Source organism: Apaloderma vittatum, unplaced genomic scaffold, assembly GCF_000703405.1.
Source record: "Apaloderma vittatum isolate BGI_N311 unplaced genomic scaffold, ASM70340v1 scaffold16705, whole genome shotgun sequence".
In the NCBI taxonomy this organism is placed as follows: domain Eukaryota; kingdom Metazoa; phylum Chordata; class Aves; order Trogoniformes; family Trogonidae; genus Apaloderma; species Apaloderma vittatum.
Window position 1 is genome coordinate 1 of NW_009716651.1, and position 64,157 is coordinate 64,157.

The 64,157-nt window shown below is 40.3% G+C and overlaps 3 protein-coding genes across 3 annotated transcripts in view; 1 reads left to right on the forward strand and 2 right to left on the reverse strand.

Moving 5' to 3' along the window:
- Positions 1-84: 84 nt before the first annotated feature.
- LOC104274099 (complement C4-like) lies at positions 85-29,547 on the forward strand (the record flags this gene model as incomplete). Its single annotated transcript, XM_009869628.1, has 29 exons — positions 85-276; positions 1,620-1,769; positions 2,200-2,326; positions 2,678-2,749; positions 3,613-3,813; positions 4,709-4,820; positions 5,049-5,119; positions 5,973-6,112; positions 7,181-7,393; positions 7,851-7,902; positions 8,878-8,958; positions 9,995-10,198; positions 11,728-11,803; positions 12,178-12,334; positions 13,836-13,931; positions 14,245-14,413; positions 15,425-15,591; positions 16,040-16,198; positions 16,803-16,862; positions 17,329-17,419; positions 18,044-18,209; positions 20,002-20,089; positions 20,715-20,789; positions 21,812-21,920; positions 22,890-22,979; positions 23,356-23,448; positions 24,244-24,327; positions 27,615-27,747; positions 29,409-29,547. Coding segments are annotated over 29 exons (3,567 nt in total), but the record flags the coding sequence as incomplete, so codon positions are not given.
- A 2,308-nt stretch (positions 29,548-31,855) lies between these two features.
- On the reverse strand, positions 31,856-43,306 carry STOML3 (stomatin (EPB72)-like 3). The gene is made up of 7 exons (XM_009869626.1): positions 43,255-43,306; positions 39,041-39,144; positions 38,135-38,207; positions 36,819-36,901; positions 34,168-34,371; positions 32,200-32,334; positions 31,856-32,056 (listed from the first exon to the last, which is right to left on the reverse strand). Exons 1-7 carry the CDS (start codon positions 43,304-43,306, stop codon positions 31,856-31,858), a joined length of 852 nt encoding a protein of 283 aa, XP_009867928.1.
- A 5,872-nt stretch (positions 43,307-49,178) lies between these two features.
- PROSER1 (proline and serine rich 1) overlaps positions 49,179-64,157 on the reverse strand; it is a 17,775-nt gene continuing 2,796 nt past the window's right edge. The window contains exons 2-13 of the mRNA XM_009869627.1: positions 63,745-63,810; positions 63,131-63,199; positions 62,606-62,700; positions 60,691-60,784; positions 60,112-60,222; positions 59,338-59,421; positions 58,331-58,409; positions 55,961-56,056; positions 55,795-55,839; positions 51,755-53,519; positions 50,944-51,091; positions 49,179-49,631 (exon numbers count right to left, since the gene is read on the reverse strand). Of these exons, the coding sequence (XP_009867929.1) occupies positions 49,509-49,631; positions 50,944-51,091; positions 51,755-53,519; positions 55,795-55,839; positions 55,961-56,056; positions 58,331-58,409; positions 59,338-59,421; positions 60,112-60,222; positions 60,691-60,784; positions 62,606-62,700; positions 63,131-63,199; positions 63,745-63,810 (2,775 nt within the window). The 3' untranslated portion in view covers positions 49,179-49,508. The remainder of the gene's footprint in view (positions 49,632-50,943; positions 51,092-51,754; positions 53,520-55,794; positions 55,840-55,960; positions 56,057-58,330; positions 58,410-59,337; positions 59,422-60,111; positions 60,223-60,690; positions 60,785-62,605; positions 62,701-63,130; positions 63,200-63,744; positions 63,811-64,157) is intronic.

The following is a 64,157-nucleotide window of genomic DNA, read 5'->3' on the forward strand; positions in this document are numbered from 1 at the left end:
TATATATATATAAAATTACGCAACATAATGCCCAGTCTAGTATGTATTCATGATATTTGATTTCTATCTGTTTCTTCCTTGCAGGCTGTGGCAAGAGGACAAGTTGAGCTTTTGGGGAGAGTCCCCTCATCAAAAAAAATTATAAGCCTTCAAGTCACCGACAAAATGGTGCCTGCCTTTCGCTTTTTAGCTTACTACTTCGTTACAAACAAGGGCCGTCAAGAAATTGTTGCTGATTCTGTATGGGTGGATGTTATGGATGTCTGTGAAGGAAAGGTACTTTCAAAGCAATTAACTTGTGGTTTTTTATTCCAAAATAAAAACAAAAACAAGGAGTACCAGCACAAAAAGTGAAGGCTTCGGGTTAAAAAGTAAAAGACATTTTGTTTTTATTGAAAAAATGGGGTCATTAGAATTCTTGTTAAAAGGCGTAGCTGGGAAAGGCTCCAAGGAGTGATGGCAGAGATAGTCTTCTTCCATAGGATACATTGTGCCCCAAAGACATGAAAAATAGAGTTTCATACAGATTAATCTTCCCCTGCAAGTGTCTATATGTTAGAAATATGTAGGAGAATACTAACAGAAATGTTGAGGGGAAGAATCTGTACATAACTTGGTTTTGGTTTTTTTCCTGGTGAGGTACATCACATGAAAGAAAGTGAAGTAACTTAATGGGGAGTGAAAAGAATTTGAAGTAATTTTTCAAGCTTCTTCATTGTTGTTCAAAGTAATTTTCTGAGTTTTTGTAGCACTTCAAAACCACTTTAAAGAAAATGGTATAGTTTACATTAGAAAATGAAGTGTGCACAAAATAGGAGTCCCTCCAAGCCTTTCTTTCATCTTCCTCTTCCTTCTTTTTGATACCATAACATAAAACAAGAAAAACATAAGAGAATTTTTCCCAATAGCATGAAACAATGGCTGAAACATGTCAGCCATCTAGAATGATTTTTCTTCCCAAAAAAACCCCTGTTTTATTTTGAAAAATTATGTGGTAGTCTATTGGGGAAAAAATTCATCAAAAATTACCCATCTCTAACACACAAGCCAATTTTTCATTCATATCAACAAACCTCAGCTATGTTCAAGTTGGCATTTCTATTAATACTTCCCTGATAATTCCATAAACACCATGGCTACTTCCTCCTAAACCACAGAAATGTCAGATATACACCAGATCTGAATCCAGTCATGTCAGAAAATTCAAGTGTGAGAAAGGAGGTAGAACTACTACAGACTGGTTTAAGTCAGGATTGGGGGTTTTTTTTGTGTTAATTAGTCTTTTGCTGTATTTCATGTATTTTGTTTCCACTGGAAAATAGTAAGTGGCACTGTTGTTCAGCAAAACCCTTACACATACTTTTAATTCCCATGAGCACTTAAGTGTCATTGAAAGGCAGCACCCAATATCTTGCTCAGACACCTTTTAACCCTCCACGGTGGGAGATGTCTGCTTCTACATCTTCCAAAACACAGGATCCCAGGCAGAAACACCAAAAAACAGGAGCATCCCCCACGTTCTCATTGCTGACAGTCACAGTCAGCAGTATTCCCAGCCCAGAAAGACTTTGCTTTTTATTAACAAAGGTGACATTTTTATTTCAATCTTTTCTGTTTAGATTAAAGTGAGAACAGAGCGAGAGATATATGAACCAGCAGACAACATCAACTTGTTGATTGAAACGGACCATGTGGGAACAGTTGCCTTAGCTGTGGTTGATAAAGCAGTTTATTTTCTGAATAAGAAAAATAAGCTTACAGCCAAAAAAGTAAGATATCTGTAAGAAGAAAATATAATGACCAGTGAAGTGAAAGTTTCCATGACAAATAAGATGATCAAAATGAAATTAATGTCTATTAATTGCTTAATTGCAGCTTGTGAAATGTGAAAATGTTTTTGCTTTTGCAATTTAGAATCTATTTAAGATCGATGATACATTTAAGATGGGGATTTCCATGCTACAGCAGACAAGTTTTTACATTAGAAAAGCATTACATGAAAGCGCTCCCCAACTAAAATATCCCTCAGTTTTGATCTGTTTCCGAATGCAACCTGTACAAGCAGTTTATCTTGCTTCTGTGAGTCAAAAGTTACAAAAAATGATTTAATATATATTTTTTAAAGAAACCAACAGAACAAAACACACTTTTGCAAGCATGCACAGTTCATGGTTTGTGTTTGTCTTTTTTATTTGGCAGGTATTTAATGCTATGAACTCATATGATCTTGGATGTTCTGCAGGTGGTGGTGCAGATAGTATTCAAGTTTTTACTGATGTTGGTTTAGCCTTTTTATCAGACACAATTAAATCCAACCTTCGGGAAAGTAAGTGAGCCTTTTACTTTAGATATTTGAAAAAGACCAGTATGGATCTGAGACAGCCGATTGCCTAAATATCAGAAACTTTTTATTGTGATGTAAAATTTCTCTTGTCTGTGGATTCTTCTTCCTCTGGGTTCTGGGAGCTCAGATAGCCCAGATCGTGGCTACTGGTCCTTTGTTGTCCAGCTCAGCTGGGGTGGACAGCAGTCGTCTAGTGCTGTCAGGTAACTCATCAAATGGTGGATCTTCTGTGGATGAAATGGGTCTTCAGATGGGTCTTCCACAAACAACCTGAATGATCAGGCTATTGCTGTCACAGTGTTATGACCAAGCTCCTCTGCTCTGTTTTCCCAGGCTATAGGTGCCGCTGGGTTACCAGAAGGCAGAAGAGATCTTTGGATTTTCAGAAGGAAATGTTAGGAATTGGTAAGTCTGCTCATGTGGGTGGCCTGAAAGACTTAACAGCAGGGAAGGCCAAGGAATCTGGCTAGCATCTGGTGGGCAAGAAGGGATGGGATAGTAAAGGATACCAAAATATTCATAGTCCCCGTTCTTGCATTAGATGGCACAACCTAACACAAATATGCCTACTATGTTGTGTGACCTAATGCCTCATCTATCAAAACAACTCAAAAACTAAAACCAGAATGGCATGGGTGCAAATGGAAAATAATTCACTAGTTTATAAACCCGAATGTGAAATACTTCCACTAGATATCATGTCATGGAATCAGTCAAGGCTTTAAAGTTTTTAAAAATTATCAGTATGGCCAGAAAATGTTTTATAAGTCCTACATCTTTTTCTTGACATTCTGCTTTGAAGTTGTGCCAAATTTAATGTTTTGCGCTCCAATTAAGAGAAGAGCTAGTATAATATTTGATCTAAATTTTATAAAAAAAAGAAATTACACAAATTGATATTTCCTTGCCAGAAGACGTTGAAGCTTGAAGCTGAGATCTTCATTACTTTTGAAATTGGTCTCTTTATTCAAGAATGGGAACACTACCACAAATATTTCTTTCAAGATATCTAATTCAAGGCATCTTAGGAGTTATTTTTAATTCACAGTCTGAATTTGAAGAGAAAGCTTGGAATAGAATAACTAGGATGCCTTAGGGCCCATGCTTTCCACTTGTGTTTGTGGATTGTTTTTAGGATGAATGCTGGCTGAAGGTAGACTGTTGCAAAAGTAACTAACGTTAACTGCAAGGAATGACAGGAAAGATGAACACTTTTATGCTTATTTCTACTTCCACAGCACTAACTCTGGGCTTTAATTATATTGCAGCCAGCAAATACCAAAACACTGCTCTGCAAAAATGCTGTGAAGATGGAATGAAATTAAATCCCATGAGGTTTTCTTGTGCAAAAAGGCTATCAAGGGTGGCTGGCTCCGCTGAATGCAGAAAAGCCTTCCAGGAGTGCTGTGAAAAAGCTGTAGCTCTCAGAAAGGAGGCGAAGAGGAGCATGAGAGTGGGCTTGGCACGATGTAAAGCACAGTGACATGCAACTGTCTGCAGAAAAATGCCCTTCATATGGTGGCAAGGGAGGGTTATGGTGCATTTAATACAGTGGGGCTGGGGAGACGGTTTTCACATCAACATTTCAGTAAGCCCTGCTATAATGCAGCACCCACACGCCACTGCATCTTCACAGCTGTACGCTGGGAAGGTGGGAGTGAGGCAGATAACTTCTCGTGGTGTGTCCTGGTCTGAGCCTTAAGGAGGAGCTGGCGGCCCCTGCCCACACTCTGGGAGGCTGCAAACAGTGGAGCAAAGTAGGGGGTGGTTCTGCATTCAGGGTTTTGAGTAATCTTGAATTCATTACTATTTTATTGGTTATACTACTGTTACAAGATCCAAATACCTCCAAAACACTACCTCCCGAGAAGGGGCTACTTCAGTCAGGGACAATTTTATCTCTTTCTTACTTTCTTCTTGCTGAAATCTATCTCTGATCACACAAGGTCTCACGTTACCCAAAACCCCCAAATTTTGTGTTGAAAATCACCCCATCCTAAGAGTAATTTCTGCTGCCATTTTTCTCAGAACTTCCCTTATGTGCTCTGTCATAAATATGGGATGGTGGGAACATCTTTGTTAAGCATTACTAAAGTGGAATGTTTTCTTTTTTGGTAGCGTATAGTTATTGAACTTAGAAAGAATAATTATCTTTCTCAGTTAGAATCTTTGGTCCTTGCTTCTTTTATTTTTCACCTTTTTTAATTATTTTTTTTTTATTAATGGATGAAGTGAAACCCAGATACAGTCTTTTCATTCAGAGCATACTTCATGCTGCTTTCCCTCTGACAAGCTGACTTCCTGCCAGACAATTTAAGGCCAGCAGCCCAGACTTCGGAACAGAAATCCCCTCTTGTTTTACAGACTACGATGGCCATGAAGAAGCTTTTGATGAAACCTCCGTCCACTTGCGCAGTTACTTTCCTGAGAGCTGGTGGTGGAATTTTGAAGAAGTGAAAAACCCTGGAAATCATAGGTACTATGTTATCTGACTAGGTGAATATATCTAAATCTGTACAGTAAAATGTATATAAATATCAGCTTTACGTGTTCTCTGATAGAGAGAATTTCAGAATATTTACAAGTACTTTGTCTCCACAACTCAGGGAATATTCTTTTTCCCTTGCAGTACTCAAACTTCAGCAAAAGATAATGTTTACATTGTATACATCCTTCCTAATACATTTCATTTTGTATTTCTTAGTGTAGGAAACTTCGTTCCTGACTCTATAACTACCTGGGAAGTTCAGGCAATAAGCATATCTCCCCAAAAAGGTATAAGTATTGGGTATAAGTATTGGTTTCTTGTACGGATGAATAGAGAATATTTTTTTTTAAAAACAGAGATACGTTACGGTGACAGAGTGTGGCAGTACTGAAAAACACAAAATGTTTTGATCATAACCTTTATTCCTCTCTTTCATGGCATATAAAATCCCAACTAGAGTTTAGGAAGTACATACATATTTATAAGAACAACATGAAGTAGAGGGTGAAGGAGGATGGATTATACAATCAAAACTGCCTCTTTTTCTTCCAGTATATAAACCATCTCATTTTAGCTTCCACATGGCCAGGAAGCCACAGGAAAGGTAGCAGTAATAACACTGCTTTCATCTTAATATTTCTGGCCATCTCAGAGAAGCATGAAAGTCTGTGCTCTTTAGAAAGCCAAAGAAGAGCACCAGGGAGGTCCTGGGAGTTGAGCAGGACCATGGAGGATAGACAAAAGTTCCACCTGGTACTGCCCGCTCCCCTTCAGAAAGGGACGCTCATCAAGGGGTGCAGTGATGGGCACCAAGTTTATTTACAGAAAGTGAGGGAAGGTCATTCTGTTTAAAACATGGCCTTTGCAGGAAAGCTGGGCCACATCTTAACTCATAACAGCTATAAACACTCCTGCCAAACTTTACCTGTTGAAAATCATGGCAGTGACTCCAGAGAGCAAATCATCTACCCCTGAGATAGGTCTCTAGTGCAGGTGAGTTGAAATGCTTTCTGGATATGCCTTTCTCCTTCTCATGCTCTTGATCTAAAGGGAGCCCAGACAATGAATGTTGATTAGACACATCTTTTTATTAGCTGATTTTAGGTGCGTAATTCTCAATGCTGTTTTTTCTCATCCTAGGATTTTGCGTTGCTGACCCCCACACCTTTGCAGTTTTCAAAAACTTTTTTGTATCTCTGAGATTACCATACTCAGTGAGACGACATGAACAACTGGAAATAAAAGCAGTGGTTTACAACTATCTGCCCAACAATCTCCAGGTAGTATCACCACCAAGTGCCATGCTATGTCATAATTAAATGTAAACGACTCAGTCACCTTTCACTGCCCTTCTACAGCCCAGACATCACACTCCCGTTTTGAAAATCTCCCCAAAGTCAGAATCCAGTTCTACTTGCTAATTAAACTTACTGTATAAAAGACATTTTATTTACCCTATACCCAAAGACAAGGAATTTGACTTTGTAATGTCTTCTCCCCCTTCATTGAAGCAGTCAGCTATTTTTTTTGCTGCATGCCAATCTGGGCAACACCTAGCTGCGGATAAAACAGGTACAGAAGATACAGAGGTAAATTATGAGCATGTTAGTCACAAAATTCATCATGCATACAATGCAAAGCCATTTTTTTCTGCATGTGACACCTGTCCAGCTCTGCACACAGCCACAGCTGTCACTAGGCTTAAGATCTCCATCACTCTCAGGCAGATGCTTTTTTCCATGTCTTCCCTCTCTCAACCAGCTTTGCCTGGCCAGCATCTTCTGAACTGTGTTGAATGATGTAGAGCTGAGATATATAACAATATGGTATTGTCCTCACTTCCTTCTGGTTTAGGGATATGCCGAAACTATATTGCAAATTCAGTGTAGTGAAGAAATGGTACCTGATACACCTTCACAGCCCTAGTCAATGTAGATGAATGTTAACAGACCGTAGGGTCACAGAAAAATTTAGGTTGAAAAGGGCATCCAGAGGTCTCTAGTCCAATCTGCTGCTCAGAGCAAGTCCAGTTAGAGAAGGTTGTTCAGGGCCTCGTTGAGCCAGATATTCAATATCCCCAAGGAGAGAGACTCCACAAGCTCTTTGGATGAACTATGCCAGCATTTGATCACTTCTTGATGGAAACAGGTTCCTCATTTTATATCTGAAGGACAGTAACTTGAGGGGTGTGAAGTGAAAAACACTTTCTGTCTCCCAAAACATCTGCCTTGCTCAATCCTTTTTGAACAAAAGCTCGTCTCCTGTTGTAGAGATGTGATGGAGCTGGAGCAATTTTCCTGTGCGGTGATGCTCTAGGCCTGATCACAGGCATTGCCTTGTCCCTGCAGGTGACGGTGGCGATGGAAGCGGTGAAGGGGCTGTGCACAGCAGAGGAGACGGGGAAGGCCGTGCGGCTGACGCTGGTGGCTAAGGGCAACTCTGCAACTCCAGCCTACTTCTCAGTTGTCCCTCTGACTCTGGGAGAAATTCCAATTACTATTACTGCTTTCGACACGGTTTCGGGGTACAGTGACAGCATTAAGAAGAACCTCAATGTTGTGGTACGTACAACTAGTTGAGGGCAGGCACTTCACAGATACGTGTTTCTCCTCAAATATAACATCCATGTTGTGTGGAGTTCTTGGGGAAGGAGTGAAATCAGAGAAACGTGATGCATAAATTTAGTCCAGCTTTGAACTTGACTCACACCATTTGCAAAGATGAAAATAAACTTTGAAGATGAATTTCTGTGGGTTCATTTTCATTAAAGGAATTTCAGTCAGATAAATATGTCAATAATAATTAAAAAGCTCAGTGGAGTTTATCGGCATTTCAGTTGCGACACTGAAATTCTGATCTCAAGCTTCAGTTTTACCTGGAGAGAAATCTCACTCCAAAACAATTTATTTCTGCCACCTGCTGGACCCGTGCAAGGGTAGGGTTTATGGCTTTTATGCAGCTTAATTTCAGGTCTGAGTGCTTGCAAAAGTTTTGACATTTCTTTCCTTAATTGTACAGGGTGAAGGTGTTTTACAGAGAGAAGAACAGACCATTTGCATTAACAGTGACTGTAAGTTACACAAAAAACATTAGATAAAAATGAGGCTTGGAGTGGGAACAGGGAGTGTAAATTCTGGTGTGAATAGTAGAATCATAGAGTTGTTTAGGTTAGAAAAGTGCTTTAAGATCATCAAGTTCAACCCTTAACCTAGTACTGCCCACCACTGAACCACGTCCCTAAGCATCACATCTACTCATTTTTTAAATACCTCCAGGGATGGTGACTCAACCACTTCCCTGGGCATATTCTTCCAATGCTGACAATTTTTCCTAATATCCAATCTAAACCTCGCCTGGCACAACTTGAGCCCATTTCCCTTTGTCCTATCACATGGGAGAAGAGCCTAACCCCTGTCTGTCTACAATCTCCCTTGGGTAGTTGTAGAGAGTGATAAGATCTCCCCTCAGCCTCCTCTTCTCCAGGCTAAACAACCCCAGTTCACTCAGCTGCTCCTCATAAGACCTTTTCTTGAGATACTTTACCAGTTTTCTTACTCTCCCTTGGATATGCTCCAGCACCTCATATATCTGACAGGTGCAGTGAAATACTTTTTAATGTGCAAATGTTGCTTTGGTTGACCAGAATTTGGAACAAATCTCTGTATACAATATGTAGCAAAAAACTCAGGAAACAAAAATCATATAATTTTAAATAATTGGAATTGACTTGTATTACTTCTGTGTTTCAAGGTAGCATTATTTAAATACAAAGTAGGCATCTATTTAATTTACAAATGGGTCTTAAGAGGTATTAAAACCAAGTCTCATTTTAAGACAAAAATATTGCTAATAATTGAAAATTAAACCAGTTTAAGAAAGATAGGTATAGTTCTATTCATAAATGTTTATTAATATTTCTGTTAATATTTGTTTTATAATTGCAAACAACTGTGAGATGTTTAATGAAATCATGTTCTTAAATTATACTCTACTTTTTATGTTTAAAGAATCTGGATGTAGATCGCTATTTATTATTCTTTTACAGTAAAGTCCCAGACACTATACCTGAACAAACCACCTGATATGATACCAGGTTCTGATAGTCATGTGTTGGTTAGCCTGAAAGGTAAATGTAATCTTTTGCCACTAACTTCTCCACAAGCGACAAGAGACATGACCTTTTGTGCTGCTCATCCCTGAACACTGGGCCTCCATTCCCTCCTACTTTTCCTGCTATGACTCAAATGGTCTGTGTTATAAGCCCAGGTCATAAAACAAAACACACTCAAGGCTGATACAGTACCTTTCCTCTTTCTAATTACTCCTTCTCACTTGTATTGGAAATATAATTGCTTTATGCAGTCCATCCTGCCTCACGGTGCCCAGGCTAACTTTATGGGAAGGCTGGAGGTGAAAGCAAGAGTTCACTTTCTCTAATGCATTGCATGTGGATCTGTGGAAATCTGCTTCAGTCTTCAGGAATAATATTGCTAGACTCTGATGTAGAAGTTCTGGAAATTTACAAGATATGTAAAATCACATACTCATTTAATCAAATTGTAGCATACATATATATAGATATATATACTCATGCATATATATTTTAAATACAAGTACTCTTGTTAATGATAAAAACTTTTTTGAGTAGAAAATGTAAAGTAATGCATTCTTGACACAAAGACTTCAATTTTAAATCCCTGTTCTAAAATAGGGGGATGTTTGAATTCATCAAATAAGAGTTACAAGGAGGGAAAAAGAAAAAGAAAAAGCACCTCTGTACAAAATGTTTGGCATAATTAAGACATGATCCTTCTCCCCTCTGTGGGAGGATCAGATCTGGTTTGACAAGACTTCTCCGGCCTCAACCTGAAGCACCAGTCTTTCCTCTTTCCTTGCTTCCCTGCCACCAGTAGCCTCAGGACTTTTTCTCCTCCATGATCCTGCACTGCCTGAGCCTCCTTTCTCCACCTTTCCCAGGGCCTGGTACCTCAGCTGTGTTCTCCTCCAGCTTTACAAAGTCTTAAGTAGCTGAAAACAGCTTTTAATAATGAGAAGTATCAGGCCATGCTGGAGTGTCAACCTGGAGTTAGTATTACATGTCTTTTTGTTACACCAGCCAGATTAAATACAACATGTACTACATCGTTTGGTTTTTACAACAGGAAATATGATGGACGAGTCTGTTGAAAATTGCCTTAGCCTCACTGGAGTTGAAAAACTTATTCGGCTGCCCAAAGGCTGTGCAGAGCAAACTATGGTGAAAATGGCCCCTGCAGTCTATGCTATTGAGTACTTGGATGCCAGTGAACAGTGGGTAAACTTTAATCCTGAACGGAAGGTGGAAGCCATTAATATGATTGAAAGAGGTACGCAGGCAAAAACAAAAACAAAAAAAAAATAACCAAACCAACAGAAACCAACTGACATGGTCTTCATTATCCTTTTATGTTGAATCCTAACCATTGCTGCTTGCCAAAGGAGGGAGTGTAGTCTTAAGGCAGCCACAGAGCAATGCCTTCGGCAATCTGCAGACATGAAAAACAGAACTGGCAAGGAGGACTTACGTGACTAATTGCCTACATCTGACATTGTGCACTATTGGCATTCGTAGTCCACCCCTTCTCTGACCTAGTTTAGCAGCAGAAAGCAAAATCTGAACTGATCAACACCAGCTCTTCAGAGTGAGTGGACAGTAAAGGAAACTTGATGGTTTCCTCCTAATGTAGATGTGCAAAATAAATCAAACTGCATCATGACCTAAAAATGCTTACTTGCCCTGATAGATCATAGACCATGCTTAGGATGGCCAGCTGGGATGTAAACATTTCTGCTGGAGATGTCTGTATTTGGCAAGAGGAGTAGCACTAAGGAAACTCCCAATGGTAACCGTGATACTGACACTTTCTCTTCCACACTCTTGTATTCATTACACGAGCTGGAATGACTCGAACAGCCTTAGACTAACTCAAGGAGGGAGTTTTCTTAGGGAGAGGGCAGCTGCAAGGCTGCTTCCTGAAAAAGCCCACTCCAAGACGTGATCAAAAGCTGATGTTAAACGTACAGGAAAGGCAGATCACAGCATGTGGAAGTGGAGGTGTTCCAGCTCACAGGCATTAACATGTGGCAGCCCTGTGGTGGGTGCAGCTGGTCTTTCTAACTGTGGTGCTGTGCACAGGGCATAAAGCAACACAATGCACTTGCCTTCATTACCTTCAGACAACATGACACACATTCCATGGGTGAAAAATAAGGGTATAAATAGAGATTAAAAACATGCTAACAGTTGCTGAGTTGAGGTCTTTGCCTATTTATCTAAGATTGCCTAAAGTGACGTGAGATCCTGCTGAGGAGTATTTGGTATTATCAGCAGTATTTAGTCCCCGTATTATGTTTTTATGGATTCTTACTAAAGTTCAATGGGGTAGAAAATGAATTGCATGGCTATGACACAAACTTTGTCAAGACAATAACAGCTAAGATCAGAGGCCACAACTCATGATGTCTAAGCCTATGTCTATCCCAAGAGGTGATGTTATGTGTAATTTTTTGACTCCATACACCGTAAGGTCAACAGATTGAAAAGTTGTCAGTAATGGGAAATAAGTTTCCCAAGATTCACTACACAGAAAATCCATAGTAACTATAGATACCTGCAGTTTTCAGATTATTCTCATGGCTCAATTAAGTCATACCAGAAAGAGCATCTTCTAGGCCTAGTGCTTTTTCTGTGTCAAAGGCCTGCTGATCCAGTCATTTTCTCCTTGATGTAGCAGTTAACACCTCCATGTACGCTTCCATTAGTCAATACATGTCCATGTTAATACAAGTGATGTATGAAACTGCCCAGGGAATATATGTATTCTCTGAACAGTCACATGCTATCCTCTTCATGCAGGTTATACTAGGCTGCTTGAGTTTCAGAAAGAGGATGGCTCCTATGGAGCATTCAAAAGAACCCCCAGTAGTGTATGGTAAGTATATTTTTCAATCTTTTTTTTTTCCCAAAAAAATATCTCTATTATTTCACGCATCAAAAATTTTTCTAGGGGGATGGATTTTCAAAATCTGGTGGGCCTAGTGTTGCATATATACTTTTGTCATGGATAGTCAGCCATGTAAGTCTCTAAGCATGACAGCATCTCCTTGCTTAAGGAGATTTATACCAAACCACTGATTGTTTTGCATTTGCCACAGACCAGAAATGCTCATATGATGTTGAATGATAACTCAGTAAGTTCCATATTGAATATGAGTCTATGTACAAAATTAGTGTATTTTTTTCCTGTCAATATACTCTTCTGTAAATACATGTCAGCACGAGTCTGGAAAATTTTCTTTTCTGCAGGTTAACTGCATTCATTGTTAAAGTACTCACAAGGTGCAGAGGATACATTAGTATCCAAGACAGACACATACAGAACTCGATTTCCTACTTGATTAATCAGCAGCAAACAGATGCTTCATTCCATGACCATCACCCAGTATTTGACAGGACTATGCAGGTAGGTCATCCATATTTAGAAGTATCTGTAACACATTTAGAGCTGCTAGGGATTGAAAGGAGCGTTGTGAACTGCTGAGTAACAAGAAATGCATCTAAAGAAAAGAAATCTGTAATACGAGAAGTACAAAATCTGTAATGTAAAATAAATTTGTTAAAAGGTCTGTTATGGCAGAGATGCATAGCTAGCACTTCACCACCTTTGTATTTTGATCAAGCCTTAGATAATTTGGCAGCTGACCTATGCCTGTAGACCACTAAAAAAATTAATTCTGAGATTCTTGTACTTGGTGAAAATTTACGCTTTTTATTGCCAAAAGCAATAAAGCCACAGGATGGTAATTTAGTTTTGAAGGGATCTTCACATGTCATCTAGTCTAACCCCTGATCAGAACAGATCTGTATAGATCAGGTTGCACAGAGCCATGTCCAGCTGATTCTTGAGTACATCTAAGGGTGAGGAAAAAAAATGAATCTTAATACCTAATCAGAATTTCCAATTGTAGGTGTTGATCTACACATCCACTATAAGTGTCCAGAAATACAAAATTGTATCACTGTCCATACACCTGGAATATGAAAACCACGTGCATCACACAAAATTCATTGAAAATGCAGATCCCTTTGTAGTGATTTTACTTGAAAAAATGTATTCATTTTATTGACGATTTTGTCAAGCCGTTTGTGAAGGTTTCACCCTCAAAGCCAGTTCCACAGCTGATGTAACACTATTGGGAGGGAGGGGGTAAAAGAAAAAAAACAACAGCTCAAGATCAGCTCAAAGGGTTTTTTTGGCCTGTATTCATGCTGAGATGTTTGTCTTCTAATTTGCATTTCCTTCAGCAGTTGTGCATGATAATTTTTTACAGAAACTTAAGTCTTTACAACCTAATGAACTATCATTCTCCTAAGGATAAACATTTGGGACTGAGTAAAGAAGAACATTGTTGAAGGCTGTTGAAGATCCTAAAGTTGTTGTTAAAGGAGAGTATGAGCAAAAGAATCACAATGTTGACGAGGAATGAAAACGCAGATCTCCAGGGGAAAAAAGCTAATGAGGGCACTGTGTTTAGTTTACCAAGTAAAGGAGTAAGAAATGATCTAATAATGATGTATAAACGCCTTTATTGTAGAAAGTTGTGTGTGTTAGAAGGCTCTTTAGTCTATAAGGACTAGCAGAGAAATGGAGAAAAGCTCAGCTACTAGTGCTTGAATATTGCAATGAGAAATTGAAGTTTTTTAACTCTAAGTTAAAAATTTAAATATGTGATTAACAGCTGAAGGACACAGTGGGTTCCTAATGTCTTAACACTGTTAAGCACAAACTGTCTGCCATTTTAGAAGATATACTTTGGGTAGACACAAGTCATTGCACAAAATTAAACTACGTGGTCTGTGGTCAGATAGTTTGACAAGAAGGTGCTTGCCTTCATGAAAAGTGATATTCTAAATTTAACCACACATGTACATTTAATTTTTCCTTTTTGTATTTCATCTTTCAGGGTGGCATTGGGTCAGCAGAGGAGGATTTGGCCTTGACAGCCTTTGTAACTATAGCATTACAACAGACTCTGCAGGCCTTTGAGGCACCTGATGTGGTAAGAAGCCTGACTGCTTACCTTTAATTCTGAGCATTACTGCACAATGGCATGTCTACCTTACTTACTATCTCAAAGTTCTGCTAATGAGGAGGTAAAAGTCTGTTTATATCTGCGGTGGACAGGAAAAGATGACATGGCCTAAGGTACAAGGTTCTCCAAGCTACACACTCCAACAGTTAATCACAAAGCAAAAACTATTGTCTCAAAAATTACTACTAGTGAAGTATTCTAATTTCCTTGTACTCTCACCAGCACTAACAGTTAGTGAGTCTAAATGACCTTTTCAAATGGATCCATTCTGTTTTCACAGGTACAAGTGATTAGAAGAGCAGTGGCTTACATGAAAAATGAACTTTCGAGAAATAAAGACTGCTATTCTACAGCCATCACTGCATATGCTCTGACACTGGTGCAGCCTAATAGTGAAGAAGCCCGGTTTGCAAATGAAAAAATAAGGGCCTGTTCTGTTTTTGATGAAGGTACTGGTAACCATTCTTAAACATTCAGTTAGAAAACACTTCTCCTAATTAAAGCATTTTGAGCACTCTTATATGGACCAAAAAAAGTTAAGTAAATGAAGACTGTGTAATTTTATAGAACTATTAAGTATACATAATATACTGAATTATTTAAATTGTGTAACTGAATGCTTGAATGCTGAAGTTGTAATATGTAATTTGTAAAATTAATACTACTATAACAACTTAGCATTGTGAAGTTTGGATCATGATCTCATCTGATACTGGAAATGGAACAAAAAAGTGGTAAATAGTCATTTGTCTTTTCTGCTTCCTTTGCTGCCTGTCAATGTTTCCATGACCCTAAAGTGCATTTAAAAAAAAAAGAAGTCCGAACCAGTTGAGAAAGAAGAAATTTTTAGTGATTAAATAGGAATGAACAGTTACATATCAGAGTAATCCAGACTGGCTTTCTGATCAAGAGGGAAGGTATCTTTTCCAGCCCATCTGCTTTCAAAGCCTCCTGCCAGTTCTGAGGGTTTTTTCCAGTTCCACAAGGATATCACCTCTTCCTACTCACCAGTGTGTGACTGTGGTCAATGCTGAGTTATATGTGCATGGCTGCACTGTCATGTTATTAATTTGTCTCAATTTGTTTGGTAAATCCATTATAGTTTAATAGTCATATTTTAAACATAGGGAATATGATTTTTCTTAATCAAGACTGGATTCCTGGTCACTATTATCTCTCAGATTCATAAGGCACAATGCTACCGCTCCATGAGATGGACATCACTATGCAATGGGATCATTAGACTGTGATGGTTGGATAAGTCAAAACTTAAAATTGTGGTTTTTCTCTCCCATCATTTCTGTTTCCCAACTGATTTGTTGCCCTTATGACAGCATCTGTGTCTTGTTGTTCCTCAGTGCTAGGGCACGAACTTATCTATTATGTAGAACAATGGTAACAATGGTAATTCTTGGTAAATGTCTTTACTGAGTGTATTCAAGATTGAATTATTCTTGCAGCAAAGCAGCATCGCTACTGGGGAAACGGCAAGGATGCAATCTCGGTAGAAACCACTGCCTACGCGTTGCTTCAAACTTTACTTCTGAAAGACATGGACTACGCAAGGCCAATTGCTACGTGGCTGACAGAAAGAAGGAACTATGGTGGAGGTTACTGCTCTACACAGGTGCCTGACCACTACTCCAGGTGGAATTTCAGGGGCAGGGGAGAAAACAGAAACCCCGTAAGACTTGTTCAATTAGATCTGAAAGTATTGTAATAGTTAATCCTGAACTGCTTTTGTTTATGAAGCACTAAAGATTATGGCTCATAAAAAAAATAAATGGTCCAAAATAACATGGTTATAAACCAGCAAAAGTTCTTCATCTTTATGAAGACTTAGGATAATTGAAGGTCATAACTACAGTGGTTTCAGGATTTTAATGTTAAAAGAAGCAGCTGGGAAACGAAATGAGTAGTCTGTGCAGGTAGGAACAGACGAATACAGAATAAATTCAAAGCAGCAAAACCCCCACAAAACTGAAGAGTAGTTCCAGATGACTGATTACGCTATCTTACACATTGCTGAAATAACCTGGTATATTTGTTGGGTTTTGCATTTCCTTCTCATCTAGGACACAGTGGTGGCCCTAGAGGCTCTGTCAGCATACAACATCCAGACACTGAACACCGCTCCTACCAACCTGACTGTAAAACTGGTAACACCTGGAAGACAAAGAGGCTATAGTGTTGTTCTGACTGATACCAAAGAAGCAATTCAGAAGGAGCTGGAGGTACACAACCATCTATTGTTTCAAGCTTTTTTCTTCTAACAGGAGAAACATGGGATCATATGGCCTAAGTTTTCTCCTGTTAGGCAATTATGATGTAGTTGGTTTATAATATTTTTAATAATTTAATCTGTAAACCAACTAAATCTTTTTTAAGAAAAAATGGAACAGATGCTTAGCAGCACACTTTAAAAGCCTTTTCCTGCCTCTTCAAGGACTTTGGTGACATGAATCTCCTTCAACAATGCTGGGCATCTGGGAGCCCAAATATTGCTAGGGAATGAGGAAGAAGAGGAATGTTTTGATAATCAATGTGTTGGGACCTGTGAAAATGTCAACACCATGCTACAGAGGAGAGAGTGAAGTTAGGAAAAAGTGGCTCCTGGGCCACAGAATGGCAGAGTAAGATGCACCAACCCAGAACATTAAAAATCTTATCAGACTTGAGGTGTCACAGAATAATGAGGTCTCATAACTCCTTCTGTAGCTAAAGGTTTTCCCTACCCTATTTCTGAGGGGTAAAGGCATAGAAGACCATCAAACTCACAGGAGAACAATGTGCTGAACGCAGACTAAATCTCCTTTTCTTTTTTCTCTTGGTTTGCAGTTTGAACTTGGGAGAAAACTTCAAGTGTCTGTAAACGGCAGAGGAAATGGGACAATGAGTGTAAGCTGTAAATCAGAAATTCAAAGTCTGACTGGATTTCTTTTAAAACCTTTTTGAAAACAGTGAAAGATTACTTGCTATGGCTTCATCCTTTGTGTTCCCACCTCCAAATTCTAAAATTTGGGGCCTACAAACTGCCCTGATATGTAGTCAATATTTCCGGGTTTTAACTTCATTAAGTTTGTGGAATGACAATGCTGATAGAGGCATCTGGAGTTTAAAAAACCCCTTTGTGGCTAGGAATGGAGAGTTATCTCCAAGGTCCCACAACGTTTGTGCTTTGCGCATGCGACCTCCTCTGCTTATACTCAATGACAGTCCTCTGTGACTAGTCTGTGCCTCTGGGAGACCAGTGTTTCTCTCCACACTCCCATGTCCCTTCACCATTTTCTGGAGTCCTAGATGAGTGAATCACTGGTCAGTTAAATGATATTTTCAGTGTTTTGCGTTTGTGCATTCATCTTAGATATTAAAAGTGTACCGGTCTTCTGAGGTGAAGGACACATGTAATGATTTGATTTTGACGGTGGAGATGGAAGGGAGCGTTACGTACTCTGGTGAGTGAAAAGGGGAGTGATTGAGTCTCAAAAGTGATGTGTTTGGCCAGCTGCTAGTGATATTTAAAATAATAGAATCATAGAATAATTTTGGCTGGAAAAGACCTTTAAGATCATCAAGTCCATCCGTTAACCTAGGGATACTAGGTCCACCACTGAACCATGTCCCTAAGCACCACATCCGCGTGTCTTTTGAATACCTCCAGGGGTGGTGACTCCAACACTTCCCTGGGCAGCCTCTTCCAGTGCTTAACAGTCCTTTCAGTGAAGAATTTTTTCCTAATATCCAATCTAAACCTCTCCTGGCACAACTTGAGGCCATGTCCTCTTGTCCTGTGGCTTGTTACATGTGAGAAGAGATCGATCCCTACCTTGCCACAACCTGCTTTCAGGTAGTTATAGTGCTAAGGTCTTCCCTGAGCCTCATTTTCTCCAGGCTAAACTTCATGGCTTTCCAGCTTTGGAAATTGGGAATGAATAAAACAAGGAGAGATGCTACTGAAATCTGCCTAACATTTTATTCAGCTTCTAATATTTTTAAACAGTTTAATTATACATAAATAAGCCAAATTACCTTGTCCTTAGTTACATTTGTGAATGGCTGATCGTGTCTGCTACTTCCAGAAGTTGCATACTCTGATGAAGACTATGATTATGAGGCCTTGATTGCTGCAAAGAGTACATCTGAGCCACTGTCTGAAATAGAGTGGTTTGATATCCACACCAGAAGGAAAAGGGAAGTGACGTCTCCCAGTAAAGCAGAATCACTGCAGTACAAAGTCTGTGTCAGGTAGGTCTGCAAGATAAGCTCTTCATTAGGAAATGCATTAATTTTTGTTTGTAGTTCTTCTTGGTCACCCTCCTCATACCCACAAACTCAGGATCAAACCTGGTGATCTTCCATGACTATGCTATACATGATGAGTCTGCTTCTCTGTCCCATGGAAGGAGGAAAAGTTTCCACACAATGTATTAGGTTTAGATGGTCTACGTAGATCTCAGATATCCATTGCAAATTCTGCCCCATCAGACTCTGAGGAGACTCTGAAGTGCCTGACTGGCTCATCATTTGAAAGAAGTCTTTTCTTCAATAAAATAGATACAACTGGAATACAGTAATAACACATTTACAGAGTTTCTTTGCTTTCTGGAGAGATGCTCTTACTTCCTTTGTGGTCACACTTTGACCTCCTAAAAAAGGAAAATATATCTAGTGCTGTTTGGAGGAGGAGGGGAGGCAGAAGAGATATTCTGTGTGGCAATCAAGAGGTAGGCAAGGGCAAAGCTAGTGAGAAAAAAATCCTTCTGTGCAGAATAACACTAAAACATCTGCTTTACTCCCTTTCACAGTCTATTACAGGTCATAGAAGCACAAAGTGGTGACTGTCCTGAGCTCTCCTTCAAGAGATGTGCAGGGTAGCAGAAGCAGGTTTTGTTCCCCACTCATAGAATCATAGAATCGTAGACTGGCCTAGGCTGGAAAGGACCTTAGAGATCATTTAATCCAACTTCTCTGTCATGGGCAGGGACACCTCTCAACTAGATCAGGCAACACATGGGGACTGAACAGGGGTCGAATCCGTGACCTTGGTGTTATCAGCACCACCAAGAACGAGGAATTTAGTTTTTTCACTGACTTTTGACAAAGCCTCGGAGGCAGTGATTTTTATCCCCCTTTCCAGACAGCAGCATGAACAATGGCAGGGGAAGAGTGGAGTTACCCTAATTCCTAGTTTTCACTAGTTAAACATCTGTTCAGTGAATTGTGTGCTGGCTGAAGCACCATTTTTCCCCATTAATGGTTCTGTAACGTTTATCAGCTATCAGATCCAATGTTCTGAGGGACCTTGCTGAGTGTTAAAGTGAGGCTTAAGCAATAATGTGAAGCTCCATTTGTTGGAGTTACAACACAGCTGAAAAACCATATGTCTTCCCTTACGGAGAAAGAAGAGTGCCAAAATAAAAGTTTCTGAAGTCCTTCTAAGTGTATGTAGAATATCTATGGCAAAGCATCTTTTGTGAGTGCACATCTTCATTTTCCAGCAATGACAATGATTTCTGAGAAGGTGAGAGTGGAAAAGATCAGAAGTCTGATATATGTACCTAATGGATAGTTAGAGCGATGAGGAATTTTGCCTTGTAAAGCAAGGCTGATGTAAATTTGACTTTGTCCATGTAGAATTTGGATAAACTCATTTCCTATCACTGCCTTCTAGGTAATAGAGACCAGATATTTTTTCAGTGCTGTTTACCTTCTCTATCTTCAAGAGTGCTGTTATGGTGTGATGAAACTGTCCTTTGAAGGTGATTGTTTCTGTCTCTCAGCAGTAAAGAAAGCCTAGATGATAAGCTCGGGTGAGACACCTGGGTTTCAGATGGCCATTTGTCTAGTTTAGAGGACTAGTTTTGCCTAGCGACTCTTAAAGAAGTAGGCAACTGATTTTCAAATTAAAACCCACTTACAAAAGTTAAATGGAGCAGAATGTTTTGTTTCACCACTAGCAAGCCTGAAGAGACAAACTCATCAAAGCAAGCTGGCTGCTCAGTGCAGATGTTCACCACTGACAGTCTCCCTTATAAAGGTCCACAGGTTCGAAGGCACCAAAGATGTCCCTGGTTGATCTGTCTCTGCTGAGTGGCTTAGAGCCAGAAACAAAGGATCTTGAACAGGTTAGAAACACATTTTCCTATGACAAATTTTATAGCCTTTTCTACAGAAAATTTGTCTTTCAAAATCTTTCCAAAGTCCACAGAATAAAGAAGGGAAAACATATTTTTGGATAATTTTTCATTATTCTTATTCTGATAAAATATTCACAGAATATATACAATAAATTAAAAGCTTATGTCAAACACAGTTTAGTCTTCTCAGTTCCTTGTAACAGATATTAGGGCAAGGCTCAGCAGGGCACTTAAATATGTGCCTGTGCTTAACATATATTGCTGTCTCCACTGGCATTTTAGTCCCACCACATGCCAAGACAGTGTGTCCTGTGCTTGCAGGGGTCAAGTCAAGCAAATCTTTTAGAGGTGGTTGCTGGCAGGTCACAGTGACAGTGAGATGGGGCACAGCACTCTGCAAAGGTAGCTATGTAATTCTGGGTTCTGAAGCCAGCTCGGCTGGGGAAAGTTTGCCCAGGTTCGTGCGTTCAGGGACTGTCTTCTACAGGGAAGAAGAAAGAGGGGAAAATAAACAGCTGAGGAAAGCAATCCAGAATATAGAGGGTGGTAGCAAAGGTGTTCCTCCTATGCTGTGTTTTTGTTCTGATTTTTTTGCTTGTTTGTTTTCTTGCAGTTGGTGACATCTTCAGACCAGTACATTCAGCACTACGAGTACAAAGAAGGAAAGGTATTGCTCTACTTCGGTGAGGTAAGCAAATCCAACAATTTTCTAATCTCTTCCATTTCGGATAGCACATATGGACTTCTTTTTAAACCTAGTCTTTATTTTCACGCTCTTACCTTCATGTAATTTTTGTCATATATTATTATTGAACAGCTCAGTTGAGAGAGGGATGAGGAGGGGAAGAAAAGAAACATGCACCTTCATCTTCTGCCTTTCTGTAACAGGAATTAAGTCTGTGTTTGATATTTGGGCTTTGCCCACTCCTCCTCTCTGTCCAAAAAAAAAAAAAAAGATAAATCGTCTCTAGCAAGAGGAGATGCATTTCATGAAAGATTAACAAAATTTTAACTAGTGTCCTGTAAACTCCATGTGGACACTTTGTGTGTGAAGTTCAGTATTTCTGTATTGAGATTCATATAACAACAAACAAATGTAAACATCAACCCCCATGTTTTCTGTGTATATTCCCCCATCTTTTGGATAAATACTCCACCCACTTGAGTTGCTTCACTTCCATAGCTAAATCAAGGGGATCTCTGTAGTGTTTTTTAAAATATAAGACGATAGACAAATGAAAAAATGTAAATGCTACTGCTGCTGTGACTGTCCTAGATAATTTGTATATTTAACATAGGTCAAAAGCTGTCCCTGACCTTATCAAATTTTGCTAAGGAAAACATATATATTGGTGGTCACGGATATAGACTGTAAACATGTAATACACCCAATACTCCTGTGCAGGGTGGCTTTAGGCAAAAGATGACAACTAAACCACAAAGTAGTGATGATGTGAGTCCAGATCAGACAGTTTCAGGCAGAGAAGATCTGCACTACCTATCTTTACTAGGTTTAGCTTATCCTCAAAATATCCCAGTAAAATCATGGAAAGAAATGCTTTCTTCAAGCTGAGTCTGCAGCTATGAGGGTTAATTCACTTACACCACCAGAAACAAGCACTCAACAGCTAGTACAGGCACAAATGAACAAGGAACTAACTAGGGAGAAAGGATTAGTTTACTCATCATAACTGTTCCTTTTTCCTCCAGATCACAAGTGGACCAGAACCAGATTGTATATCATTTGGGGCAAATCAAATCAATCCTATGGGCTTGGTTCAGCCAGCAAATGCCATCCTTTATGATTTTTACAACCCTGGTAAGGTCACAGAAAAATAATACTTAATTCATTGAAAGAGAGACCCTCAAGAACAATCTCCAGTCTAAAGAAAGGTGGTTTTGATGCAGTGTGTGAAACCTCATGATTTTGCCAAATGTTAAAAATTACGTGGCTTGAATGCTATCATGGCTTAAGGTCATCTAAATGGAGATTCTCTCAGGAAGGGTCCACTATTGCAAATGGTCTGAAAATATAAACGTTTACACTCAGATTTTTAAATCAGGTTTCCTGAGTTCCTGTTTCTCACCGTGCTTTTAAGCTTGTTGCACTCATCTTTTCAGTTAGGCTTTCTACACGTCTAATCTAGGCAAATTTAAAGATTTGGCTTATCTACTGTACTTGCTGGGGGAATCAGCCTAACTCCCCATTCAAAGAAGTTTAAATGTAAGTCATCCATGTTTGCCAGAACTGTGTAGACAATATTTGAATTTTAAGTCAAATCTCTACTTTGCCCAAAGCTGAGGGATTCAAGACAGTTTATGCTAGATATAAACCACTACTGGTGATCCTAGTTCCTATTTCTGAAACAGTGCACTGCTCATGGTAGCAATATGATCTAAAGATGCTTTTAAGATGGACACTTTTGAGAGTAAAAAAAGGAGTGGAAGAGTACATCTTTAAAAAGCCCCACCAAACAGAAAGGAAAAAAAAAATAAAAACATGAACACAAAAAACCAACCTCCCCCTCCCCCCCCCAAAAAAAATAAAAAAACCAAACCAAACAAAACAGGAGCAACAACCTAGGTTGCTGCCCAGCTGAAAGCCAGGTGATGTCTGTACTCTAGGTGCCTAGGCTATAGGTCTTTCTGGGCTGCTGATGTGCATCTAACCCCTTAGTGCTCTGATTTCTCTGGACCAGGGCAAAGCTGGGGTGCAAAAGTAGTTTCTACTGCATAGGCTTTTCCACTTCAGCTCTCTGAGACAAGCCATTTTGTTTCCTCTCCACAGAGAGAAAGTGCAGCATATTCTACAGCGCTCCCAAGCACAGTGCCATGCTCTCAAAGGTGTGCCATGCCAATGTTTGCCAGTGTGCGGAAGGTAAGGATTGAATAGATAGGCCAGTCTAAAAGAAGATAGTTACTTCTGTGTACCATTAACGTGGGAATGGTTAATTCCAGGAAGGACCATTACAATAATCCTAATGCATAATAGATGACACAAAGCATCCCCTACTATGTCCAGCACCAAACTGAAAAGTTTTTTTTAAGACATCCAAGATCAACTTGATAATTGAATGTGGCATATCTATGCATGTGCATGTGCATGCAAAAACCCTCCACCACCCTTTTAAGAAAGTTGTTCTGCCATTTTATTTTATTATCTGTTATAACCTTGAGAGAATGAAAATGTGTGAAGTCTATCTCAATATCCATGCCTACAGAGACAGATGTATCATTTATTTTCTTCACTCTAGGACCCTGCCCAAAACAAAGATCAACTTTCAGCAAAACCGTAACACAAAATTCACGCTTGAATTTTGTCTGCTATGACCCTATTGTGGATTATGGTAAGGCACGAAAGACAACTGCTGAGTTAGTTTAAACATAGTTCTTTTCAACAAGGACATATTTGTAGTTTTATATGCCCAGACCTCTCCTGAAATGAGTAGAGTTTCTGCACCTGCCCTAGAGGCTGAGGAGATGGAATGAAGCTGGTGTGCTGTTGCAGTCACCAGGGGGGTGAAAGGAAGAAACAAAGGCCTCAGAAGGATGCAGTGGGATGCTGGGGGAAGGAAGCATGGACATTATATTGCATGGTATAGAAAAGACCTGTGGTGCAAGAACCACCATCCCCTACATCCCTAACGTACAGGATGGAGACAAAGAGTAGACTCTGCAAGGCGTGCCATAGCTCAGCAGCTCCTTCTGTGGAGGTAGATGAGTATTTTCTCCTTTGTTAATTTACCTTTCTGGTCTCTTCTTTCGGTGGAAAGTTGGAAGAACTAATGAAGGAAAACTGGTTCAGAAGCTTTTGTAAGTTAGATGATAATAGACGGGCAGGAAAAAAAATAAAAACCCAATCGTATGGGATCTTCTCTTAAATAAATAGTACACAAAAGGAACACAAATCTAAAAATTGTTGATTAATACCTGACTTCATAAAATCATATTAGGAACACAGGATTACTATCCTGTTGTCTTTCACACCCCTATGATTTGGAAATAGATGGAACACCAGCCTCTGGCAGACTGGCAACCATGAAACAAGATCATAGACACGTCGTAAACACATACCTATTTTTCAGTTTTTGGAAGCAATTTAATGGTTCCATCCAACCTCATGCAGTTGTTATCTCTTGCAGTTTACGAGGTGGAGATCCTCAACAGTACACAGAAGAATGTGTTTGATTACTATGATGCCAGAGTCCACAGAATCCTTAAAGCCAGTAAGTATCCAAATGTTTGGTTCCTTTCATTTACCTGTAGTTTGATTACAAGTTAGCCAGCATGAGCCAGGTAGATGCCTTCTCTTGCTGTAGAAAATAGGATCAGATATATTTCTACACTGGGCTTGCCAGAAGACTGATTTCTTTTGGGGTTTGTTTGGTGCAGTTATCTCACTCTTCAGTTCAGCTCAGTTGCTTTGGTTCACATTCTACAGCAATACCAGAGCACATGAGCTTCGATGGTTTCAGAAAAAAAATAAGCCAGAAGACACATCCCAGCTGCATTCAGTCCTTGGCTAGTCTAAGAGAAATCCTCAGAAAAAAAAAAAAGTGTCTACTGCATCAACTATTTCACTTTATAGACTGCTGTTTCTGAGCCACATTATTTTTCCACTGTAGACATATCCACTGACATCTGATTTGAGCTGCTTATTAATTAATTATTAAGCCCCTGCAACCCTTGCAGAACAGGCTAAGAGTTGTTCGCGTTGACTCGCCTGAAGTCAATGAACAAAGGAAAACTCCTAGAACTTTGATTTAGTAGTTGTGATAACAACAAAGAGGACTTTCTATTTCTTTAGGTGCAGTGTAAGGGTTTACACTGCCCTTAGAAAACGTCCTTTTGCAGGCCTGCCATCTCAGTTGTGCTCATGTGAGCTTTACTTTATCAGCAACATCAGTGAATGCTGATACTCTTCAAAGTAATTTCTGGAGAGGCTGTCAGATGACATCTCAGACTTCAACCACTGTGGTATCACGTGGTTGTCAGTTCTGAGTTTGGCAACTAGAGATTGCCGTTAAAAACCAACTTCAAAGGTTTTGAAATCTTCCCTGCTTGGAACAGAATAACTATCTCACTCCTTTGATCTGTGCCTGGGGTACTGGTGATATCACCTAGTACTTCATAGCACACAACTTGTGATCTGTGCCCAATGTCTCGTTCCTGTCTAAAAACCAGGTCCACATTTTGTCAGTCCGAAGGCAGCATCAGTCACCCACAGTTTTCATATGCAGGGAAACGGTCACGTACCTGGTGATCAAAACACCGGTTATGGGAGATTACAGTATCATGACGAAACGATGTTTCATTAATGCCTCCAGAAAAACTACAGGATCTAAAAGGATTTAGAGCTTCAGGCCCCAAAGCATTTGTACTCAAAACTTGCAAGCAAGCATTGGAAAGATTTTTTTCTTGGCAGCTGAGAGAAACATCCTTTGGATCTGTAGCTGAAAGGAAGAAATGTCTTCTCCCATTCTTACCTCCTTCTTTTTGATCTCTTTAAAAACCCTTCTGCCTTGTGCTGTATGGGGCAGTTTATGAGCATCAGTAGGCAGTGAAAACTGTTTCAGCAGGCTTGGGAAAAGCTGGAAATTCATGTCATGAAGACATGATGATGAAGAAGAAGCAAGGTGTTGCATCCAAATCAGCTCATGACTGAATTAGGGTTACCTTTCTTATTTTCTGTGGCTTTGAATGGCATTGGTCTCTGTTACTATCACCAAGGAGAGATAAGAATTAGGGTAAGTCCTCATTCTTTGGACCCCTGGCATTATTTCAGTATCAATCCTTGTAAGTAAAGAGTTGGTTCAGAAGTCAGATGGGAACACTTATTTGTGTTTGGGAGTCAAGAAAAGAGAATTTTGCAGATGTGCACTCCGTGGATGACTTCAATTATTAATAGAACTACTGCAGGTGTTTTGCATGGCTAATGTTTATGCTGTCCTCAGTCCATTAGGAGAATAGTATGGCACTTGCAAAATATCACAGAATAATTTTAATTTTTTTTTCCCCATTATAGATTCTAAAACTTGAAGTATTTTTTTCCCTTAAATTCTGCTTGGATGCTTTAGAATATTTTTTTTTTAATCGGAGACTTAGAATTGGAAATTACGCAATAACCTATTAAAGTAATAGCTCAAATACTTATGACCCCCAGAGTTTGAACTGTGTTAGGCCATTTGTGAAGCATATGAACTGAGAAACACCTTAGTAATTTAAGTGCAATCAACCTGAAGCATAACATCACTTCCCAAGTAATTCTCATCCATCTTTGCATTCCTCAAATAAAATAAAAATTCAGTACAGCATGTAGGATAGGAACAACAGAAAGGTCTTTTATAATGTGAAAAAAACTGTAATACTGTATTGTTGTTTGGAAGAATGCAGATGTAAAACAGTAAACAATACTGAAGACTGTCTTTCCTCTGGCCTAGAAGTACCATATGTAAAATTAATGCAGGATTTAAATAGCAAATAGCCGAAGTTCTTAGTGCTAGGTTTCACAGATTAGCACTCTACATCAAATATTCTGAAATTTTATCAATGTTAAAATATTCTATTTGAAGTTTTTATTCCACTCTTAGGATTTTACTTTGAATAGTAGTTTTTCCATTGTTGAAATACAATACTTTAGAAAGCAGAGGATGCACAGGATTCTGGACTGTGGTGTTTTACCTGTAATTTAAGATGGCTTAATGTTGAATTGTTACCACAGTGTGCACAACATTTCACATTATAGTCTGAAAGAGAGTAAGAAATGAGAATATTGCCGTTACTTGCATTTATTTTTTTTCAAAGTGACTTTGAAAACTGTTGTTCTAGCCAAAAAACACAGTATCCTCATGACATGGTTAGTCTGAATAAGCCTCTTTCCAGCTCTCGTGTAATTGCAATACGTGAGCAGCCTTTTTTCTGCCTTGGATGCAGACTTCTGTAAGAGGTAGTGCAGTTCTTGAAGGAATAATACTCTGGGCCAGAATCTAGACCAAAATTTCAAGGTTATTTTAATGTGGAGATCACCAAGCATGTCATCCTGTGTATCAGCTTCAGGGGGAATAGCATAAAGGCTAAATCAGTGAAGTTCAAGTCTGAAGTGCTTAGGAGAGTGAGTTTTTAGTAATGCCTCCATTGTTGAGCAGTAAGATGTGAATTTAGTTTGCGAGCTTTTGAGACCAGTATGAGCTTGAGCAATCTTTTCTTTCAGTGTCTGAGATTTAAACAAACTCCATACAGCCTGAAAGATCTCTATAGCAAACCAGCTCCTTCAGTAACTACTGAGGAGGTCAAGATAACCAGCTAAGACAAAAATGGCTTACTTTTGTCACACGACATTAAAGGAAATATATCCTACCCTAGCATGGTCATTTACTTCTGAGTCAAGCCACAACCCCCGAGTGAAATATTACTTTGGCTTAGCAGTTGAATAAATGACCACGAAGAGGTGTGTCCTGTGGGCAGTGGTGGTTATTAGAAAAGTTCATGAGGTTTTTGTCTTCTTGTGCCACAGCTGCTGATGAAAGCCTCCAAGTGGGTTCCCACCGACAGTTCCTAAGACGTTCCACATGCGAGTTAAACATGGTCACAGGCAAACGGTACCTCCTCATGGGGAAAGATGGGCAAACGATTGATTGCCAGAACAGGTGAGTGCAATGGTTTCAGAGGAGCAGTGGCTGCTATAGCAGCTCATGAATCCAGAAGGTACTCAAACTATTAGAACACTTCCGGAAAGCAAAAGGAAGACCAGATATCATAGGAACTGATTCTGCTGGCATTAATAAAAAGTGAGGAGTAATTTAACTAACTCTGTAGGCAAAAGGCAAGCTATGGGGAAGAGTTGAGCCACCCAAAACCATTAGATCATCTATCTGTGCAGAGCCTGGTTGCCACATTTTTCAGAATCAAAATTTGGTCCTCACTCCACTAGGTTAAAAACTCACAGCTAGAAAAGGCGAATGGGAAACAGTTCGCAGTCCCATCTGTTGCAAAGGCATTACCGGTTCCTGTGTTTGCAAATTAAATGGGTAAAGCCATGGCTAAAAGCAGCTCTCAAAACTTCTATTACATCATGCATGCAAATACATCATTCTTCTCATTTCTCATTGGGAATTTATCTTATCATTTCTTAAGGGAATTTATCTGAGAAGGAATTTAGTCTGACTATTAAGTATTCATTGAGGAAGCCATCTTAAATGTTTAATTTTCATGCACAACACTGGAGAAAGGTAGTGCCTTTGAAAGCTTCTAGGAGAGAGACCTCATTCGAACTGTAAACACCACTTCCTAAAACCTTAAAAGGTTCCCTCTCCCTATTTCTATATCAATCTGAATGCTTAAGACAAGGGACCCACTTCAATAGATGCCTACTAAAAAGCAAAAACTCCAAGCAGAGGTGTAATCTTTAAAGTCTTCTCCAGCCCAGTCACAAAATGCCAGAAGCTACATGGCCTTTTACCACAGAAAATTACGAAACATTTTGAAATACGCTGTTGAATCTAAGCACCCCTTTACTGTGTCCCATTGGTGTTCACTGGAGCTTCTTGTGCCTTTCCAGAAAACTCTTAGTCCAAGCTTACCTGGTGTCACTCAAAACGCAAGTACAGCCAGGTTTGTCCTAGCTTGGCATTGACACTTAAACTTTCTTCAAAGCTCTGTTAATTTCTTCAAACTTTCTTCAAAGCTCTGTACCCTCAGAGAAGGTACAGAGGTGGGCTACCAAGCTAGTAAAGAATGTGGAGCATATGTCGTATGAGGAATGGCTGAGGGACCTGGGGCTGTTCAGCCTGGAGAACAGGATTCTGAGGGGAGAACTTATTGCTCTCTGCAACTACCTGAAAGGAGGTTGTAGTGAGGTGGGGGTTGGGCTGTTCTCCCTAGCAGCAAGTGACAGGACACAGGGAAATGGCCTTAAGTTGCACCAGGGGAGGTTCAGGTTGGATATTAGAAAGAATTTCTTTACTGAGAGGGTTGTCAGTCATTGGAACAGGCTGCCCAGGGAGGTGGTTGATTCACCATCCCTGGAGTTGTTTAAGAGACAGGTGGGTGTTGTGCTGAGGGACATGGTTTAGTGGTGTTGACAGGGCTAGGACAAAGGTTGGACTCGATGATCCTGAAGGTGCCTTCCAACAAAACCATTTTAAGATTCTAACCTGCTGGTTTCAGGTGAGTTTCTTGGCTAGTAGAACACCTCGTGATCTCAGAGATGCCTGGGTGGAGGGATGCTACACTGTGAGGTTTACACTTTCCCATTGCTGCATCTCAGCAGTAGTGACTCATCTCCTTTACCTGTGCCACTTGCCCTCAGGATGCAGTACTTCCTTGATGCGCAAGCCTGGGTAGAGAAAATTCCAGAGGACGGCGAATGCCGCACCACTCTGCACCGGCAAGCCTGTGCTCACCTGCAGGACTTCTTGAACACGTCTGACAACCTGTGCCGCTTCTGAACCATTCCGCTGCTCCCCACATCCTGTCCTTGTGACTGCAACTCAGCTCCTTGAATTTTTCTTCAAAGTCTGTACATCAGTGTGGCACCTGAAACATTGCAGAGCTGCTTCTCCTGCTCTATGTTTTGCTGATTGGGGTATCTTCTTGTAGATGTATGTGGGGGAGGTTAATAAAACAAAAATTGCAGTTACTCTGCTAGTTATTGTGTTTATTGTCCCTGACACTGCTGAAGAGAGAGATGGAATTTCCACCTCCCTGATTCATTATACAACAGTGCAACAATCCTGCATGGGATTAATGAAAAAAAAATATTGTGCTTGAAGAGCTGACTATTTGCTGCTGCTGTTGTCAGTTCACATTAAAGAGGCCAAGAAATTTGCAGCAGCTGGAAAGAGAACTGGATGTTAATGGGTTTATTAAGTACAGCCTGTGTTACACTGTTTCTGAAAGAAAAAAGGTGCTAACACTCATGCTTCAACATGAATTTCTGATTTTACTTGTGAGTCCTCATGTAGCGTAATGAATGACCGCACTTGTACTACAAATACATACTTTGGAAGCTAGAACTGGCCCAATGTCAGGGATGGGCAACTGGACTGGATATGTCCTATGCCTGACCCAGAAGTCCTAGACTGGCTGGTTAGTGCTTGTAGCTTACTGAGCGCACAGAATTGCTTTTTAATTGAACTCTGTAGTCATATGCCTTTCCAGTTTTTCTCTTCTTAGAGTATAACAGATTTGCATTACTTAAAAAAACCCACAAACCCCAACCAATGCCATCTGTGGTTGCATTTTTCTACAGCATTGCTACTACTGTGGCTATGCAAACAGCTCTGCAGTGGAGACAATCTCTGGCAGCAAGAAGTGGACATTTTGCTGCCACTGTTGTAAATAGTTCACTAAAGGCAAACTAAGCTGAAAATGAAAAAGCCTCAAAACTTCTCTTTTCTTAGGACAAGAAAACATCTGTAGAAAAAGTTTTGATAACACGTTAAGTGGGTGACTTGCAAATACAGGTTTTACTTCTTTAGTTTGCCAGCAAAATGCCATTTGGCAGTCACCTCTAAAGCAGAGAAGAGCAGCAATAAAAAGCTGTGTTTGCTGAACAGGTCACCATCCTCAGATGCTCATATCACCGCCTTCGTGCCAGCCGCTACTGAGCACTGCTTGTGTAACATTGCAGTAAAAATAAGAAAGGCTTGCATCAACAATACAATAATTACCAGGTTCATGCAACCTGGTGTAATGTGGAGTCAAATGATGCTCCTGGCTAGGAGGGGCAGCAGTGAGCCTTGTGGATTGTGCCTACATGGCAGCAGCACCTACCAGAACAGCTTTTCCACCAGAACAGCTATTCCACAAGAACCTTCAGGTTCATAGCAGACAGCCTGTCACTGTAGGCCAGCAACGTGAGCTGCCCAGCTCTTTTTGGAAGTTGTAAACTCAGGTATAATGGCAGGTGAGCTCAGATATGAGCCACGTCCCCTGCTCAGCTGCCAGGCATTGGATGGGTGGAGGGTGGGGAGGGCTCATTTTATGAAAACTTGTACCACTGCTTCATGACATCTGCATGGGAGGATAAGAAACCTCACAAAAGACAAACACTTAACTAGAGACAATGTGTTTTCCTGAAGATTTGCCCGATCTTTCAGACTTAGGAGATGTAACTGTAATGCATGAACATATATTCTCCTCCTTTTATTACTGAGCTTATAGAAATGTCAGTGATATGGCAAAATCCAACTCATGTCAGTAAAACAAGTACTAATTTTAACTCATATAAGATAAAGACTAGGCTGTTGCACTGATATACCTATTATCCAGTAATTCTCCTAACAGAATACCTCTAAGGTTAGTGGTCAAATCCTTCTTTCCACTCCATAGGATTTGAGTTAAATATCAGCATCTAACTCTTTTGCTGTGTGGAGCACACCAATAGCTCAGAGGTTCTTGCTTAGCAGACAGTTGACCAAATAATTGCTATACTCAAGACTCTCTAAAATGTGGTGAAAGCATCATTAAATTTTTATATTAGGTTTAACATGCACTTTATATATTTTATTGCATTTTACATATTTTCTGCCATTTCACTTGGAGATGAGTCTAAGCTAAAACTGCTTAGTGTAAGAACTTTGCAAATGTAGTGTCCTAATATCGGAGCTACATTTGGTTATTACACTATTTTTACTCTTACTTTTGGTACAGAGGACCTAAGCATACTTTTACTTTAACGCTGGTAATATGGAACCCCTTGTTTCCTGGGAAACCCTTTAGACCTCTGCCCAAGGAACTAGCATAGAACAGTCGCTATCCACCTCTATTTTTCTGCCTCAGACTCTCAAGTACATTCATAGGGAGAGGGAAGACGATGGTGGAATTATTCTCTGCTGCCAAGGTTGTTAAAGTCTGCAGGTAGCGCAGCTGAAGAGCTGCTGGAGACTCGGCCAGAACCATGGAGGCCTGCTTGAGGGCTTTAGAAGCATTCATTTCTCCCTCTGCTGCCACAACCTGCAAAGAGAAATGGAAATGGCACTGTGACGCTGCCTAGAGTTGGGGAAGCCCACCTTTACAACAAGGAGAAAACAAACAGGCACTTGGATGTCTGGGACAAGGATACAGGAGCTTGGAGTTGACATTGCTGTGGGTCTCACCTTAGCTCTTGCCTCTTGAGCAGCCTCTGCTTCAGCTGCCATTGCCCTCTGCATGGCCACGGGAATCCTGACGTCTTTGATCTCCACTCGGGACACTTTGATTCCCCACTGCTCCGTGGCACTGTCGAGGATAGCCTTAGGGATGAACACACAGCACAGTGATAGAATAATAGAAATATCAAGGTTGGAAAGGACCATAAGAACATCAAGTCCAACCTACAGCCCTACACCACCCTAACACTAAACCGTCTCCTGAAGTACCACATCCAGCTGTTTTTTAAACATGGCCAGGGATGGTGACTCCACCACCTCCCTCGGCAACCCATTCCAATGCTTCAGCACCCTTTCAGTGAGGAAATTTTTCCTAATATCCAATCTAAACTTCCCTTGGCACAACTTGAACCCGTTCCCTCTTGTCCTATTGCTATTCACTAGGGAGAAGAGGCCAACACCCGTCTCACTACAGCTGCCTTTCAGGGAGTTGTAGAGAGCAATAAGGTCTCCCCTCAGCCTCCTCTTCTCCAGGCTCAGCAGCCCCAGCTCCCTCAGCCTCTCTTCATAAGACTCACCCTCTAGTCCCCTAATCATTCTGGTTGCCCTTCTCTGTCCCTTCTCCAGCACCTCGATGTCCTTCCCGTACTGTGGAGCCCAGAACTGCACACAGGACTCAAGGTGCAGCAATGGCAGAGAGATGCAGTGATGGCAGAGAGGAAACCACATGATGTACCCTGCCCCTTGGGCAGGAGGAAAGGGAGCATGAAAACGTGCACGACAGAGAAATGGAGCCCTCCCCAGGGGCACCAGCACCCAACATCTCGTGTGTACTATAGGCACCACAACCTCATGAAACTCTTGCTGATCAACACCTGTGTGGCTCCTCTGCTGCCTCCTGTATTATCATGCTTGTCCTTTCTTTAGGTGGGCACTTAGCAGATGTCTCCCTTTTGCAAAGTAATACTACAGTAACTTCCGAAAACAGCACAACACTGTAAAAACAGTTTTACACTGTAGGTGAAAGACATCGTGCAGGCCTGAAGCACTGGCACAGAAACACAGAATTGCCTAGGTTGGAAAAGAGTTTTAAGATTATCAAGTCCAATCATTAACCTAACATTGACAAGTCCTTGACTAAACTATGTCCCTAAGCACTGTGTCTACACAACTCAAATTCCTCCAAAGGCGAGGGCTCCACTACTACCCTGGGGAACCCGTTCCAATGCTTGATAATCCTTTCAGTAAAGAAATTCTTCCTAATATCCAATCTAAACTTTCCTTGGCGCAACTTGAGGCCATTTCATCTTGTCCTATCACTTGTTACTTGGTTGAACAGACCGATCTCCAGCTCCCTACAACCTCCTTTAAGGTAGTTGCTGTGCTCAGGCTCCTCGGCACTACTGCAATCCAGGTCACCACCACGACCATGGCTGCTCTCCTGGCTGGAGAGGGGTACAATCTCTTTTTGATCTGACTATGAATAATCTTGGACTGAAAAGAGAAAATCAGGTGTTAGATTTCTTCTCTGCTCCCTCCTTGGCTGCCAGATAAGAAAAAAAACAAAACAGATGGCATTTTAAAGGATGAAACAACTTGGTTCTGCACTCTCAATTGTTATGACAGGAGACACAAATCCGGCCTCGATTAAATCTCAGTGAAGGGGCTGCTCAAGACAGAGCCTCCCACTAACAGCAGATGTCTTAATGCTTGCAGTAGCCTCTGTGCAAGACTATCCAGTCACTGGATAATTTCAGAATCTTCATTTCCTTTGGTAGGAAATAATTCTTCCACAAGAACTTGGGGAAATACCTTCAGAATAACTTCTGCTGCCTCTAAGCAATGAGATGCATAACAGATAAAAAGAATAAAGGAAAATTTTGTTATTGTTGTTGAAGTAAGAGGGATTGCTTCTAATTTCCTATTCTCCAGAACAAATCTCCATGTTTGCCAGTTAATTTTCAGAGCCAGATTTACCTGGATACTGTGTGCAATCTCCTCTCGACCTGCCAGGAGCTGAGCCAAGCTCTGCGTACCCAGAACATTTCTCAGGGTTGTCTGTGCCAAGAGGAAGGTAGCTGAGTGGACATCAGTGATGTTAGCAACGGCACTGACAGCACTGTGGATCCTGTAGTACACCACTCCATCGACTTGGGTAGTAACGGCATCTTTTGTGAGAATCTGCATTTGAGAAATGTCCAGAAATAGAGAAGGATCATCCTTTGCCAAGGAAGGAGAATAATACTTTTATTTTCCCCTTAGTGAGGAAAAGGCCCTGATAATCCAAGGAAAATAAGAATTTCTTTTGGTTTGGTTTGGTTTTTTGTTGTTGTCGCTTGTTGGTTTGTCTGGGTTTTGTCATTCCCCTGAAGAATTAACTCAAGAAAGTTCTCCAGCATCACCAAACTAAACTGGGGTAAAATGTTGAACCTGGCCTTTAAACAACCGATTCAACAGTAATTGAATCTCATAACTTGAACTAATTTCTTCTGTAACAATAAATTATGGTTATTCCTCTTCCTTTCTTGTAGAAAGGGCCATTAATGATTTTATATATTTATGCAGTTTGGAAGATCTGTGCTACTTCCCTTAAACAATGTACTTGTAAGAAACTTCAGCAAATTAAAACAGAAATGAAAAGCAAAGTGCAAGAAATTGTGAGAAGAAACTCCAAAAATTTAAGCATTCACAAAGAAGTTGAGTCATCTTTTGCCAGACAGGTCCCCTGTGCCTCAGCAGGCAGTGCTCCTTGGTGGATTCCACACTGATAATTCTCCACTACCTCCTCCCTCTTCAGCACCTTTTGCCTGCAACTAAGTGCCTCACAGAAGCCCTGCCAATCACTGCAGAAAACTTGCCAAAAGCAGCTAAGCCTTGCTCAGCACAATACTGAGGCTGTCTTCCTCCCAGCCCCCTGTTTCACCACATGCACCCCTGTGACCTGCACTCTGAGAAAAAAGGCTTTTTGTGATTATGGAAAGATAATGGTCCAAGAAACAGCTGCTGGGGAACACAATGGACAATCCTGGGCAAAATGGGTCCTGGGGCTGCATTTGCCCCCTCTGCTCTTTGTGTAAGGAAGGGGACAGCAGTGCCAAGTCCACAAGCAGAAGCATTGTACTGCAGTGGGGCTGGGGCCACAGGGAGCCAAGACTTTATCAGGACAGGACTTGCTCAGCAACTGACTCTTCAGACTAAATTCTTCAGTCCAATGTTTGTTAATAAAATGCCTAAAGATAACACCCTTCCATTCCTGTTTGGATCTGAGTTTTGTAGATGACTCTCTGCTAAATTCTGTTAATTTAAGGAGATTTAGAATCATAGAATCATATCAGATGGAAGAGACTTAGAAGATCATCGAGTCCAGCCTTTGTCCCAGCTCTATCAACCTACTAAATGATTCCCCCCAACGCAACATCCACCCGTCTCTTAAACACCTCCAGGGGCGGTGACTCAACCACCTCCCTGGGCAGCCTGTTCCAATGGCTGACAACCCTTTCAGTAAAGAAATTCTTCCTAATATCTAACTTGAACCTCTCCTGGTGCAATTTAAATTCCGTTTCCCCTCATTCTATCACTCTCCCCTAGGGAGAACAGACCAGCTCCTTCCTCGCTACAACCTCCCTTCAGGTAGTTGCAGAGAGCAATGAGGTCTCCCCTCAGTATCCTGTTCTCTAGGCTAAACAGCCCCAGAACCCTCAGCCTTTCCTCATACGACATATGTTCCAAAACCTTTACAAGTGTGGTATCTTGCCTCTGTATCCTCTCCAGCACCTCAATGTCTCTCTTGCAGTGAGGGGCCCAATCGAGGTGAGGCCTCACCAAAGCCGAGTACAGGGGCATGATCACCTCCCTGCTCCTGCTGACAGCACCATTCCTGACACAGGCCAAGACATCATTGGTCTTGGTCACCTGGGCACCCTGCTGGCTCATGTTCAGCTGGCTGTCCATCAGCACCCCCAGGTCCCTCTCTGCCTGGCAGCTCTCCAGCCACTCCTCCCCAAGCCTGTAGCGCTGCTGGGGGTTGTTGTGGCTGAAGTGCAGGACCCGGCACTTGACCTTACTGAATTTCATTATGTTGGCCTTGGCCCAGTGATCCAGCCTATCCAGATGCCTCTGTCACCCATATGTAGTAAATTGCCTTTTCAGAAACGTGTAGCATGTGTCTACCTTCCAGCATCACCTACATCAGTGAGGGCTGTTTTGAACAGTGAGTTTCACATCAGATCAAATTTTATTAGAACATTAATTTCTGGATATCTTACACTAGACTACTGCTTCATTTCCATGTGCAGAAAAACAATACAATTGGGACTTTTTCAGGCTCTCCTCTCTGGTCCTCTCTGTCTCTCATTTGCAGTTCTACCTCTGCTTCCTTATCTTTTATCTCACAGTTCTGAACATCAGCAAGAAGAGTTTCCTTGATCTGCAATGATATGTCTGCAGGTTTTCCTCTGTAGAAGAAGTTTTGTAAGTGGTTTGGAAGGCAGAAGATAGAGCAAATAAGCTAAATTCTCTATGGTAGCTCACAGCTGCAGCACTACAAAACACTTACATTATTTTTGGCCATGCCATAAATCAGCTCTATCTTTTATTTCCACCTTAGACAGTTGATAGAGAATAATTACCTCTTGTGAAGGAATGTTACAGGAAACCATTCTAAGATCAACCTTGATAAACACATCTATACATGGGAGTATGAGGATCAAACCTGAAAAATAAAAATAATTAGATGAAACGCTTCTGAAAGCTAAGTCTAGAACCAGGTAACCTGTACAAAGGAAACAGATGAAAATATCCACAGGGTAGGGACTGAGCCCACCTTACTACTAGAGCTGTCCTTTCTACTATAGGAGGTGATGACAGTGAGGGTTTGCATTTTCAAGTAACAGAAGGAAATGCAGATAACTGCAAATAACACAATTTTTTATGAGCTTAATGACCTACAGCTCTGGACTGAGAATGGGGAGATTGCAGTTCTGGTCTCAAATCTGCCATGAGACTTCTGGCAAAATTTCTTCCCACATCTTTGTTTAATTTCCCCTTTTTAAATCATAAGCCATTTATGGTATGTTATCCGTGTCCCCATGAAAGACGTCCCCCACGTCCAGATATTTGCATCACCCGTAGGCTCCCACATGAGGAACATTGTCCCAAGATCTCACACATCCTGTGGAGTCCCCACTCTCCCTTCACTGGAGAGGGACACCTGACATCACTATTCTTCTAATCTCAGCACCTTGGATGAGTTCTCAGAGCCACACAGAAGAGCTCTGCACTTGACCTAGCTGCCTTTGGACCACATGGTTAGTATCCAAGAGGAAGGACAGTGTCTGAAAATTACTTTTTCCTCTTATTTCAGCTTCCAGTTTGCCCAGTTTCATTGTACAGAAGTGGTAACCACACCTCATGCAAATACCTCATGTAAATACCTCATGTTGTTGGGTTTGGTTTGTATTTGATTTGCAAGCTGATCCTAGGTGACTAACAAACTCAGTATAGATGCCTTGACACATGAACCATTTTCAGAGTAGAATACAGCAACAAACAGTGTTGGAACAGAGGTACAGCAAGAGTGGCCACAGTCACTCAAAAAAGTCTGTGGTAGACCTTAACGCTGCATTTAAACCTCTCTGGTCCCTTGCCAGTGTCTGCAGCATGAGCTCAACCTTCCGTTGTCCAACCTAGCCAACAGCAAAGCCCTACCTGGTGTCAAGGTCCACAGCCTTCTGTGTTGTGCTGTGATGGGTGGTGCCTTTATTGTCTCTTCGGAAAATCAGACAGCCTGCAGGTAAACGAACTGCAGCAGACATGACTGTCTCATCCCCCCTCTATGCTATGAAGAAGGATTTCATGGACCTCTGCAATTCTCTATACATGGTTAGAGTGCATCGTAATAAAAGAAACCCAGTGCATCTTAATAGAATAAACTGCATGCATTCACCTGGTCCTTTTGCTTTCTTAGACAGTATGCGTCCCAGCCGAAATACAACAGCGCGTTCGTATTCTCTGACGACCTAGGAAAATATTTCACATTTAGAATTTCACAAATAATTCTAGTCCCGCTCTCTGGTCCAATTTATTAAACCTTGGCCTCCATATTAAATGTGAAAAAAAGTATAAATACCATCAGAAAAAACAAAGTTGCAAATCAGTGGCCATTTTATTTCTTCTCAGCTCATGCTTTGCTGCAAAAACCCATATCTTGGCCCTGCAAACAGGTTACAAAACAGATCAAACTAAAGTATTGCCACTGACCTAAAGACACTACCAACAACCCTCTCAATATCAGTACTACACTCAGAGGGTCTGTAGGCAAAGCATGTCTCACCTCAGATAATCCAGCTAACTACTTTCTTTAGTGTATCAGGATTACATAAGGCTTGATATTCAGGGCAATTGTCCTGGCAACTCACCCCTAAAATTTGTTTACAATTAATCATATTATGCTCATATCTTGAAGTGGCATTTTGTGGATTTAGGTTGTACAGTTGCTCAGTGCAGGAATCCATGCTTCCATGTGCTCATCTTTATCACTATTGCTGGCAGCATCAATTATGAGTTCTTCCGAAAACCCGTAATTTATTTGCCCAGTGTTATAAAGCAGTGAAGTTTAACTGATAATGGAAGTTGAGATTGGAAGAAGTTAATAAGTAATTTGCAGGGATACAGAAAGTTAGTGGAAGAACATGGATTTCAGTCCCTGATCATATCTTCTCTACAAGACCTTATGATTTCTGAAAAGTGAACGTGAAGTGCCTCGTCTTAACAAAATCAAGAAATCAATAAACATAAGTAACAGCAATGATGATAGAGCGTTCTTTATGTGCCTCAAATCCCACTAGCTTACCTTGATACATGCCCAGATGGAAATAGGAAAGGTAGTAAGCACCAGGAGGAATGAAAGGGAAACCAGAATCCAGCCACAGACACCAATTCCTTCCCGTCTGTCAGCTACAAAAAAAAAAAAAAAAAAGCAATGAACACAAATTTTGAAGAGTTATCCAAGGGATTTAGATCCAGTTCAGTGTGATCATGAGGGACTGCAAAGTCCACAGAGACTCCCTCCCTCTTTCTCCCTCCCACTGCTCAGAGAAAGTTGTAAAAGCCCTAACCAAACATCCAATCTATGGCCCTTCTGTCCAAGAGGTTAAAAGGTTCAGAAAGTACATTTTGCAACAGGAAAGAAAGAGCAAAAATGAAAGGCATTGCCAAAGCTGGGGGCTATGAATGAGGATAAATCATTGGGTGGAGTATCCACGGATATGAATCTCTGTTAGTGCACCATGGCTGGAGCAAAAGATTTAGCTCTTACGAAACAGGTAGTAAGGAAAATGAGGAGAACTCCTGCTGTCTTTAGATAAATGTTTTGAGGAATATTGACGGACCAGTTCATCCACTGGTGTGAGAGACTGTAAAGAAGGATGTCTCCAATAGCCATGGTCCTTATCTTACCTTGTCACTTGGGTCTGATTTTGGGAGATCACTGCAGGGATGGTCTATCATCTCCTTCGTATGTTGATTGACTTTGCTTAACCATATCAGTGGAGATGGTTGAACTGTGCCTACGGTCAGGTAAGTTCCAGGGGAACTCCAGAGGACCACCAGAGACCCCCAGAAGACCCCCCCTGCCTCGAGGCCATGGCCCGACTCATTTGAGGAATTCCCTGAAAGATGTCACAGTGCCTGTGTGGAAACTAATGCAGACTCCACCTTGTGGTGGTGCAGCTGCCCCAAGGTCACTCTGACAAGTGCCATTATGCTGTTATCTGGATGGCCAGTACTGTCATCTTGGTGCCACGTACAGGAATTTGAGTGTTGAGCACCTCCTGGCCACCTGAGCCATCTAGGCCTGAATGGCTCATCAAGGTAAGCCTTGAATGCCTTGGGAGAAACTCCCATTGTCTTGTCTCAAGTGCTGTTAGATCAGAGCAAGCCAGCATGAATGGCTAAAGCCAACCATCTTGAGAACCTATAAATAGTGATCCGAAAGATGCTGTGTGACCCAGCATCTTGCCCTGAGTTGAGACGTCTTTCGTGAGGATTCAAAGGCCTGACTGATATTGTGAAGTGGCACTCCAATATCCTGGATCTGAAAACGCTGCTGGATGATGTTGGAACCCAGGGTAGTGATCTTTCTATCTACTTTCTCTTCTTCTTTTTTCTTTTCTCTCCCCTTTCTCTTAAACATTCTACTTCTTTCTAATATGTAATCTCTTCATTAGCTATTGCTTATTATGCATTACTCAATAAATCTGTTACGTTTTCTAATTGTTGTTGTGGTTGCACTTCTTATGTTGCCTGTGGAAACCCAGAACCTAAGTTACAATCCAACGAGAGCCCAGGGTACGTGACAACTGGACTTAAAGCTTCAAAACCAGTGATTATCAAAAATACATGTCCATGCATTTTGAGCAGTTGTCTCACGGCGATCAGCTCATCTCACCCCAAAATTTCATTATAAGGAAATCAAAACATATCAAAATAATTTCGTTATTTTAGTGCCTCAAGGGAAGGCAGTGGTGAGCTGTTGTTCAAGTACTAAACGTTTGGGAGGCTCCTTGTAATGAAAAGGAGATCAAGAAGCAGCTGCACTTTGAAGAGAAGTGCAGCTGGAGCTGCTGAGATACGCAATGAAGAGGCACAGAAGAGGGTGAGGAGTCAAACAAGAAAGTGCTGCAACCAGGACAGTGTGCTGCAAGGTCAACTGAATTTTGCTAAATGTAGAAATGCCTTGAATCAAGAGAGCCACAAGAAAAGCAGAAGCAGCAGGAGTGTGGGCTGGGCCAGCGCCAAGGGCTGCCTGGCCTACCAGGTTTGGGCCAGAAGAGGATTTTTGCAGGCATGAGCATCGGCAGATGGGAAGTTTAACATCATGGTCTGTGTTTCCCAATGCAAGGAGAAGCGGCAGGAAAGAGAGACAAAGACTCAGAAGTCTCCTTAGAGAACCTCTCCCCCGTGTTTACGGAAAGATGCTGCGTGTTTTGGATATATTACTTCAAAAGTATAGGGTAGCACTGGGAGTTTCTGACACCAAATAAAATTCATATGTAGACAGAAACTGATAAATAAAAAACAATTCACCTTATGCTTTGCAAGAAAAAAATTGTCACCACAGCGAAACCACATGAGTCTATCTGATCTGTAAGGCACAAGCTAACAGACGAGCAGAGCAGGACTGACAGGTTGGTCAGAAAACCAAGGACACAGCACAGCCCTCCTGCAGCTCCCTGCTCTCCCCAGTTCTTCTGTGCATAGCTGGACTGTGCCTGCTGTTGATGTTAACTGCAAACTTGAGTGTTTTGCTGCTTACAGCTCTGCCCTTCCTGTTTCTCAGGTCCTCACTGCAGATGTAATCACTCACATGTAGATATGTTTCCATCCAAGTTTCAGGCCTCCCTGAGAGCTGGGTACATGATTGCAGCAGCAGGAGCCCGGCTTTCCTCCTGACTCTTTCCAATAAAGAGTAATTTGAAATCCCTCGTTGTTTCATAAGGTATCATCAGCCATTCAGCAGGTGGTGGTAGGAATGATTTGAGGAGCTCCCCTGAGTAAATTACCATGTAAACTTTAAGGCTATGTGTATGAAGACAGGACTCTAAGATTTAATGTGAAAAATCTTTAACACTTTCATGGCTGCTTGTTTACTACACATTGTACTTCACCTTCCACTAGTGGTGTGTTGAGCTACAATAGGCACCTGAAGTACCAGCAGTCAAGTGGCTTTTAATCAGCGTTAATAGTTCAAGGAAATTCATGGAATGGGCATTGTCCATAATTCTTAATCTGAAATTTGGGGAAATTAATCACGAAAGGATGTTTTGTTCAGTAGAACTCCACATTTGGCATTCTCTTTATTTTATAGAATCATAGAATGTTCTGGGATGGAATGGACATCACTGTGGGCAAAAAGGACACATCCAAAACTTGACAACATTCAGCTGAATCCTTCTCTATGAGAACTGTCCTAGATATCCTGATGTCAGCTAAAAAAAATATAAGTTCTGATGAGAAAAGGAAGAGATGAAAGTACGTCTTCTTAACAGTGAATCCAGATCTAGTTCCCCAAAAACCATGACAAATGCTCTTGGATTAACCCAAAGTTTCAAACTACTTAAACCACAAGACAAATGGAAGACTCTAGAAAACCACAAGTGAAGAATAAGGATCAGTTAGAACCTACCATATCAGTGACCTGGTTTCACCATGCCAGTATATGGATTATGGTAATTGTAACCACCATAAAAACTCACTTGGGTCTACAGTCCAGAGCAAATCAAGAGCTGCAATGCACTGCAAAATGTGAGAGCTCATCAATCAGCAGTTGTGGAAAAGCTCCAGGACACTTGTAAAATTCACTTTGTCTTATCATTACACTCGTCATGGTACATCATGAACACACTTGATAAATAAAATCATGATGTGGATGTCACTTGAAAAGCAAATGGAAATCTCATATCCAAGTCATCTTGTGAAGAACATGAAGAACTGTGGGCAAAAATACCCCAAGTCTCTTACAGCAAGAAAAAGATGGAGTACTCAGCCTCTTGTACCCACTAGGTCCTCTCCAACTTTCTACAAGCACCTGAATCAACCCTGCCAAGAGTCATGGTTGCCCCACCACACTATTCATACCTATGGCCAGACACAACAGTCAAAAAGAGCACATATTGCCTGTAACAACTTGGTTTGGCATCAATTCCCTTGCTGGAAAAGCACGAGTGGCTTGTAACACAAATCCAAACACATCAAGTGTCCTTTTGGGGCTGAATATTTCTTACACCTTCCCTAATAATGCATATTTTCCCCTTCCCATTCCATCCCTACACACGGGAGTGTATCAACAGCTGAATTAGACATTTCAGTCCCTGGGGTCATTTTGCTGGAAGGCAAGATGCTGACACAAGCTAGCAGGGCAGATGATTCTGAATATTCATCTCCAGCTTATGTGGGAGACATGAGGAACACCTGAGATCAAATGCCTTTTTTGTTTGGTTAGTTGTATTCTTTTTTATTATTATTGAGAAAAAACCTCAAAACATACACACACAAAGCAACACTTACCAATTAGATGCTCTGTGTTTTCTTTCTTGGGTGTCTCTCTCTGGGGGTCCATCCCATTCAAGGGAAGCTCTGAGCCCCTCACAGATGAGACAGCAGCATACCTCGAAACTGCGCAGTGCTCAGTGCTGAAGAGAGAAGCAGGGTGAGAGAAGGAGAAATCCTCAGTTGTAGGAAAGCCCTCTGGGAGTTAGTTACCCCGGTGATGAGGGGATGTTTACAAAAACAAAGCCTTGTGGATCAGGGTTGTCTCTGATGTAAGTCCATGGTCTTCTGTGGCCGTCTTCTGGCTGGGGATGCAATTGGCCCAGCTGGTTTTACAGATCACAAAATCCAAGGTGGAAATCATTTCTATCAATCAGTAATATCTGGCCAGGGAGAAAAAACAAGGACAAGAAAGAAAGAGAAGAAAAAGAGAAAACAAATTCTGTGAGGGGCAGCTGAGGGAACTGGGGTTGTTCAGCCTTAGTGAGAAGGAGGTTCACGGAAGATTTTATTGTTCTCTACAACTACCTGAAAGGAGGTTGTAGCAAGGTGGGGATCCGTCTCTTGTCCCATGTAACAAGTAATAGTTTGGACTTTGCACATTGGGTAAAGAAGCCATTTTTGAGCCAAAGACAAGAGGAAATGGCCCCAAGTTGTGCCGGGGAGGTTTAGATTGAACATTCAGAAAAATTTCTTCACTGAAAGCAGCCAGGCATTGGAAGAGGCTGCCCAAGGAAGTCGTTAAGTCACCATTCCTGGAGGTATTTAAAAGACAACTAAATTTGGTGCTTTAGAGAAATGATTTAGTCATGGACATGGCAGTGTTATGTTAATGGTTGGACTTGGTGATCTTTTCCAATCTAAATAATTCTATGATTCTACGAAGTCAGAGGGTACAGACTGAGGACTACTCCTCTACCATACACCTCTTAATACGGGTGTATGGGGCTCAGCTACTGTTCAGACCTCAAACAGTAGCAACATAAATAACCCTCCAGGTGAGGTCTCCAAACTATGTGTAGAACAGCTCACCACACACTTCTTTATATCATCCATCACTACAGGTTGAACCCTGTTGTGCAAGATAATGTAGAAACCAGAGCAGAAACATTTCAGGTCCAAAGTCCTAAAATTTTCCTCCAAATAAGAGTGGTTTTCATAAACCACTCTTTAATACTGACAAGCATAAACCAAGCATAGCATTTCAGACTAAACCATTTCTAAAGGCTGCAGCAGCAGAGTCCTCCTCAAAGGACACAAATCTGCTGCTCGTTATTTGAGAAAAAAAACAACCGAGGGGTGGCTTTTCATATGTAATTTAGGAGTTTGACATATAGCTGCATTAATTATATGGCTGCTTACTGCGGGCATGCGTCATCTACAGTAACTGGCTCCAGCTTCATTTCACTGAAGTCTTCATCCCTGTCAGTAATTATGTTCACCCCAGATGGGTCATTCAAGCCAATCGCTCCCCAGAGATTCCTTTCTTAGCTTCACAGAGAGGAAACGACACCATTGAATGGAACTTTTCACAGTGAAAACCGCAAGCACAAACAGCTTGCAAAACCAGGATTGACATGCTTATTGCAATACCCTCTGCTAAATATGTGACAATATCTGCATGAAGTCATTTGTAGCATTTTCCTCATTATTTGGCTTCTCACACGAGCTGTAAAATCAAACCTCTTCAGGACAGATGCCTATTAGCTAGGGTGAAAACTTAGAAGAAAAATACGCTTTATTTCAGAATTAAAAACATTATATGAAAAACTGCCCAAACATATTTTTTTAAAAAAACTTAGAGCAACTCACTTGTATTGAAAATAACTTTATTCTAAGCCATTCGAATGGCACAGCCTACACAGGTGTTTATGCCATCAGACAGATGAGCAAACCACATTAAAATCTAACAGAAATAATTGCTCCCTGCTGTTTACTGATAACTCCCCGAGGTGCCTGTAAATATATCTCTTGAAAGGTGACTAAAGCAGATGGTGTTTTTCTTTTACGTTAAGGACCACTGCTGTACGACTTGCTCCATCTTAACTTAGGCTGCACTTTCATCCTATGCTTCAAAAATCTGAAGTCAAAGGCATGCCAATCTTAATCCTTCCTCCCTGGGGCTTTAACCGGGGCATGTGGATAACTTATGTCCTAAAGTGCTATAAAACAGAGAAGAAAATATATCAGCACTCTGGAGCAAAGCAGTTACAAGCTGGAAGCCCACTGCTGCTGAACTGCCCGGTGCAGCCCCAAGTCACTGAGCAGATAACACCAAGAAAACCAGTTGAGAGTCCAAGGCCACTTTAGCAGGACTTACTGACTCAGAAGCAACGATAAACGAAAGCGATTGGGGTCAGCGGCAGTTCGGCTCTTTCTGCAGGGTGCTGATGTAGCTAAAGCCTCCAACTACTATTCTGAAAGCAGCACAGAGGCTCAGGTCGTGCAGGATCATCAGGTGATTCTCTGCGAGCAGATCATTTACCAACAGTTCTCTGCACCAATTGCTATATTTGTAAATGGCACCAGCCCTTTTCAATTTCCCTGAAGCACCCAGCTGCTCCCACTTATCATCCAGTTGCGGAGACTTAATCCTACAGACCAAGCACCCACTTCAAAGTTTGTTAAAACCAGAAGTCTTACAGCCACTAAATGCTGCCAATCTCAAAAGCCACTAGAGAGTTGTCACAAGATTTGCATTTAACCAAGCTGTAGGTTTCAGTTTTTCTTTTTCTGGCCTTTTTAGGCCCATATGTATTACTTTCCTTCCCATGCAGTGGCCTTTGGCCACTCCCTAAATATTTCTCAGCCTAGTCCTTTCCCAGCCCTGAATCCTGCCTAGACACTAGTCTAGTTGCTTCAGGTTCCTCATTCCTTTCCCCCAGATTGAAATATAAAAGAGAAAGGGCATAAAGAAGATTACCTACCAGCCTATTGGCTTGTAGGAAAATCCCCAAATTGCTTTTTCTTGTGAAAACAGCATCAGCTTTAAATAGCTGAAGACAGGGAGATGAAAGGAGGGACCCCACCTTTGGCTACACTTCGCTGAAACATAAGTAAATAGGAGAGACAGCCAATCAAAGGGCTTGCTCCCAAGGAAGAAAATTTGCAAGAAAGTACGAACATTTGTACTGTGGAAAGTTTCCTTCCAGGCCCAGCCAAACAAAACACTCACTTGCAAATCAGAGGAAGAAGAGGACAAAAAATTGCTCCATTTCTCTCATATTCACTACAGCTGCAATTAGAGCACTTAAATACTGAAACTTGTGTTTGCAAACACAATCTAAATATGTTCTTAGTTGTTCTGAATAAAGAATTTATTTCCAAGACCAGTTTACTACACTTTACCTTCGCAGTCTGTCGACATAGCGGAAATAACAACATTAACAGGCAACTTGAACAATTAAAAAATCATAGTTAGTCCAGAAATAAGTCATACAGCAACAGCCCTTTTCCAGCACAGGCTTGGTGTAAGATTCGGCATTGTTTGCCTCACAAATAGACTTTTCCTTGGCTTTTTAAAAATGGTGCTCAAGTAAGCATGAAAGAGTTCAGTGCACTCCCTTCAGAAATTCTCAGGCTGGACAATAGGAGTTTGGTGCAGTGCAGAACACAGACTACTCCTGAAGAGAAAAAAATTAATAAAAAACAATTTTACATCAGGAGAAATACTTAAGAAATTTAAACTTACCTTAGTCCTAACCACTGGAAAGTTAAATTTTGCAAAATTTGCTAACAACCAGAGAACCTGTTCCAGGCAAATAACTTGTCTGTTTGATGCTTCTTATTTGTTCACTTGTCTAATGCTGATTATGAGCTTCTATGTAAAACTGCGCCAGCCGTGCATGAAAAACTCTTTTCTGGGTAAGGTGGCTACACATACCACTTGGCAAGTATGTAATCTCAGGAGAAGAGCAGTTAATACAATGGATATTCACTACTTCTCAACTGTTTTTATTTGGAGAAACTGGGCTTCATAATCTCTTGGGTATCTTCGCGTTGAATGTTCAGATAGAAAAAACCAACCCATATCTCATGACCATCCAGCTGATGTTTTCAGAAACAAACTGTACAAACTGCTTACTTTTAGGGAAAACACTGCATATCAGCTGATATCTGGTACTTATTTTTGACTAGAAGGTGGTATGAATTGGTTTAAACTTTGACTGCTTGACAGGGAAACTAGGACTCAGAGATCAAACTCAGCACACCTCGGTAAAGTTACAAAATTCTTGTTGACTTTGAACTACTTTACATTCACATCATGGGACAAAAGCTGATTTACTCTCGAGAAGATACTTGTATTTTCTCCTCCTCCAATAGATCCAAAAATCTACAAAGAACAAGTCACAACAAGAATGAGAAGGAAAGTACAATGAAAGATGGTAGCGATGTTTTCTACAGCTTTCAGGTCAAGATACAAGGCATTGATTTTAAAAGCAGTTCAGAGTGGAGAATCACTAGAATTCAACAGGTTTCACCCCAAAAAATGTGAAAGTGCAGTATGTTATCTTTAAAGTAATATACAAATTCGATTATTAAAATGCAAGACTACCCAACTGCTGATAAAATAACCAGGACAGTATTTAATTTTTTAATCTAAATACTTAATAGGACATTTCTATTGCCATTCCTTAGGAAAACAATTGTATAATTCAGTATACAATTCTGCATTGTAAAGAAACGCCACAAGCAAGATCAAATATTACGAAGTGTCTTAGTAAAAACATGTTTATTCAGCTGTATATTACGCAAACATGTAAATAGTCAGCAAAGCCTTTTTGCCATGACTGTAAACTTTTTATTTAAAAAAACTGTGTTAAAAACCAATACAGGAATTTCAGTTAATGTTCTAAAAAAGTTTGTTCACATCTTGAAAGAAAATACATTAGCAACATCTCCCAGCAGAATTAATCTTTAAAAAAGTAAAACTCTAGGTGCAGAGCTTTTCTCCAGAATAGTATCCTCTAAGTTTTAATTTAATCACAGGATTGAATATCATTCATCTCTGTTGTCTCTAGAAAACAATTCAAGAGTTTATCTTAAATAGATGATATTCAATGATGTGTTACACATTGCCACAGGTACTAACATTTTCAGAAGAGTGCACAACTGAATTTCACTAACAAAGCAAGACCTTTCTATATGCTGCATTGTAACCCTTCCTAACCAATACAGTTAATTTAGCTATATGCCTTTAAAATTATGTGTTTTCCAAGGAAAAATACTAAAAAATCCATGGTCCAAATTCTGCTCCCACTTATATTCACAGGAGAACATAAGCACCATTGAGTTGTGGTTTATAGTCAAAAAGCATATAGAGAGTCAGTGAGTTTATGAGTATAAGGGAGAGAAGAACTTGACCCATGTCTGTAAACATTCACAAAAGTCTGCAGTCAAAAGTGCTGGATAGGCAGCCTACCCGCAGTACGATTAGTTCATTCACAGAGAGGTGTGGGGGCAGAGAAGGTTATGGAACATTATTTTAGAGGCAAATCAAAATGCTTTTGTGTACTTTGGAAAGACGCATTCTCAGCTAGCTAAACCATACTCCAGTAAAACATGATCCACTTCTACCCAAATACAGCACAGCATCATCTCCCAGCTCTCCTCTTCAGGTGCAGGCAAAGGAGTACTCAATTCAGCAGCAAGCCCGTGACAAGATTTCAAAGCGCAAGAAGACCTCCGCACCCCTCCGACCTTGCCTGCCCTTAACAAACCGCTGACGCTAACAGGAGATCCTCGCGCATACAAAGTAAAGATCCAAAGAACCATAAACTGACCTTGATCTACGCACACGCAAGAAGTGTGCATCTCAACAAAAGATCGTCTACAGCTCTAAGTATCTAGTTTCAGACTAGATTTCATTCTATATTAACCACATATATCATATAAAACATAACAGGATAGGTGCTTATACACACTATTAAGTATACTTGTTCTCCCTATTCGGCTTGACAGCCAATTGCTCTATGTACATAAACATCTGTTTGAATGCTCCTGATCCTGTCAGACACCAAGCATTCAACCCATAAGCTAAAAGGAGCGTCAAGGATGCTCAGCAAATTCACAGGATCAGACCCTGAATCAATTAAATGCGATCAACAAATTAGGTTTGACATCCGACAGCCTCCTGGAATCATTTTACCCTCACGTTTTCCCCCTCTTCCCCCAATTCAGATCGTGCTCACACTAACGCAGAGGCAGCCTTCAAAGTGAATAGTTTCAGGCTCTGTCAAGCAACCATCATAGTTTTTAAAAATGTCTGGAATTTATTGCCATCCACTCTGGGGCAGACTTGTCTGCAGTGAAAACTGTGCTCCTGGTGTTGACGGATAGTTAGCAAAACCTTCAGGCTGCGCTGTATAGTTCTCCAGAGCAGAAGCAGAATGTGCCTTCGAGGGAGAGAAGAAGTTAGGGAACAGCACTGATAAAAACAACACAACAAACAAAAATCTAAGTCAAGCAAAAATCTAAATCAAGCAAAAATTCAGGCACAATACTCAAGCCAAAACAAAGGATAATGTGAAGTACACAAACAACAGAGATGAGCAACACACATACACGTAGATGTTAAATTGTAGGGCAACTGCTGCTCTGAAATACCAGAGAATGAGGAAAGCAGATGGATTAAGAGGAAAAATTAAGCATTAATAGCATTTACTTTCCAGTGGAGGAAGTCACAGCTGATTTGGAAGGCACAGCTAATCAGGAGCTGTACTACTTCACTGACTTTGAACTTTCTTTATATTCATTGCTCCAACAGCTAAATGTTAATTTTAGCAGTTGGAACATGTAAACAAGAAATCTGAAGTTTCCTCAATGCAATCTGTATACCCAGATTCCCACAGAATAAATAAATTCCTGAGCTGTTAGAGCAGCATGGCCTAGCTTAAGTAATTTGCTTCTTCTGATCTATTTCGCTTGATATTCAAAAGACATCTGACAATATTCTGCATATTGAGCGGTACTTAGATGCATGCTTCATTTCTAAAACTGATGTGTCACAGAAGAGAGAAAACGTTAATTCAAGACACTCATTAAACTGCCTCTTTTAATATTTTATAGAGAAGGCGAAATTTCCTACTGGAATCCTTAAACTGTACAGAGGCCGTTTATAAGAAAAGGCAAACTAAACATCTAAATATGAACTCTGATGATCGTTTCAGTTAACTTATGTAGGTTGTTGACTGAAACAAGTAGTTTCATGAATAAGAGAGATGATGAAACTACACATTACCTAAAGCCACCTCAAGCTTTTATTACAACAATTGTGTCTGTGGGAACTATCAAGAGAAAGGCACAACAGCAGCAGACACAAATTTCAGACAGTCTGATTGTGTATGTGGAGAAAGGCACATAACTCACAACAAAGTGCAGACATTTTGCAGCTACACGGTCATCTCACTGCATTTAAAACAAACCGAGGAAAAATTTCACTTGCATTTCGCTTTTCTTTTTTTCTCCTCCCCATTTTACCAAGTTTTCAGAAGGGGTTTAATCACATTCATAATATCCAGAAGCACTGTACAGTGGCCTTAAGTAAAAGTTAATATGAGCTGGTTTTTAGCATCATACTCGTAATCAGTTCTCAAACAGGTTAGGGGCTTTAATCATTTACTGGCTTAAACTAATGCCAAGAAATTAATACACAAGTCTACACTCAATTACTAGAAGCAAAACAGTATTAACAAATAAGCATATTACCTGTAGTAGTGCTGACTGCGCAGCTGCACTATGCTGCAATTCCTGCAAGGAAGACTGTGCAGCACTTTGGGGAAAGCCAGGGATACCAGGGAGAGATAAAAGACCAGGAAAAACTGCATTTCCCGGTGTCTGTAGTCCAGAAGTCAAGCTGAAAGAATATCAAGATGTGGTTATCGTTAGGAACATTGGCATGTTTTATCCTGTCTTTCTCTCTCTATAAGCTTATGTCTACACAAACTAGAAAAGCACCTCTTTTTCTAAACCTCATCAAGGACAGATTTCCAAACAGAAGCCCGTTCTCTACCCACCTACAAATTATTCATGCACACACAAACCAAGACTGTTTGTAGCACAACTTAGAGGGGAACTCAGAAATTTCTGTACCTCGGCTGTGCCTACAATTTGCACACACAAAAAAGCTTTACAGACAAAAGTTAATGCTGAGTACTTCCTTACAATATAGGAATATCTAAGATACTGTCTGCTATTACCTGGATGTGTCAATGGATGCCCACGTGGAATCCATTCTTGTAAAAGCCTAGGAGGTGCCAAGTATCCTCATCTGGGAAATAAGATCACTCAGCACCTCACTGGATTAGACTGCTGTAATGGGGACTAGTGAGGACAACCTAATTAACAGCTACTCTATCAGTTTCTAAAGATAAGTAGAAATCTGCTGGTGAGCTAACTTTATAAATTAACTGCAATTACTAACTATGAGTGAAAATAATTGCTACACTTAAAGTAAAACTAGTGCTTTGCTCAAGAGAAAAAGAAATGGTTCTGACCTCCTTCAGAAACAGAAACATACCCAGCCTGTGCAACAAGTGCAGAGTTGAAGTTTGAGCTAAAGGCCGAGGCAAACCCTGGCAGGACCGGAGCCGGAGATGGGGCTGTGGCAGCTGCCGGCAACGGTGCAACTGCTGCTACTGCAGAAGATGCCTGGAGGCCAGGGAAAGAAGGGAGAGCAGGAGTGACAGAGGGTGTGTTAGAGACAGGAAAACCAGGGAAGGATGGGTTTGATGATCCCAGAGGTCCCTGGGCAACAGAAAAAAGGGAGGGGACAGCACTGGACAAGTTAAGCGAGAAGGGGGGAGCAGAGACTGTTGCTGAGGCGGCGAGTCCTGAGAGTACGGCGGCGGTGGAACTCACATGAGGGGCAGGCACGGCTGAAGCGGTTGTAGACGGAGCAGCTAACAGAGACCCTGGGAGAGTGACAGGTGGTGTAAGTGCTGGATTACCAGTAAAAGCAAAGTTACTGGTTAGAGACGTAAAGGGAGGAAGTCCGTTGAACACGGGGGCAATGGGAGCAGAGGAGCCATGTGGGGCGAGGGAAATGGAAGCCAGAGAACTGGAATTGTTTAGAGGAGCACTCAAAGAGGAGAGACCTGACAGCGCTGGATTCAGGGAACTGGGTAAACTGACTGGCACCGATGCTGCCGAGGTGTACGCTCGCCCGAGTGCCGACAGCCCTATAGGGCCATGAGAAGGGCCGGCCGAATGAGAAGGACCTTTGAAGGCCGAGAGGGTGGGACTCATGGGTTCTGTTTTGACCATAACAGGGATACTCGTGGCAGCTGGGGCTGATGAGAGCTGCTGGTCGGGATTAGTAGGGCTCGTGCCATGCAAGAGGGAGGCTGACGAGCCACAGTTGGCTGGCATAATAGATGGTGAAGTGGTTAAAGGTGACTGTGTAGGCAGTATTGGAGGAGTGGAACTAGAATTGGCTACAGATGGGGATGGAAGACCTGGAAAAATGGCCAGCCCTGGTGTGGAGGACCGCTGTGAGGTGGGGGTGGCTGATGGAGTGTAACATTTGTTGACAGAGGAAGTGGGAGGGTCAGAGCTTTGATTAGCAAGAGCAGATAAAGATGCAAGCTCACTTGTCATAGCAGAAGGTAAAGCAGATGAATTGATTAATGAAGTGTCATTTGATGTCAGAAACCCTTTTAAGACAGACAAAATTGGGTTAGGCAAGCTAAGTGAACCAGGAATGGTAGTGGCAGGAGAATTAGCAATTGTAGCTGGAACAGGACTAGAAATCCCTTGGGCGTTAGGAGGCAAGGACAAAGGGAGGCCAGCAAAAACTGATGACAATGGGGTGGGATTATTAGCGGAAGGAATTGAAGAGGCTGCAGAAAACGGGAGGCCAGCAAATGGTGCAGCAGCAGCAGATGCGAAAGCTTCACTAGGTGCAGGTGTGGCGCACGGCGTGGAAGACCCTTGCGGAGCTGGCGGAGCTGAGGGTATAGAAGCCAGCCCAGAAAAAACTGTAGGGATAGGAGTAGAGGTTGCACTATGAACAGATGTGACAGGAACACCAGGCAATGAAAGGGACTTGATGACAGTAGGGGTTGGGGTGGATGGCTGAGATGTATGGATGGAAGAGGAGACCTGTCCCGGGAAAACAGGAAGGACAGGGGTAGATATGCTCATCCCAGGGATGAGTGGAGTTGCAGGTGCTAATGGATGGCTTATTGCCTTGACGGGTGATGGGGTAGGGACTGGAGTAGCAGCAGGTGTTGAAGGATTAGAACCATGAGGAGTAAAGAGCTGATTCGCTTGTGCAGAAAAAGCTGCAAAGAAACGAAACTGGTAAGAATACTTGAAACCAGCAGAAATGTTTGAAATCAACATAAACACATTTTATATAGCATTTCAAAATATGATACACAGGCAATAGCTAACATACAATGTCTGTATATAAACAATGAACACTGGAGCCTATGAAAACAAAACAAAAAGGTACATACAAACACATCACACAAGTTGCACGTCATGTAGACTAATCCTCCTCCTTAAAACGCTTTGTGATATCCCTACCTCTTCATGATCTCATGCAAGACAGATACTCAAATATACTCCATAAGAATGCCTAAGTGACACAGGTAAACACCCTCCCTCTGGTCCCTAACATCTAGCAGTACCCAAACCAGGTCTAATATTCCATCGACATCAGATCACCTGGGCTCCTCTGCATCCAATCTCACTGAAGGTCAGAATTTCCTTCAGAACCAGTTAATTCAATGTATCATGATCTCAGAGAAGTTTAGTCAACAACTGAAGAAAGCTGATTTCAGGTGCTGGTATGTTTCTTGCCTTCAAAATCAGGTCATTCTCTTCAGTGTGTTTCCTTCAGATTTTGATTCTAAGAAGGTACACTTTTAAATTCATGTAACACACTACAGTATTAAATTAACATTGGCACTTGACTTTATCAACAAATATTTCTCTAAGTGTTCAAGTCAGGCGTCTATAATCGAGGCAAGCACCTGCCACTAGAAACACCAGCTTACATCAACCCTACCAACGTTAGACATCAGTCAGGCTGGAGGAAAACAGGCAGGCACACTGCAAATGGGGATGTGGAGACTGATGGAAGGAAGTTGCATTTATGAACACTGGCGCGTCAAGAGCCTTGCTATCTAGCCTCTATTTAGTTTCCTGTGGAATATGAATGTGTTAATTATCCTCTCAGACAACCCTCGTGCTATATTTTACTTTTTAAATAATCTGTTCAACTATAAGCAAATCACTGATCCAACCAGTCAAACTCATCACCTCTAAGTCTGTGACACCTTAGATTTCTCTCTTGCCCAAATTCTACATATACACACACTAACCTAAAAATGGAATCTTTAAAATCTTGGACCGCAGCTGATATGACAAATTCCTGTTTTATGTGTCCTGAAACCCTGAAACAATAGATTGAGTTTGCAAACAAACTATTCCCTTTTATATATTCTTTTCCAAAAAACCCAAATTGCTCAGCTCTGGATTCTGTTCTTTCCTCATCCTGTGTCCAAGCTGAAAACTCTCCTTAAGTTCATAGTTGTTAATCCTGACAGCCACAATAATCACCAGAGAAACAGAGCTGCAACAGAACCCAGAGCTGTTACTGAATTTCTCCTCCTAAGAGAAGATTTTGTTCCTTACACTGTATTCCTTTAGCTGTGTGAACTATGCATACTTAAAGGGGTATATATGAATAAAGAGATACTTTGAAAGAGCAACAGTTCTATAGAATCATCCCCAGGCATGGAGGAGAAATGTCAAAATTTATTTTTTTTCCCCCCTGCATATATTTACAGGAGCTAGAACCATCATGGTCATTCTGTCTATTTTGGGTATTCGGTATATATGTCCAACTCAACAGTCAGCAGATCCTCAGTTTCTATTTTTCAAGGCCTTTGTCTAAGTATTTCATAATGGGATTCCTTATGATGATTTGTACTGTGTACAAAGCATACCAAGTAACACACAAATAGAGACAAAAAAATAGTACACAACTCTTTGGCTTAAAGAATTGCATTTTAAAGCGTAAGACAAAAATGCAGGTAGACATTAACAGTCTGGGATAAGACGTAACAGTCTGGGATAAGACGTTCTACACACAGATTTCAACAAACTATAAATCAAGAATCTGTCTCTCTTGTATTCCTAGCTTTCCACTACAACTAATATATGAAATTAAATTGTGAATGAGTTTTCAAATAGAGGTCCTGAGTTTTAACAACTGCAAAGATATTACTGAAGTCTTTCAGTGCACTACATTGAAAAGCATATTTTCATTTAGTTTTTTACATGATTTATCACACTCTCATATGCTGAAGAATATAAATCTTTAATGAGCTAACACAAAAGACCATTACTTTAATGTTTCAATGCTTCCAAGTGCCAAATGCCTGAGATGATTTTTTTCTCAATTCTCAAGGGATCCTATTCCAACAGTAGTTAAATACTTAAAAGGCTTATGAAAATCCTACTAAATAAATAAGCTGATTACATTTTTTGAACAAATAACGACGACACAATTAACGCAAAAAATCCCCCTGTGGATTTGCAATTTACCTTGATTTTGGGAGGGTTTTGCCTGACTGGAAAGGTCCTCATTTTCTAAACAGAGAACAACAGCTTGTTATTTAATAGCAAATGAAACTCCAGCAGTGAACGACCTATTCACAACAATGAATTAGAAAAAATACCATCAACGTTTTTAAAGGTATGCATTCTTTACCTGATACCACTTGATTAGTAGTGTAGGGCGGAGGAGCTGGTAAGCCCGGAGCTATGACATTAGCCATTGGAACTAAGCCAGCATTGTTGTAAGCACCTAAAATAACAAATGCAATACACATCTCAGCCGTCAGAACAACTTGTATCTAAAAGAATCAGTAAGTGTCTTTTCCTTTAAAAGGACATTTTCAGGATTGTAAAACATTCCTTCACCAAAAGCCAGACCACTCAATCATGGAGGCTGGATGCTGGCTTTGCCAATGTCTGTCTGAATTACACGCACTGTGACTCAAATTTTAGCAAGGGCAATTCTCGGGAAAGAACGTGAAAAAGTCAGTTGCTTTCAGTTCCACTTTGCCAGAAAAACTCAAAGGACAGGAGTGCTTCAGAGTGTCTGCAGCATCATTTGTTCTTTTTCTACTCCAAACTTAAAGGCTATTGCAACTTTAAAGCCTTGAGAAGCAAAAGAGCCAGACACACATCAGTGGCCAGGACCAGCCCTCCAGCACTAGTCAGAAAATTCAGAGAAAACAGTCCCGTCTCAAATACTTAGTCTATCATCCTTCTATATTTCTTTATATGTTAAGAAATTCAAGTGTGTTCGCAAATTACTTTAATAAAATGTACTTACTGTACTTGACATATAAAAAAATATCTTTTTTCCTCCTTTATTCTTTGCAGCTATTCAAACTGTTGTACTGCTCTGGTACACAGTTCTGATGAAGAGCATCATAATTTAAATCACAGGAACATAAATACACTTCACAGTGGTCCTGAATGAATACTTTAAGAGCATAAGAACTTACACTTCACTGGAAAAAGTCACACTTGAACAATACTCAAAGTGCAGCAATTTGTCAAACACACCCTTCCGATTTCAAAGTTTCATAATAGTTCTACTCAATGTCAAGATTTCTTGCATGGCAACTCTTGGCTGCAAATCAGCAAAGCAACCAACAATCATTGCATCACCCAGGGAGGAAATGTTAAACCAGTACATATAAGAGGCAGAAACCAAAACACCATTCTGACCATTGCTTGAAAACAGTCACATTTAATAGTTTCAGGCCAGCCTGAGATCTCACAGAACATTTTAAATACATACAAATATATCATCAGTTCTGTTGTCATAGGTGTTTTTAAAAAAAACATTTTGCAGCATAACCAGGCCCTGGAATCTCAAAAGCTGTTTCACATCCTAACATGTACTAATACTTATATCCAGTCACAGGACAAATTTCGTGTCCTTACTTATTCTGGATATAATTTATTTAATATAAATTTGAACTAGTCAGCAAGTTTCCTGTACACTTTGTGAAGAGCAAGTAATTTCTAGGGCGCAAATCATCAGGCATACTTTAGCCACTGGTAGTGTCCATTTTTCCAAACAGACTATAAAGACACTTGCAGACATCAAACTGGTTAGGTGACTCACCTTTCAAGAGGCATGCCAACAGCTCTATCTTACTTTATTATCAAATACCTTAAAAACTCCCTGAAATCCCTAACATCAGCGAGAAGCAAGCTTCCTAACCAGAGCACTCCTTGTTTTGCAACACAGAAGATGAGGAAAAGCTTTCAGGTGCTTCTCAAAAAGATGAGAGTTGGAGGACATAAGCAGTCCAATCTCTTCTTTCAAAGAAATGGCAATTGCCTTGCTCCCTTCCAGAAATCTCTGGAATCAAAAAACTGATGCAGCAGAGCAGAGAGAGGGGAGGAGTTTATGAAGAAAGATTCATTCTTACCTAAGGCACAATGCTAGGCACAGTCAGACCAAACACAGGAAAAGGAAATCACTATATCCCTCCTGAGACTGAAATCTACATGTCTAAACGTCTCTTTTAGGGAATTGATTCCTCTCCATTGTCATGGAAAGAAAGTAAAGCTGAAGGCAACTGAGAAACAGATTACCTCTTCAACTGGAAAACAGGTTACCTGTCCTTCAGCAAGTTCATAGGTGTTTCCACCCAATTCAGGGCTGTGTCTGACAATACCCCTAAGTTGAGTACAACAGCAACAAGTCAACAGACTTGTTATGCCAAAGCCCAAACTTTGGTCAAACGCTACCATGAAAACACAACCTTAACATGCACAGTACTCCCTCAAATGAAATATCTTGTAATCTGAACAGGTTTGTGAATAATCCTTATGGGTGTTAGAAAAGTAAGTCAATATATTCCTCTTTTTATGAATTCTGCAGTCATGACACAAAGAGGTAGAAACCAGTACCCAGAGGATGCTTTAGGGAGCAACAAGCCAATTTCAGATAGGATTATGGTCAGAGAAACTGACACTTGACACTTGACACTTGTTATTTAAAAGGCAAACGGATGAAACAATAGCATCAAGCTAAAATACACAGTAGCCTTACTTGGTGCAATAGTTGCATGTGGCCGACATGGTGGGATGGGGTATGGAACTGGTTTGTGTGGATTGTAGGTTGATGGAGCCTACGGAAACAAAAAACAAACAGAAGAAGCAACAGTGAAAGCATTGTCTAATGTTTCTCAGACAAGAAGCTAACGTTCAGATACTACTACAGACAGCTGCTCTTCACTGGAAAAATATTTGATATCAAATGTCTTCATAATATCCATAGTGACTGCAAATATTGCACTCTTTCTGAAAAGACTGAAACAAACACCAGCAGCATACCTTTAGATTTTAATACAATACTAAACCTAAGTGGGAAAGGTAACTCCTTCCCGCCCTGTAGTCTTCATACTCTGCAGTCTGGGACTGATTTGTCATTTTAAAGATACAGAACATTTAAAACTAACAAGTACTTATGAAAGTACCCATCTCTTTAAAATAATACAGCTTAATGGGAAATGTGATAAAAGTGAAAATCTGGACAATACTGCAGAGGAGTATTACATTCATTGAAAGTTTTTTCCCATGTGCTTAAAAATTTTGAAATACAGACCAGACGTATTGTTAAGAAACAAGAACTTCCTTCTAAGGCATTATTTTAACTCAAATTTCCAAGATGCCAACATTTTTTACGGTCATGTGGGAACCCTCAGAGACTGTAATGAAAAATTGTATATATTTGTACCTAAAACATCTGTTAGCTCACAATGGACTACTAAAATTTTTAGGTTTCTCATACTGTAACTTACCTGCTTGAGAATCCTAACCACTTGAGAATCCTACCTCCCTCTCCCCCCCACCCCAATATAACCTAGAGCTTCTTTTTAAGTTAAATATAAAATATTAGGTCATATTATCTTCATTACAGAAGTTTAGCTTTGTTTAAATTGCTGCTCTACAGTTTTCTTGCAACATTGCAGCATTTTACATGAAAGCTTCATTGAATTGGCTGGTGGTTAGATTTTGTTTTAAAGTTCCACTTATTTGCTCCTTTATTGGACATACTGGTTTAGATGGTCCAAGTATACGGGCTGCTATTCCCTTTCCTTCATTAGTACATTCTTCTGTGTCCTTTTTGATAGGGGTTCCCTGAAACAAAAGAAAATTTAACTATTAAGTATTAATTTAGAAGCAAATCTTGCTACAGAATTTCTGTCATATTTGACTTTTTCTTCTATGTTACATTCAACTTTTTGAATATTCTGAAAGTGATACATAATCATGTTTGTTAGGAAATAGAAAGTGTGTTCTAGGCTTACAAATTGATAAGTAAGAGATTCCAACAGCTTGGTTTATAATATTGCAGCTTTTGTAAAGAGATGAATATTAAACAGCCCATGTTCCTGACATAATTAGAATTCTGCATTTTGACTTGTGGACATGGTAACTTACATTTTGCAGTCCTTTAAGTGTTCACAGGAAATACTTAACATGATCGTTCAAGAACTATGGGCAGTGACCGTATTAACTCATCTTATCAACCTACTAGTAATGCTCTTTACAGTTCTCCAGATTCTATCTAATATTGCTGGAGTTTACAATATTTTCCTTATATAAACAATATCTTATTTATGCTGGGATCTCTACTTGAAGCAGCACAGAAAGAATGGGCAAATAAAAAAAATAATTCCAGTTCCCTGTAAAAGTGTACAAAAAAGCCCAAACACTGCTTTTGATTCCATTCCTCCTTCCACATATACAAATGCTGGTTTTGGTTATACTATGATGAATCCTAAATCAAGAATGCTGTGAAAAGCAAAAGCATAGAATCATACTTACTGGAAAAATTCCATTTATGCGGCTCGGTTTGCCCTTGGGATAAGGGTTGCCAGGAATCATGCCACAGGATGATATCATAGCATGAGGAGCCTTACAACCAGTTTTTGAAGCCTGCAAAATAATCAAAAAAAGACAGTAATTGCTATCAGATTCAATGCTTAAATTAATTACTATTTCATGACACTTAGATTGTGTGAATCAACCTACACGGAACAATTCAAAGATTTGCTTCAAATCTTCTTCCCAAATGGTGCGAGGTTCTGCCAAAGTTCCCTTCGTTTTGAGTAACTACTTGGACCACCTCTGCTTCTACTGACTTAGTGTTAAGCACTTTGTGTTCCCTAAAACAAACACAGACTGTTTCAACACTGGTTGCAATTCTGTGTTCTCTTTTCCATAGGATCCTGAAGCCTGACAAAACCTTCTGTTTTGCACATGGATTACACAACTCTTATTTGTTTGCAGCTGCTTTTTTCAGCTTGCCTTCCAACAGCAGTTCCCAGCAGCCCTCATAGTAAGTCCAGACCCCACAACGACCATAAGGATGCAAACAATACTGAGAATACCGGAGCTGACTACCTGTTCAAGAATTCTTCTGCATCTTTTCTTCTCTGACATGTTAATTCTGAACAGATCTTCAATAAGGCGATAATTCTGAGCATCAACAATGTTGCTATAAAGACATTGACACACAATTACTGTCATTCCATATGCTTACCAGAAATAACACACTGCTGAAAAGTGATCACTTATTCACAGTACCCCAAATTACATAAAAACCTCAGAATTAGTTCAGATTGTAATATTATGATTAAAGTAAAAAAATATATACTTAAATATGAAGTTCATACCTGCAAGTAAAACACGGTAGTAGAAATAACTATCAATATGGAACAATGGATGACAATGGCTAAAATTTATGCAAAAATTAAGTTGACAAAATGAATTTTGCGTCACAACAACTCATTAATAAGCTTTAACTGCTACGAGTACACAATACCCAGCACGGCAGAAATCCAGCAGCTACTCAGTTTGTCACTTTTCTTACTAGACTGGTAAAGAAACACATTTTCATCTTATTTACTCTGGAATGAAAAAGACGAAACTCCTGGCAATTCTCTCCCCTTGCTCCTCTTCCAAAAATAACACTAGACACATCAAAGAGAACAATACAATGTGCAAGTACAAGGACCCTAATGCCTGATTCCACCTGTCTTTTTCAAAACCCTGACAACAGCACCTTTACTGCTGTCAAACACTGTCTGCCCCATCCAAACTACTGGAAGTACCATAAAGCCCCCAAATAAAGGACTTCTTAAAGTCCTTTATTATTAGAGGGTATTAGAAGAAATGGAATCAGCAGAACGTTAAACAAAAACATGAAAAATGCCTCAAAGAATGGTATTAAAATGTGAATGAACTTTCAGATTTCTTCTCCAGTTCTGATTAGCAAAGAAGTAGTACATTGATTCAGGTTAAGACCTCCATATTGTGACTCCCTTATTATGCTCTTGCACTGTAGAAATTCAACAGCTAAAGAAGTTACCACACTTTTCCCCCTCACCAGCTGTGTGTAGCTACTAAAGGGTCTATGAGCTCCAATCTCACTTCAAGAAACAAAAAGGGTTAATGTACCACTTAACTAAAAATGGTTAATGTACCACTGAACAGGCTAACCTGTTTTGTTTTGGTCTGAAAGACACTGGGAGCATTCATACAGCTTCTTAAAGCTCAACTCTGAAAGCAAAATCATGTCTCTATCTCCAGTCCTATTTGTTTTATGGATACAGTTAATTTATATGACTCAGAATGTTCAAGCTGGCTGGAAGATATAGCATTCATAGACAAGGCAGTCATACTTCATGCAAAAAAACCCAAAACAACGCAAAACAGGATAACACTTCATAGAATACATCTTCTAAACCTGGCAGAATAGTTCCAATATAAACATGAGTAAAAGGTAAATCCTTTGCTGCAGCTGTGTTCTGCAAAAAAATCCAACTTTCTATGTAAACGTACATTTAGAACTTCTATACATTTTCAGAGACATTATATCTGCAAATCAAATGTGTCAACCTAAAAGACCTGTTTACTCAACTCATTCTTACATATGCAATATTTCGAGGGCTTTTCAAATGCAAAAGGGTCAGTTCTCAGAATCCTCTGGTCTAAAGCCTTTTACCTTTCAGTGAGCGGAAATAAGCTTAAGGTCTTCTTCATTCTCTCCAAAATTTAAAGACCACTATAGAAATATTGGCAAAGCTGTAGTTTTCCAGCAGCCAGAAGCCCACATAGCCCACAAGAGTCAGGTAAACTATAGAACTTTGCACAATGTCTGCTTCTGATTCTTCTCTTTACAGCCCCACCAACACTGAACTCGTGGTTTACTTTAACTGCCCATAATGCTTCCTTCTAGAAGTATCGCAAGTTTTACATGCTAAATCATTAGTAAAAACAATATAACTTCAGGAAAGATGATATGAAAGATACTTACGAAGCTAAGATTTCAAGGGCAATAAGTTTATCTTTACTGAATGTGAAGCAGTTGAGAATATTAACCATTTTTGATGCAGGAACTGCCACTATTTTCTGACAAGTAAGCAAGAAAGAAAAAAGTGTTTATAAAATAAGACACTAAAATTACTTTAAACTCAGAATGATACTCAGTAATAGCTTCCTACTGTGTGTTTCAGTAAATGTTTAATACCCTCTCCCTCCCACTGAGAAGGAAACTTTATGTGCTAAATACTGGACAAGCAACTTGCCAAGAGCAAAAGAAATTAGGAAAGTATTGAGGGCTACATCAATTCTTGTGATACATAGCAAAATAAAAGATACTTTAGTCAGAAATGATACCCTGCTTAAAAGATTCATATTTTTTGGTATCATTGAAAAAGAAAGATGAAGAGGAAACTGAAGATTAAAGGGTAGATCAACTCATCAGTTGCAAACACAGACATCATAAAACCAAAATGAGATTAAGAGGGCAAATTTACAAGATTATGTCACAAGAACTTACATGTTGTAAAGCCTTTATTGCCTTGAGCTGTGGTTCAGCCCAGGAAAAGTATCTCAGTAACTCAACAACCTGCGACAGAAAGTCCTTCAATTAATCTTTTATACATATATATACTTACTCCTCTCTATTTGCATATATGTACAATTGTCACAGTAATAGAACAGAACTAAAAAAATTAAGTCTTTCTGAAAAAGCTTATCAACATTCAGTATCTCAAACAGCATATTCACCATATTCACCATATTTACCATACACAAAAAAAACCAGAAAAAAAACAGGGAAAAAACCTACATATTATCAAAATAAGTTGGATAGTTACTATATATCAGTTTAAAACTCATGTGCAAGATAACCCTAAATTCCATGATGATAAATTTCTCAAATTTTCCCCACACAAGAGGAATGAAAATGTAATGATTTTGATAATAAAACAACTTGGAACTATTATTAACAGTTTAATGCTAATCTAATAATGTGGAAATAAATCTCTCCAGTTAATAAAGAAAAAAGCTAATAAGATCAGCCTCAGTCTGACTGGAGACACTGCCTTTCTGTACTATCAAATACACAAACCCAACAGCTCCCACTAAACCCACAACAGTGTCGACTTTTACCTGTTCACTAGAAAAGTATCCATGAACATATTCAATAGCTTTTAATTTGTACTCAGTCAATACAGCCTAGAAGAGAAAATAAGATGCATAATTAGTCCCTCAAAAACTATAATAGCACAGCCATCTGCTAGATTAATTCATTAATCTAAAAAAATCTGACCTTGCAAAGTGACATTTGCATCACTTATACTGCAGTATTTCTGGTATAGTCCTTAGCTAAGTGCAAGAACAATGAAAAGCAGAGATGTAACTTAATTCTTCTGTTAAAGAAATCATTCAGTTTTTGATTTATTTCATTTTGCTTGGGGTTTTTTGTTGTTGTTTAAAAAGGTACTCTTCCTCTTGCCTTGAAGGTTTACATCGACTTTGTTAAACAAGATGATACATTTGATTATTCATTCAACCTCTTTCCC

What these genes read in the sequence shown, in the direction of transcription:
- STOML3 (XM_009869626.1), bottom strand. Translation starts at nt 43,306, where the DNA reads ATGGACCCCCAGAGAGAGACACCCAAGAAAGAAAACACAGAGCATCTA. An exon ending in AAACACAGAGCATCTAATTG is followed by an intron (nt 39,145 to 43,254) that starts GTAAGTGTTGCT and finishes TTTTTTTTGTAG; the next exon opens with CTGACAGACGGGAAGGAATT. An exon ending in TAAGAAAGCAAAAGGACCAG is followed by an intron (nt 36,902 to 38,134) that starts GTGAATGCATGC and finishes TTTATTTTTCAG; the next exon opens with GTTTGATCCTCATACTCCCA.